The sequence below is a fragment of the Maniola jurtina genome, chromosome 22, assembly GCF_905333055.1.
Source record: "Maniola jurtina chromosome 22, ilManJurt1.1, whole genome shotgun sequence".
In the NCBI taxonomy this organism is placed as follows: Eukaryota; Metazoa; Arthropoda; class Insecta; order Lepidoptera; family Nymphalidae; genus Maniola; species Maniola jurtina.
In genome coordinates this window covers 9,265,149-9,327,315 of record NC_060050.1, presented here as the reverse complement: position 1 = coordinate 9,327,315, position 62,167 = coordinate 9,265,149, and the positions used below count along the sequence as shown (strand labels likewise).

At 36.0% G+C, this 62,167-nt stretch overlaps 2 protein-coding genes across 5 annotated transcripts; both read right to left on the bottom strand.

The window, feature by feature from the left end:
- Nucleotides 1–1,848: 1,848 nt before the first annotated feature.
- LOC123876967 (UDP-glucosyltransferase 2-like) lies at nt 1,849–40,288 on the bottom strand. 4 transcript variants are annotated; one of them, XM_045923427.1, is made up of 10 exons: nt 22,391–22,401; nt 21,089–21,094; nt 8,508–8,663; nt 7,806–7,896; nt 7,451–7,643; nt 6,375–6,572; nt 5,346–5,565; nt 4,250–4,469; nt 3,174–3,393; nt 1,849–2,614 (listed from the first exon to the last, which is right to left on the bottom strand). In XM_045923427.1, exons 3-10 carry the CDS (start codon nt 8,658–8,660, stop codon nt 2,350–2,352), a joined length of 1,560 nt encoding a protein of 519 aa, XP_045779383.1. In that variant the 5' UTR covers nt 8,661–8,663; nt 21,089–21,094; nt 22,391–22,401; the 3' UTR covers nt 1,849–2,349. The 4 variants fall into 4 exon arrangements, with proteins under 4 accessions (XP_045779383.1, XP_045779382.1, XP_045779384.1 ...); XM_045923426.1 differs by lacking the exons at nt 21,089–21,094; nt 22,391–22,401 and adding an exon at nt 40,077–40,288; XM_045923428.1 differs by lacking the exons at nt 21,089–21,094; nt 22,391–22,401 and adding an exon at nt 36,579–36,902.
- LOC123876964 (UDP-glucosyltransferase 2-like) lies at nt 12,689–34,247 on the bottom strand. Its single transcript, XM_045923422.1, has 9 exons — nt 33,829–34,247; nt 33,573–33,730; nt 32,710–32,800; nt 19,414–19,606; nt 16,180–16,377; nt 15,227–15,446; nt 14,429–14,648; nt 13,562–13,781; nt 12,689–13,119 (listed from the first exon to the last, which is right to left on the bottom strand). The coding sequence occupies exons 2-9, from the start codon at nt 33,723–33,725 to the stop codon at nt 12,855–12,857; spliced, it is 1,560 nt and encodes a 519-aa protein (XP_045779378.1). The 5' UTR covers nt 33,726–33,730; nt 33,829–34,247; the 3' UTR covers nt 12,689–12,854.
- Nucleotides 40,289–62,167: the final 21,879 nt, after the last annotated feature.

Genomic DNA, 62,167 nt, shown 5'->3' with positions numbered 1-62,167 from the left:
TTTTCCGATACAATGAGAGTAGCTGGAATTGGGTCGATCAGCATCAAAAAAATTAAGTTATTTTCATTTTTTTTATCATCAGACCAAAAAAATTGACTGTACCAAAATTGTTTTCACAAAAAAAGGCCAAAATAATATGGTTCCTAAGGTAGTTTCCCTATATATCGCCTATGGGGTTGGATTCCCCCATACTGTCCCAGTGCAAAAAATACACTGTTTAGTTATAGGTATTTCGATACCTTGTATCTTCGGAAGACAAGATGACAAGTCGTTCCGTTAAGAAACTTACTAATGTTTGTAACTTAAATGAACATTTATAAATTAAAATGACAACTCAAGTTGTCGGAAGTTTCAAGTTTATGAAGCGAGAAACTCGTATTTAATTTAGCGTTCCCGAGATGACAATTCGCTACAACTTCGAAATGTAGTTAGTGAGTTTATTTTCGCAATTTCTATTCCCCTGTTTCAACTTGTAAGTACCTTTTTATTCTTTGAACAATATTTTAAATAATGTTCCGTTGATGTTGTATTTACTCAAAATTTAAAAAACCCCAGACACAAAAACCTCTATAACTAGAAAAGAGCTGATAACTTTCAAACGGCTGAACCAATTTTCTTCAATTATACTCGTAGCTAAGAACACTCTCGATCAAGCTACCTTTCAAACAAGAAAAACTAAATTAAAATCAGTTCATTCGTTTAGAAGCTACGATGCCAAAGACAGATACACAGATACACACGTCAAACTTATAACACCCCTCTTTTTGGATCGGGGGTTAAAAATACGCGCTGAATTGAGAACCTTCTCCATTTTGAAAGTCTAAAAATTAGAAAATCAGTGGAGTTAGTTTGAGATTTTACATGTCATCAACTAATGTCAGAGTAAAGTAGACTTACAGTACCTTGACTCAAAAACAAAAATTCAGTACCACCGATTGAAATTTCACAAAATTTCTTAAAACGTACTCTATAATCTGAGCTTTAAAACAAAGTAGTTCGACAAGTAGTTCAAATAAGACAAAAGAAATCAAATAAGAACTTTGATGCACTGACATTATTTATACCCAAATAGTCCCGATATTGATAGCAATATTTTCTTGCAAAATGTAAAAGCCAACTGTAAAAAAACCGGCCAAGTGCGAGTCTGACACTCGCGCACTGAGGGTTCCGTGCTCAGATATTTTACCAACATTTTGCACGATAAATCCAAAACTATCGTACATAATCTGTTTTAAAATGTATACGTAAAGCCCTTTCATAATATGATACCCCACTTGGTATAGTTATCTTACTTTGAAAATTGAAACACATTTTTTTTTTTAAATGATGTGACCATAAATTCGCGGTTTTCAGATTGATTCCTGTACTTGTGCTACCTACCTACCTAGAAATTTCATGATTCTAGGTCAACGGGAAGTACCCTATAGGTTTCTTGACAGACACGACGGACAGACAGACAGACAGAGAGACAGACAACAAAGTGATCCTATAAGGGTTCCGTTTTTCTTTTTGAGGTACGGAACCCTAAAAAAAGACGTTCTTGTTAAAAATGTAACTATTTTTGTAATTGAGGTCATGGGTAATCAATCATGGGTAGGGTGCCTAGTATAAAATATTCAGATATACATTAAAACCACATTATTCGTCACACGTAATATAAAATTGCTCGAATTACATCATTTTACACTAGTAAATATACCGTATACGTATTTGTTTTTTCACCTAACACAGTATCACTAAATTAAACCCGAGTCCTTGCTATGTTGCACAATCAAGTATTATTATGACTAACTTATTATTTAGACTGTGGTAATTTAAAAACACCATTTAATGTTAATTATAGATAAATGAAGTACCTAAACTGATTACACTGTGGCATGGCATGAGGAATATGCATAGATATAAACTATTATTGGATTTCTGTGGGAATATGCAACAACTACATAAATTCAAGAGAGTTTCAGGGTGTCAAGCTAAAAAATATACACCTATTATTTGGTTCAAATAAAGAATTTAATTAAAAAATAATACAGAAATAAGTCTTATGCATCGATGTATTTATGGTTTGTTGATAACTTAATAAAAAAAAGAAATCACATTGCATTTGTAATCTTTTTATTCCTTTATTTGGTATCGCGTCGTGGATCTTCAGTTGTTACAGGCTATTACTTGTTTTTTTATTATTATTAATTTTTTTTGAATTTTGAATTATTTATACTTAGAATAGTTAATTAGAATAGGTAATAAAGGGTGAACCGTACTTTTGAAATGACAGTTGATACAAAACATATATAGTGAGTGAGTTCTCAAAAATGCATTAGTAAACTAATTTGAGTATATGTATATCAACTAATTGACTTTTTCTTTTCTTTTCGTAAACAAAATACTGTATAGGTATCTAAAAACATATTTTAAAATTATAACAATGACAAGTATAACTAAAATTAGATCTATGTAAAGCTTTTGGTACCACGGGACCATGAGCGCTGGAGAGCGAAGATGTACCGCTCCTCTCGTCTTCACCACATGTTCTACCCAATGAACTAGCTCCTTAGCCGGTGGCACGGGTCTGTCGTGGTATATCTGAGACAATTCCTTTATCCTCGTTGTGTATCTAGAATAAAAGCTTGGGGTTATACAGGGTTGCCCATTGTCACCGCCGTGTTTGAGTATCATAATCACTATCGACTAAACCAACGCTGATCCAGTACTGAACATATTCTCTCAGAAAGAGAACGGTATAGGCAAAAGTCCCTTAGTTCACCATTCTGGCCAAGTGCGATATGATAGATTTCATACACGTTTGCGAACATGACAGAGAACTCTCAAGCATGAAGGTTTCCTCACCATGTTTTCTCTCACCGCTAAAGCAAGTCATTAGCTCCGATAAGTTAAATGTACATGTCAGCGGTCGAGTCCTGGACTGACCCTTGGAATTCAAAGTTTTAACCACTAGACTATCGCCGCGTATTTGAGAATATAAGAATCTAAATCAAAAATAATATATATTAAATGTAAAGCACCTATTTTAGTACAGTACTATGATATGTTTAGGTACCTTTCATGTGAAAAATTAAAATCCCAAACTCAAAGCATACCATTGCACATTGTCAGCTGTTGGATTTGTGATGTAATGATGTAATGGTGATATATTTAGTTGCATTTGTACTTACTTTGGATTATCAAGTATTTTCCCAATAGCTATCTCGAGATCTGATGCCATCGTATGAGATAAATCAACTTTTAAAGCGAAGCCCTTTTTGACGGCTCTCGCTACGTTTACAAATTGATCACCAAAAACAGGTATTCCTATTGTTGGTACTCCATAGTGCACTGTTTCTGTAGTTGAAAGTAGCCCACCGTGTGTGATGAACAGGATACAGTTTTCATGTGCTGTAAATAATGTTATCAACCGACTTTGTTATCCAGTAGTCTTGTAGGATTTTTCACACGCCATCTGCGCTTTCTGGTACTAGGTCGCTATTCTGGCACATAAGGATCCCAACGTCTATGAGTTTTTCAAACTATGTGTCCTGCCCATTGCTATTTCAGCTTTGCAACCTGTTGAACTACATACGATGGTATCCAGAAGTGGACGTCTATCAACCGGTAGACTTACACTACTGGACATAGGACTCTTGTAGGATTTTTCACACACCATTCTGCGCTTTCTGGTGCTAGGTCTCTATTCTGGCACATTAGGATCCCAACGTCTATAATTTTTTCGAACTATGTGTCCTGCCCATTGCTATGTCAGCTTCGCAACCTGTTGAACTACATACGATGGTATCTAGTGGTATCCAGTAGTGGACGTCTATCAACCGGTAGACGTCCACAACTGGACATAGGTCTCTTGTAGGATTTTTCACACTTCATCTGCGCTTTCTGGTACTAGGTCGCTATTCTGGCATATTAGGATCCCAACATCTATGAGTTTTTCGAACTATGTGTCCTGCCCATTGCCATTTCAGCTTCGCAACCTGCTGAACTATATCCAGTGGTTCTCCTACGAATCTTCTCAATTCTGATTTGATCACGTAGAGTAATCCAAACATAGCTTTCTCCATCGCCCGCTGAGCGACTCTGAGTATTCTTTTAAGACACATAGTGGCCTGTCTCGGACCCATAGGTCACTAATCTGAGATTAAATTCCCTTACAACCACTATTTGGTGACTTCTCCGCCTAAATAGGCCCGACCAATGCTATTTAAATGATAAATTGTTTCTTAAAATTGGAAACCATTTTTACCTAAAATACTTTGCTGTGGTGCCCACTGAACAATGTGAACATTGCTAGGGCTGTTGGGTAACTGTTCTTCAAATTTCCATATGACTGTCTGTTTGAACTTGCCAAACATTTCTAACAGTTCTTTTTTGACATCATCTGGAAAATTTGTACTTCTCAAAGTTGAACCCATGCTAAAGTAAATCACACCATGCTTGGCATTATCCATAAGCTGTTGCAGATCCTTTAAATGTAAAAACATAATTATTTATTATACATAAATCATCTAAACTATATACTATAACTGTATAACATATTATATTATAAGAAGGAAAGATTTATGTATTTGTACCTAATCGATAAACTCTTAAAAGTTGTCGAAGACATTTAAATAAAAAAATTAATTCACTATTAATATGACCCGCCCCACTTTAGCACGAATGCAATGTAATCTACATTTATCTATTACTAGTGTGTGGTTATTTTGGTAAACAAAAGAAAAAGGCAGCATTTTCGATAAAAGCCCTCAGTCGGCTTGATTTCTTCAGATATCAGACAATTTATCGTCATATTTTAACAAATTAACACAAAACATTTTTAAACTATAAGAATAACATTTCCTTTTGAATCACTGTATATATTGATGAAATAGGTCAACGGGAAGTACCCTATAGGTTTTCTTGACAGACACGACGGACGGACGGACGGACAGACAGACAGACAGACAACAAAGTGATCCTATAAGGGTTCCGTTTTTCCTTTTGAGATACGGAACCCTAAAAACCGCATTTACCATCCGTTGCGATCTAAACGTACAGAGGAACAGACAACAGGAAGCACTTTATTTAATACTAGCCGATGTCCGCGACTTCGCCCGCGTGGATTTAGCTTTTTTGAAATCCACTGGTAACTCTTTGATTTTCCGGGACAAAAAGTGCTATGTGCTAATCCAGGATATTATCTATCTTCATTCCAAATTTCAGCCAAATCCATCCAGTAGTTTTTGCGTGAAGGAGTAGGTAACAAACATACACACACACACACACACATACAAACTTTCGCATTTATAATATTATAGTGTGACTATGTGGAGATACAACATTTATATATAGGTACCTACCTCAGGTAATGGCTTTACGTTAGGTTTAATGTGATATCCTCCGATACAAATAACATTAGGCGGCAATTTTGCAGCGATTCCCATAGATAAATGTGAGTTGCTCAAAAGCAAAGACGCATTATACCTTAATGTTTCAAAATCTGGCACAAAATTATGTCTGTTTCGGATAACGGGTACGAAAATATCATTGTATATCTCATGTTCAAGGCCAGATACCAAACTGCAAGCAAAATAATAATGTTGAAATTGCTCTGTAGCAAATTGTTAAGAGGGCTCTCTCCGTCACTCGTTTCTTACAATCGTAGTTCCAATTTCATTTGAATATTAAGCAACCAAAGTCCATGAAATTTTGCAGACATATTCTAGAAACTAATATCTATGTCTGTGGATTTCCAGATTTCTGTTAAAATATTCGGTTTCAAAGTTACGCGGTCTTAAAAATTTTCATACAAATCTTTCAGCCCCTGTAATTTTAAAGCTACATATTTTTAGAAAAATCTAAAACACCACAGACACAGATATTAGTTTCTAGAATTTGTCTGCAAAATTTCATGGACTTTGGTTGCTTAATATTCAAATGAAATTGGAACTACGATTGTATGAAACGAGTGTCGGAGAGAGCCCTGTTAAATTGGATCCAATTATGCCAAAACATACCAACACACACATTGATAAAAAATTTGTTTAAGAGCTCTCAACTATTAAGAAATCCTAAATTAATAAATACATAAATAAATTGTTTATTACAGCCAAAATTTTACAAAAGTAGCAACATATTCTAGACGAAATACATGGTATTGATACCTGCTGCCTAATTTATACCTCGGTATTATATCTGTATAGGGTCTTATAGTTGAACGCATACCATCTTAGACCAAAACATCACTTTCCATCAGGTGTGACTGTAGATAAGCGTGTGCCCTTTATAAATAAAGAAACGTAATGTTTTCGAAATCAATGAGAGGTGACTTGGTACATTTTGGCATAGCTGGATCCAATTATGATTTGAAGTCACATTGAATTACTTACAAAGTTTTCATAAGCCTTCCCACAATTTGGGAATACAATTCAGTGACTCGTTCCTCAAACGTCAAAGGGGGGATTCTATTAGATGACACTGTAGCTGTATACGCAGGGTTGGGCATCTCATCAACTAACTCCAATAGCACCCAATGAGGTTCTATTGACGAGAACCAGATGAAAGGACAGTTAAAAATGCCAGCAAATCTGAAACACAACAAGATAAAGTTTAAAATACATACATACATAGACTGCTAATATCATTATCCTTCTTTTTGGCTTTGCCACAGTCGGGTAAAAACATCATTTATGTAGGTATTAATTAGCTGATCTGATGCTCGCGATTTCATTCGCTTGGCTTTAGGTTTTTAATTTTGTGTGAACTCTTGATTTTCTGAGATGAAACGATTTCTTTTATGTTTGTCTCGAAAAGTTGACAGACACATTTAGCATTTTCATTATTATAGATGGACTATACCTATGTATGTATAACATTAGCTGATATCCGTGACTTCGTCCGCGTGGATTTATGTTTTTGAAAATCTCGTGGGAACTCTTTGATTTTCCGGGATAAAAAGCAACCTTTGTCACTCTCTAAATTTTTACTATACCATTACAAAAAATTTGCGTCGATGCGGTTGCGGTCTGATTGAAGGACAAACCAAAAACCAATAAACCAACAAACCAGCAAACAAACACAATTTCGTATTCATAATAAGGGTAATGATTTCTTTCTTCTCATTTTTGGAAATAATTAGTTTCACTTTACAGGGAACTGTGCAGGTCTCTTGCAGTCTCTGCAATTCATTTGACAGTTATCGATCAATAGTGTGATCATCATTTCCAACAGCTCCCTTCCAATACTGGCTCCTGTCAGATACAGCAACGTCGGCTTTATCAGGGTGTGTTTTACCTTCTACACGTATATAAAGTTTCCTAGATAAAAGCTATTATTTAAGCATTAGTAAATTAAGTTTGTCTTGGAAATACGTATTTTGAATAGTGAAATTTCTATACCTCCTGTATGGTTGCCCTTGGTTTATATTGAACCTTAATAACGATTTTTTAATGATGCAGATATTTACCCAGCATAGACCTCATTGAACATCCATTCCGAAATCACAGCATCAAACGTTTGAGTTCTATCAGTGATTAACTTTTGTACATTCGGGTTCTCTATTGTATCTTTGCTGATATTCATCATCAATGATGCCAAAAAAGCAATAGAACTGATCTTGTTTTTGCCATCCATAATTGCTGTTATGTTAAATGATTCCTCTGAAATATATAAATCGGTATTAAAATTTATCATCTGCAGTTCATGTACTATATTTTATAGATCCATATTTTTCAGTACATTGAATGACCTATAAGGAAAATCGGCAACTCACACATAAAACCAGGATTAAAAAATTAAAGATAATAATATTTTTATCATACCTTCAGGAAGACGCTTGATATTTTCACTAACATCAACAATAGTAACTCGTGAGTGTAATTTGTCTGGGATAAATGATGTTATATATGTTACCTGTAAAATGATTAAGTAAATCAACACAAAAAACCGTGAGGTGTTGGGATACCTGAAAGAAAAGAGCCATTTTTTATAGAACGCGCAGACTGTTGCATTTTCTATCTCATACTGTACTCTGTCTCGTTCCCTTTCTCTCATAAAGACACACTGCCCAGCCAATGCCAAAGAGTGTTACATTGCCACACTCGTGCGCTCGTTTCACTATTGTGAGTTAGATTCAAGATTCCTTCCCAAAATAAGAGCTATCTCTATAACGACGGCTTAGAGTGAAAACCTCGTAAGTGTAAAAGAAGTAACTTTTCAGGAGGAAGAAGAAACTGCGTGCTGTAACTAACAGAAGCGAGTATTTACGAGTTCCTCATTTAATGTCATAGATGGCGTTACGAGTATCGAATGAACAAATTAGTCAGATCAGGATGTGCGTTGCGAGGTTTTCTTCCTAGAAACGCAATAAAATAAATTTGAGCAAAAATGCGTTCCCGAGGTTTTCACTCTAAGACGACGATAATCGCGCTGGCCAGTCCCAGTCAATAAGTTGCGTTTCTCACACTCGCCTCTAGTTTGCTAGCTAGAGCGTACGCAATGACCAATAGAAGCAAGTTATTTACCTCGTGTCCAGCATTAACTAGATTTTCAACCAGTGCTTCTCCCAAAATTGCATGGCTTTTACCCGGTATTGGACTTACTAACAGATATCTGTAGGCATTTACTTCACATAGTGTAGCTAGAATTAACATCAAGCACTGCATCTTCTTCAACATTTTCTGCAATAGGAAAACTTTATTGAATTTGTTCTATTTTTTTTAAAATTGCCAAGTGTACCTAAATTAAAAATTTCGACGGTCCCTACGTACATAAGGACATGTCGAAAATATCATTTTTTTTTTATTGCACAATTGGCTTTAGATTTTCCTTATGCACATACCTGTATATATATTTTTTTTTAATATTACGTATTTAACGTCATTTATAAATCGTATATGAGAACAAGTATTATATTTACAACGAATAAGTGTCGTAGATGCGGATATCTATACGTATCGTTTTGTACGGTGTTTTAAAATGCGCGCCACTCGGTGCGGACGCGGCCTTGTCTGACATAACGTCATTCACGGCGGGAGTTCCCCAACAAGACGGGTCCCCATTACTAGCTCAATGAAATACAAAACCGATATAAATCAATATTTTTATTGTTTTTCTAACCTAGACCAGTAGAATATCAGTGTAAAAGCGGTCATATCAGACATATCCACTTATGTCTTAATATAGTCATGAAAATATAATTATTTCACAAATAATTGTAATGTTACATGCTTGTTTAAAATATGATTTCCTAAATAATTATTACAAAGAAAACAAAGATTTTATTGTTATCGAAGTATATGAAGTCATGTCCTACATGTTTGTAAATTTTATTAACTGTTTTCTTCTTTCCTGCGTATAAAAAGGTATCTTAGACATGTCTGACATGCTTTTATTTTAATATCAGCGTAGAAACAGTCATCTATCAGTTTTTCCAAGAAAATATAAAAAAAGAAAATATGTAGAAATACCATTATAAAGTTCCTAAAGCTAATAAAACATTTTAGAAAAATAATAATTATAATTGTACATAGAATTATTTCTAGAGCGGTTTGAACATAAATAACGCTCTCCTGTAAACCTCGGTTTTTGACATGTCTTTATGTACGTAGGGACCGTCGATTTATAACACCCCCAACAAGTGAAGGTTACAGTAACTAGAAAAGAGCTGATAACTTTCAAACGGCTGAACCGATTTTCTTGGATTATAGCTAAGAACGCTCTCGATCAAGTCACTTTTCAAACGAAAAAAACTAAATTAAAATCGGATCATTATTTTAGGAACTACAATGCCACAGACAGATACATAGATAAAGAGATACACAGATATACAGATACACATGTCAAACTTGTAACACCCCTCTTTTAGGGTCGGGGTTAAAAATATTATAATCAAATCAAACTGAACAAGTCATGCTCGCGTGGAATGGTGCCAAGTATACAGGCTGCATTTCCGCGCTGGACAGCCGGGTGGGTACTTTGCGCAAAAAATGAGCCTGCCCCTCTGTCACCAGATCAGGCTACTGACCGTGGTGAAATGTCTAGCAGAATTTTTTTAGCATTAAGACTCCATGGTCTCCACAGCAAACGAAACAAAAATGTAACTCTAGATAAGAGAGGCATACTTGCGCCGCTTACCGATTTCAGCCATTTCTTGCTGCTACTATTACTATATTCTCAGTTGAATATATTTGAAATTAAGTTTTATAAAATTTGTCTATTTGCGAGTTTAACTTTATTATTTGTTTTACATTCTGATATCAAATAAATAATGAAATACTCACCAAGAACAAGCTACCTACTTATATTTATGCTCTTTCATTTATTTACTATATGACATTACATTAACACAATCACACACCTTATGTCCTATTATCAATTATTATCATTTCATATAGTATATTATATCATATGTACAGCAAATGATAGTGAATATCAAGATGATAAATGATAAGTCACTATTTCATGAGCTATCAAATACCTAGATTAGATTTAGGATTTAGATAAAAACGCTTTTCTCTGCCCACCCACTGTAAAAATGTCTACATAGGGTTTGATGTTTGCACGTTGTATTATAAAATATTCAACTAAGACGCAGTTGCGACTGCGAAGAATTAGATATAATTATAGTATTATACCTAGTTTATTGTATAGGATACTGTAACCACGAAGGTAATGGAAATAATTTACTAGCTGATACCCGCCACTTCGTTCGCGTGGATGTAGGTTTTTTAAAATTCCCGTGGGAACTCTTTGATTTTCCGGGATAAAAAGTATCCTATGTGCTAATCCAGGGTACAATCTATCTCCATTCTGAATTTCAGCCAAATCCATCCAGTAGTTTTTGCGTGAAGGAGTAACAAGCATACAAACACACACACACACACATACAAACTTTCTCCTTTATAATATTAAGTGTGAAGTGTGATATCCCATAGTGAAATAAGCTTTATTAAAAGTAAAATATGTATATATTTATTACTATAAGTATATATTTATGTATTAAAGTATGTATGTTTTTGTAAGCCTATTTTAATATATAAATACTTGTATATTATATATTATAACATAATATCTACTAAGCCTTTTTTTTCATAATTATTATTGTCTATCTTGGCTGTACCTATTCTACTCCCTTTACAACCTCCCGCACTGCCAAGGGTCACTGGTAGAGAGAGATCTCTTATAGAGAAAAGTGCTTCCCTGTCCACTTTTTCTTTCTTATTATTTTTATTTTTACAACTTTCTGGTACAAATAAAAAAAAAAGCTTTATACAAAAGGCAGACAGTACAATGTTACTTAGTAACGATGATGGTAATAAAACTTATCTGATTCTAATACTTATCTAAACAAAAACAATTACCTAGGTAGTTACAGCAACAAAAAAACGCGCAGTAATGGTGATGTGGCTATCACTACCTATAAGTGCAAAAGTGATTGTTTAGTGGCCTATTAGTTTGTTGATTTGTCCTTCAATCACATCTCAAGGATAAACGGAACAATATAATTTTTTGCATGGGTATGGTAGTTACTTTTTATTCCGGAAACTCAAAGAGTTCCCATGGGAATTTCAGAAACCTAAATCCACGCGGACGAAGTCGCGGCCACGAGCTATGTAGCAGCAATTTTGATATATTGTACTATCATAATAATTATTTAGGTCGATATAATTTGATTCAATGCCCCGACTCTCTATCACACTTCACACTTATATTATAAAGGTGAAAGTTTGTGTGTATGTTTGTTACTCTTTCACGCAAAAACTACCGTACGGATTTGGCCGAAATTTGGAATGGAGATAGATTAACACAAAGGCTATTTGTTAAAAAAATTGTCGATTTAAAATGTATGGGATATGCAATATTTTTATACACAACATTTCCAAACGTTTCTTGAGACGATGAATTGAAGAAATGCCAATCCAAGGCGTTCTAAATTCAAAACACTTTTTCTCACTGGGTGAGCAAAAACGACTTTTGCTCACTGGTTTTGGGCAGCAAACGCGCCCTATTTGAGCTAGAGAGGTAAAATCTAAAAAGCCCAACAGCTGTTTGTCAGTGAAACGGCGCCCGAGAATGTATTCTTCCTGGATGGCGGTGACATTGCTGATCATTCTTCTCAGTAGGTATATTTTTTTTATTAACAAAACTATGGACTTTAAGACTTTGCTGAAATTTGGATAAAAGGACCTTTAACTTATAAATTGTAAGCCAACAAGTATAACACAAAATTTAAAAAAACCACGACACAAAAATCTCTACAAGAAAACTAGAAAAGAGCTGATAACTTTCAAACGTCTGAACCGATTTTCTTCGATTATAGCTAAGAACACTCTCGATCAAGCCACCTTTCAAACAAAAAAACTAAATTGAAATCGGTTCATTCGTTTAGGAGCTACGATGCCACAGACAGATACACAGATGCACAGATACACACGTCAAACTTATAACACCCCTCTTTTTGACTATTTTTACTAACTATTTTTAACCCCCGAGGGTAAAAATAGTTTTATACACGAAACCATGATGTTTTGACCGATTTTGAAATCCACCCATGCGTTAAATGCGTCCTTGACTTGCTTTGTTGGTTAAGTGGATGTGTTTACCTTGTTGACATCACTGAAGTATAGTTACTGTTTACATAGAATGTACAGCGGCATAGTATGCTCGTGCGCAGTTTGTAAGAAATAATTAAAATAAAATCTAATAAGTATGTCATTTGTCTTTGTTTATTCGTTTTCACATATTCATAGACTATTACAAAATTTTATTCTTACTCTAATTATGTTATACATTATACTATATTATGTATCACTCTAGTTATATAGCTTATAATCAAATATGTACTTATCTAACTTTTTGAATTAAAATACCTAATTAGCTTTTTCCTTTCTTTTTGTAAATAAGCGATTCATAATGTATCTAAAAGCATATTTTAAAGCTAAAATAATGACTAGTACAACTAAAATAAGATCCAAGTAGAGCTTCTGGTACCAGGGTACCAAAAATGCTGGAGAGCGTAGATGTAGTGCTCCTCTAGTCTTCACAACGTGTTCAACCCAGTGAACTAGTGATTTAGCAGGTAGCACGGGTCTGTCGTGGTATATCTGTGACAATTCCTTGACTCTCGTTGCGTATCTAGAAACAAAGTTTGGGGTTATACAAGGGTGATCACTTTCACCACAAGTGTAAATTAAAAATGTATAACACCAGTAACTAGAAAAGAGCTGATAACTTTCAAACGGCTGAACCGATTTTCTTGGATTATAGCTAAGAACACTCTCGATCAAGCCACCTTTCAAACAAAAACAAAATTAAATTAAAATTGGTTCATTAGTTTAGGCGTTACGGTGCCACAGACAGATACACAGATACACACATCAAACTTATAACACCCCTCTTTTTGGATTGGGGGTTAAAACATTTCCAAATACTCAAAATATTATGATTTAAAAAAAATGTTTTATGTTTATCTTATATCGAATTCAACTTAGAAGGTAAACTTTGAACAATCACTAATGAATTTCAATATAACGCTATTGAACTAAATCAAAGCTTAAAGTAATTTGATGAAACTTACTTTGGATTATCAAGTAAATTTTGAATAGCTTTTTCCAAATCTGCAGCCATCGAATAAGATAAATCTACTTTTTGAGCGTAGCCCTTTTTAACAGCTCTCTGTACGTTTACATATTGATCGCCGAAAACTGGTATTCCAATAGTTGGTACTCCAAAATGCATCGACTCCGTGGTCGAGAGTAGACCTCCATGTGTGATGAATACGATACAGTTCTTATGTGCTGTAAAAAATACTATTATTAAAAATCTTAGCTTAATTTTTCCTATTATATTATTTCTATTATTTTAGCTTTGATGTCCAATAGAAGTGTTTTTACTAACTCTTAGACATTTTTTGACAAGTTCTTCTTTCCAAACTGATTATTTTGAAACAGTAGTAGATTCACTAGACGCTTCAGAAGCACTTTGTAAAAGTTTATATTTAGTAAAAACTTTTTAATTCTATAAGAACTTATTAATAAGCAGCTTATTACCACTTCCGTGATTATTACCATCATTAAACACTTCCATTTTATTTTATTGGCTGTCATTCCCTGATCTTACAAGTTTTGAATTTTTATACCTCTGGTGCTAGGCCGGCAACGCATTGCCGGTAACTCTGGTGCTGCAAATGTTCATAAACGGCGGTAATCACTTAACACCAGGTGACCTACCTGCTCGTTTGCTCACTATTTTTATAAAAAAATCTATGTATTAAATATATTTTTAGCAGGCGCGATCCATCTTTGACCTTATCAACATTTTCTATCTTGTCTATTAACCAGATATGTTTTCGATAATTTTATTTTTGAGTCGGTTCAACATGCTTAGTATTTGAAAGGATAAAGGTTAGTCGATATTTCGTGCAAAAATTAGATTCCGTATTTACCCAGAATACTTTGTTGTGGTGCCCATTGCACAATATGGACATTGCTAGGCGTATTAGGCAAGTCTTCTTCAAATTTCCATATTACTGTCTGCTTGAATTTACTAAACATTTTTAACAAATCTTGTTTGATTACATCAGGGAAATGTTTGCTTCGTAAATTCGAACCCATACTAAAGTAAACAACTCCATGCTGCGATTTATCCATAAGTTTCTGCAGATTCTGAAATAGAAAAATATATTGTTAAAATTTAAATTTAATTTGGATTTTTCAATCGTTCGATTAGTGAGAAAAAGAAAAAAATTGGAACTATGCAAAGAATGTCAAAACTAGTAAAAGAAAATTTAACGATGAAAAATCAACTTTTCGCCGGCGAGTAATTGAGAGAGCTATGCTTGGTAATTTTGGTAATCGATATGGTTCAATGGGTTGCGAAGCTGAAGTATCAGCAAATAAATAAATTGATTGATTGATTGATTGATTGATTGATTGAAAAAAGAAGTGGCAATAATCAGTACACATAGTTCGAAAAATCAATAGAATTTGGAGTCCAAAGGTGCTAGTATCGGAAAATTGGCGTTGGCAGCGTTGTCAGATCGCCTACTAGTTGGGCAGATGATATCAAACGAGTCGTAGGGAGCCGCTAGATTTAGGCAGTGCAAGACCGTGGCGTGTGGAAGTCCTTATAGGATTAATCCTTAAAAGAGACCTACAGTTGACATCTATTCAGTTGATGTCGATAATGAAAATAAGTGAAAGTGATAGTAAATAAGTAAAAAGTAAGTGAAGTTTAGACGTACCTCAGGCAAAGGTTTTACATCATGCTTGATATGAAATCCTCCTATAGGAATCACGTTAGGTGGCAATCGTATAGGACTACCCGTCGACACGTGAGAGTTGCTTAGAATCAAAGAAGCATTATACCTTAGCGTCTCAAAAGACGGGACAGAACTGTATCTGTGACGAATAGCCGGAACAAAATATTCGTCATACAGTTCGTGTTCAAGGCCAGATACCCAGCTGTAGTAAACAAGGAAAATATAATAAAATTGATTAACTTTTGTACAATATTAGTACTTGCGGCTTGGTATTTTTTTTAATACCGTAGGAAGTAGAAATCAATGATCTCTATTTTGTACTATACATACTGGATGGAATATTTCAAACAAGAATTTTTTGAGGCGAGTCGAAGCCTTTGCTTCTTGATGATCTATATCTGTTTGATAATAATATACAATCCAACAAATGAGTTATAATTTAACTAGCTGATGCCCGCGACATCGTTCGCGTGGATTTAGTTTTTGGAAATCCCGTGGGACCTCTTTGATTTCCGGGATAAAAAGTAGCTTATGTCACTCTCCAAGTCCTTAACTATAACCACACAAAAAATCACGTTGATTCGTTGCTCCGTTGCGACCTCATTGAAGGTCACACGAACAAACTAATAAATCTACAAACAAAAACACTTTCGCATTTATAATATAGGTAGGTAATCAATCTTCATACTAATTATATGGATATGGTTTATGGATGGAGCAAGCGTAGTGTGGGACGACCTCCGACCCGATGGACGGACTCTTCCTGACGACCTTAAGAAGATAGCGGGAAGTGGGTGGATGAGGAAGGTGGAGGATCGTGTGTGGTGGCGCTCTTGGGAAGGCCTATGTCCAGCAGTGGACACAAACAGGCTGATTGATTGATTGATTGATTGATTGATTATGGATGCAACTACTAAAGTTCTAAAATTACTTACAGTATTTTAAGAAGCTTGCCCATAATTTGTAAGCCCAGCTGAATTGCACGTTGTTTAAACGTCAAGGGAGCAATGCTGTCAGATAAGATGTCCACTGTGTACGCTGGGTTGGGCATCTCGTCCACTAATTGTAATACCATCCAATGTGGATCTACTGTAGATAACCATATTAATGGACAGTTGAAAACGCCTGCAAATCTGAAACATATTTTTTTGATTGCAGTAGTTGCAATCAATCGACACAAGTGTAAATTAAAAATTTATAAACCCCCGACAAGTGAAGATTACAGTAATAAGAAAAAAGCTGATAACTTTCAAACGGCTTAACCGATTTTCTTGGATTATAATAGAATAGAATAGATTTTTATTCAAATAAACTTTTACAAGTGCTTTTGAATCGTCAAATAATTTACCACTGGTTCGGAATGCCGTTCCTACCGAGAAGAATATAGCTAAGAAAACTCTCGATCAAGCCACCTTTCAAACAAAAAAACTAAATTAAAATCGGTTCATTAGTCTAGGAGCTACAATGCCTAGCTGATAAAAAGTTGCTTATGTCAATTAGAGGGACGCAAGCTACCTCGGCACCAAATTTATTACAAATCGGTTAAACGGATGGGTTTTTGGAAATCCCGTGGGAACTCTTTGATTTTCCGGGATAAAAAAGCCTATGTCCGTCCCCGGGATATAAGTTAACCCTGTACCAAATTTCGTCAGAATCGGTTAAACTGTTGGGCCGTGAAAAGGTAGCAGGCAGACAGACAGACAGACACACTTTCGCATTATGTGTAAGTATGGAGTATGGATTTCTTCAATCACTTTTGGCATTTCTAGATGTTGATGATCCAAACCACGGAGCGTTGGCAATGGTGACGCATGATTATTAGGTACTATAACGTATATTTATCGATTATTCTATTGTTCTATAGTAGTTTAAATCATTATTGTATAGTAGTTTAAATCATTAAAGCAATTTAGCAAACAAGTAATTAACTAGTCGACCTAGCCCGACTAGTTGCGAACTCATCCGTTTTAGTCTGTTTGTCTGTCTGTTTCATATGGACTCAGCTTGTAACTGAACTAAAGGGTCCTAAAAACTCTACCCTATTTTTCCTTCGGATCTTTCTAAAGATTACATTTTAAAACAATTTCTTTAAAGTGGCACGTGTATCGTATAGCGGTAGGACCCCTTGTAATGTTGTGTCCATAATAAACCAAGAACTTTTAGAGCGTCGGAAATAATGAGTTCATCAGACCTAAACGACTTTACAGAGTTCAAGTATTGAAAATGTGTGATTGCGTATAATGTCTCTCAAGCGTTCGGTCCGGCAAGACTATTGCCAGTGCGTACTTAGTTCGAGTATTGAAAGTATTTTGTTTGTGTATGAATATTTATTTAGCATTTGGTATGGTGAGACAAGTGCTAGTTCGAGAATTTAAATGTGTGTTCCGCATAGGAACGCATTTAAAATATGAAAAGATCATGAGACTGCTCTTACAAGACAACACTTCATATAGAGCCCTACTTATTAGACGTGTGTGTGTGAGTGTGTGCTTCTTCCTTCGTAAAGGAAGAAGTTGTGTGCGGCATCATTCACTCCAGTTGGCGTAAAAGGGGTTTAGAGTGAATGATGGTACGTAGCTCCACCACGCCACGTACGGTGAGCTTCTGCCTTCCCTTGGTATCCCATCGTCATACTGGGACCCTCGATAAATCAAGAGATCAATATGGCACATAAAATACCAATGAACAGTAGCTCCCCCCCCACACACGTCATCATCCAAATAAACAGCGCAGCGTATGCAAGCATACTTTAGGAAGTGGTGCGTGCCACTTATGATCCCACGTTGCAGCCGAAGCTGAAATAGCATTTTTATAGTGGTGCCCTCCCACTACAGACCTGTAATAGGTTTCAAGGACGGGTCAGACTCACTGCGGGAATATCCACAGGCCTTAACCCAACCTTCAGTATATATATGCATTAGCGTAATTTTGTATGGGTATGTTATTAATATTGGGTAACCACCACAAGGCGGTTAAGTATTCCAACAAATGTCAGAATACAAACAGAACAGCAGCATTACCTGCCCTCTGTGGTCAGTCTGTTATTAAAGCACATTAGAATCATCTCAGCAAAGGATTCACAAAGCGCCTAAGACACTAGGGCTCTCCTCAGTTAGGATTGACAAAGCATCAAAGGCACCAGGGTTCTCCCTCGCATAAGTTTCTTCCAACGCGCTCTGTCATATGTCAGATAGTTAGTTAATATCACCGAAAGCCATCTCAAGCAAAGATCACCGAACATCCGGAGGACACGCGGTTCTCCCCGCCTGAGCAGCCACGTCGTCAACAGTTCAAACATAAATCGCTTTTAGATCTTAGGAGGTATCGCCCCTATTTAACAAATATATCTGTGTAATTAAAGTGGTCCCTTCTATTCAAGTGTTTGCTTAGAATGTTTCTCTCCAAACACCAACTTGGTCCGTGTCTCAACTCAGTATTCTTTAATATAAACTTTATGTATCGCCCCAGTACAGAATTTAAACAAATTAATTATCTCCGCGCATTACGACGTCCGCGCAGGCACCGCCCGCCGACGCAAATGCACGCGGTCCCGCTGTGCGGGTTTCTTCGTTCATGTATTGATTTCGACTCGCTTCGAGCGCTAACGCCCGCGCACACATCGTTCGCGACGCAATTCGACCGCGGTCGATCGCGCCGCTGCATCACCGACATGCCAAACGGTGTTTGCCTCTTTTCGAAAATGCGGTCGGCCCACATTAAGATTAAAACGTCTAAACGAATTAATTTTATGTTCGTATGTGTAAGTACATCTCTACAAGTATTCACTGACCTGATTTTGATAAAATTAAAGCAAAAATTTTAATACTATTTTTTTATATAATTTTTTAACACTTTGGTGTAAAATTTAGGGTCGTTACAAGCTCAGCAGGGTCGCGGTATACATGAGTATAGCCGTAACAATCTATACTAATCCATACTAATATTATAAATGCGAAAGTGTGTCTGTCTGTCTGTCTGTCTGCTACCTTTTTACGGTCCAACAGTTTAACCGATTCTGACGAAATTTGGTACAGGGTTAGCTTATATCCCGGGGACGGACATAGGTTACTTTTTATCCCGGAAAATCAAACCGTTCCCACGGGATCTTTAAAAACCTAAATCCACGCGGACAAAGTCGCGGGCATCTTCTAGTAGGTTTATATAATTACCCAGCATACACCTCATTGAACATCCATTCCGCAAGCACAGCATCGAACTGTTGACTTTTGTCACTCATTAGCTTTTGCACGTTTGGATGATTTAGTGTATTTCGGCTCATGTTCATCAGAATTGGCACGAAAGCGAAGAAATTACTACCGCTTGATGTGTTGTCCAAAACATTTGCTATATTTAGAGCTCCATCTAAAATCAAATCAAGGAAAAAATGTAAATTTAGTGGAGTTATAGTCAACCAAACTGTGGAATTAAGTCCCATCGGTGGTGTTCCCACTAGATTACAACATGGGGTTATTCAAGGGGCGGACCACCAAATTCCTGAAAGTCTGGCAATGCATCGGCGGTTCCTATGGTGCTGCAAATATTCATGGCGGTAATCACTTAACATCAGCTGACTTGCCAGCTCGTTTGCTAACAATTTTTTACCTACTCTTATAATATTACAATGAATATATGTATGTTCTAACCTTACCTAACCAAACTTTAGATTTTGGCACCCTTCTTCTTTCTCTGGGATTTTACGATTAAATACATCAGTTCAGAATATAGTCTGAGTACCAAAGTCTAAAGTAAGGTTAAGTTAGATTAAAACATAAATATTCATGGGCCCGGCCGCAGTCGTTTTAACATTTCCCGGGCGTTAACCATATCACTAAGGGAGTTGGCTAACTAACGGCTTATGCCATTTCGCTGCGAGAGATACACGTATTCGTAGACCTCTTCTACTCTCGTGCGCTTTGTATCTTCTATCATCGTGAATTAGGTAAACCTACCTATTAGTATTACTAGCGATCCTTAAGTGTTTACATTACGTTGAAGAGCTACTTATTAATTACATTTTATCTTTAAGCCTTCAATTGACTCTAGTTTATAAACAATCCACCTACGTCAATTGCAAGAACATGCCAATACGAATAACCAAATAGATATGACAGGAATATGCCCAAAAACAAGCAAAGAGAGCTCCAAAACAGTACTTATTAAAATACATAATAGGTCCGCACAATATATCTTATATATTACTAATATAGCATAGAAGGTAAATTAAGAGCCGATTTTTCAATCGTCAGTTAATTTTTATCTGAGAAATAAATTTGACGTATCGACAGATATCCTATATAAAAATGTCAACCCCTAAAATTTACTTCTCAGATAAAAGTTATTTGACGATGGAAAAAGCGGCCCTAGTTGTAAACAGAATACCTATAGTAATAGTAGTTAATATTACAGATATTATATCTATAAGATATGACTTTCAGTAAATAAACCCTATGTGGTTTCGGCTAGGGTCAACAATTTGCTGTTAAAATACTTGTTTAGTTATTAAAAAAATATATTCTTTTCCCCTTTTTTAACCAACTATAAAAAGTAGAAGATTCTTAATTCTGTGCTTATTTCTTTCTAGTACACCTATTTCTCCCAGATTTGCATTTTTTACACATTAAATACCGGAAGTTTGCGAGATGGTCCCAAAGTTTCAAAAATAAGTTGTTATAATAATAATAACCAACTGAATAAAGAAAAAAAGAATATTAGCCATGTTAATCATGACTAATATTCCCCTTTCCCCTCTAACTAAGCGCAGCCTCAATAGCTCAACCGGTAAAGGAGTGACTGACAACCGAAAGGTCGACGGTTCAAACCCCGCCCGTTGCACTATTGTCGTACCTACTCCTAGCACAAGCCTGACGCTTAGTTGGAGAGGAAAGGGGAATATTATTCATTTAAAATGGCTTATATTTTTTAAAAAAAAAAAAAGCTGTATTAGGAGTAGGTACGGGTAGGCAACGGGTGGGGTTTGAACCACCGACCTTTTAGAATTCAGTCGGCTCCTCAACCTGTTGAGCTATTGAGGCTTAAACTATTAATAGTTTTGGTTAAACTATTAAGAGGAAAACCTATGCGAATGACATTGACGATTTCACCTTCAAACTAGCAATTTTGACATGTCATGACCCTCTATTGACAATTAATCAAGCAGACATTTCAATCTGCGAAATTTACGCGGACTTTTAGTATTTTGACGTAGGAGGGTAAAAGATCCAGTACATGAACGAATAAGGACTACCCTGACTTTGACCTAAAATTAAGATATATGTATGAGAATCGTTCTATATATAATTTTTATATTTTTTTTTATCTGTGTCTATACACAGTAGGTATACACTCTTAAATTATTTAAATATCAAAAACGCAAAAAAATGCGTGGTATTAATTATTATAAATTATTTTATTTAACAAAAGGATAAATTGCCAGTAAATGAACTGGGAATTTCAGTGAATGAACGAACTCTATCTAGTGCATAAACTCTCGATTCCTATTAATAAATTCTTAAGTATATTTTCGCCTTGGAATTTTAAAAAAAATGTCAGATTTTCAGTTTTTGACTTATTGTATATTTTTTTCTACATTTTGCGCGATAAATCAAAAACTATTTTACATAATAATAATAAATAAAACCTGTTTTAGAAGACTGCAAGTTACAATAGAGCCGCTTGGAACAATTTTTTTTGCTGTTTCTTCTGGTAATATTCACAATGCAGAAATAATAATCATCATGGTGTTTAGATGGTTTGCGCCAAATTATAAAATTTTTTTTTAGTAAAAGTAGTTAACTATTCTTATTTGCTCATAAACGCAACGAGGAAATACAGCTTCCACATATAAAAATTTGAGTCCAGGCCTTGCTGTTAGCTGCTAATGGGTTCTCAAAGTAGCCCGAGTATGCTTGTTTTACTGGGCACAAAAGGAAAGAATGAAAGGAGCTTACCCAGTACATCTTAAAAGATCCGTTATAGATACATGCATCCTGCCATGCCTTACCTATGCCAGCCAAACATGGGTCCAGACAAAGAATATAAAAAGAAATAGTGACTTGCTAAAGGGCGATGGCAAGGTGCATAAATTAAGCAAAAAATATTCAAAGTGAGAATTGAAGACATAAGAAAAAAGACAAAGCCTACAGACACCTTGAGACATGCCCTAAAACTGAAATGCAAATGGTCATATTGTATCGATTTTTACAGATGAAAGAAAGACAGGTAGGTAGACCGAAGACGCGTTGGTCTAATGCTATTGTGCAAATCGCGAGAGAAAATTAGCTTGATAGTACCAAAGACAGAGAGAAATGGGGATACCCAAGAGGGATCCATATCCAAGAAAGCAGAATACCAGAATAAATATAAAAAAAATTCAAAAGAAAAATAGAACCGACTTCAAAATCACAAACACTAAAAAGTAAAAAATAATTTAAATTATTGTGGTTTTTGAAGTCGGTTTTATTTTTATTTTGAAAATTTTTTATTTCAAAATTTTTAGTGGCCCCACTGTACTATAATAATATGCCATGCCCAGCTAAAACCCTACTGTTTACTAAGCAATTACACTGATCGCGAGCAATTTGCTCTTATCCATTGAGGAGTTCTGTTCTCCATCTCAGAAGATATTCATCAGAACTTCATCAAATTTATATGGGACCACCTGCAAAGTATACCTAGCTTTCCAAAAAAAAAAAAAATCCAGATCGGTCCAGGCGTCTTTGAGCAATCGGTGAACATACATTAAAAAAAAAATTGAATTTGCTCTTATCCATTGAGGAGTTCTGTTCTCCATCTTCAAAGATATTCATCAGATCTTTACCAAATTTATATGGGACCACTTGCAAAGTATACCCTATCAAACAAAAAAAAAATCCAAATCGGTCCAGGCGTCTTTGAGTAATCGGGGAACATACATAAAAAAAAAGATACCAACGAATTCAGAACCTCTTCCTTTTTTTAAAGTCGGTTAAAAATATACTAAGATTTACTAACATGGTGTTATACCATAGAGTAGCAAACAGAGGCAAAGCTTCTAAGAAGCGAGCAAAATTTATAACTATTTTGGTAGGGCTGGCACTGGAGGATACAATTTAATTAACAATAGTTATTTGTTCAACAAGATGGTAAAGTTTGTTTTTGTTGTGATTGCCTAGTTTAAATATCGATCTTTAAATATCGATCGATAGATCTAAATATCGATTTTGAACGAAATCAGTCAATTTAGAAAGAATTATAAATGGTGCCAACTTTTTTAAATTTTGGTTACAGGTTCCTATTTTGTGATCCCAGGGAGCTCTAAATATCGATTTTGAACAAAATCGGTCAATTAACAAAGAATTTCAAAATGGCGTCGACTTTTTTAAATTTTGGTAACAGTTTCTTATTTTGTGATCCCAGGGAGCTCTAAATATCGATTTTGAACGAAATCGGTCAATTAACAAAGAATTTCAAAATGGCGTCGACTTTTTTAAATTTTGGTAACAGTTTCTTATTTTGTGATCGCAGGGAGCTCTAAATATCGATTTTGAACGAAATCGGTCAATTAACAAAGAATTTCAAAATGGCGTCGACTTTTTTAAATTTTGATAACAGTTTCTTATTTTGTGATCCCAGGGAGCTCTAAATATCGATTTTGAACGAAATCGGTCAATTAACAAAGAATTTCAAAATGGCGTCGACTTTTTTAAATTTTGGTAACAGTTTCTTATTTTGTGATCGCAGGGAGCTCTAAATATCGATTTTGAACGAAATCGGTCAATTAACAAAGAATTTCAAAATGGCGTCGACTTTTTTAAATTTTGGTAACAGTTTCTTATTTCGTGATCCCAGGGAGCTCTAAATATCGATTTTGAACGAAATCGGTCAATTAACAAAGAATTTCAAAATGGCGTCGACTTTTTTAAATTTTGGTAACAGTTTCTTATTTCGTGATCCCAGGGAGCTCTAAATATCGATTTTGAACGAAATCGGTCAATTAACAAAGAATTTCAAAATGGCGTCGACTTTTTTAAATTTTGGTAACAGTTTCTTATTTCGTGATCCCAGGGAGCTCTAAATATCGATTTTGAACGAAATCGGTCAATTTACAAAGAATTTCAAAATGGCGTCGACTTTTTTAAATTTTGGTAACAGTTTCTTATTTCGTGATCCCAGGGAGCTCTAAATATCGATTTTGAACGAAATCGGTCAATTAACAAAGAATTTCAAAATGGCGTCGACTTTTTTAAATTTTGGTAACAGTTTCTTATTTCGTGATCCCAGGGAGCTCTAAATATCGATTTTGAACGAAATCGGTCAATTTACAAAGAATTTCAAAATGGCGTCGACTTTTTTAAATTTTGGTAACAGTTTCTTATTTTGTGATCCCAGGGAGCTCTAAATATCGATTTTGAACGAAATCGGTCAATTAACAAAGAATTTCAAAATGGCGTCGATTTTTTTAAATTTGGTAACAATATCCTGTTTTGTGATCCTAGGGATCCTCAGATATTGATTTTGAACAAAATCTATGACAGTTCAAGAAAATAGATTTTAAACACTATTTAAATTATTATCATTAACATTAAATTAAATGAAAACACGACGCGCGACGTGTACTGCAGCCCCTGAGCTTGAGCACAGGCCGAGCCGATATAAACCGATTTCTCTCCGTACGCGACGTAGCGCCTGTGCTCACGCACACACGCGCCTCAAGCTTGTAGTAGTGTACCTATCGTAGCGCGCTTGTATGAAGCTTTGACTCTGTTCGCTACACATGTGGTTATACAACGCAATACCACACTAACAAACACTCGTACAAACATACAGACAAGTATATACTCACACACACTCACACACACACATGGACGCACGCACACGCACTTTTGAACGGTTTGAACGGAACACGGTTTTGAAATTGAAATTGAAAAAAGTGTAAGAATTTGTAAGAAAATATTTAAAAAAGGTATATCAGCCGGTTTTTTATTCCAGCTCTTAATACATGTAAAAACGTCCAATCTGTTCATTTACTTGAGCCTTTACCCTAGTACCTAATTATATCGACCGCCCCATATCAAAACAAAGTAAATGTCATTTTTCCGAAAATCGTTTTATGTCATAAGCCTAACTTTCATAGTATGTCCCGTTGTATTGTAAGGACACCCACATTAAAGTAAAATTAAAAGCTAGTAAGTCGCTTTGACCATTTTAAAACATAGTAAGTCTATGAACTGGCTAGGTTTTTTATAGATTAATGCGCCTTACTAAGTTTTTCAAAGGAATTAGATAAAATAAAATAAATATCACCCATTATCTAAATACCATGTCAAAACAGTAAATACTTAATGATGCATTAAAACTTAAAAGTAAGATAGGAAAAGTCAATGACCTCTACATGTCAACTGTTAAATATGGCTTGCAAGGGAAATACTTTGCATACTTACATAATGTTTTTAAGGTTCCATATCTCAAAAGGAAACACGGGACCCTTATAGGATCACTTTGTTGTCTGTCTTTCTGTCCGTCTGTCCGTCTGTCGTGTCTGTCAAGAAAACCGATAGGGTATTTCCCGTTAACCTAGAATTATGGGCAGGTAGATAGGTCTCAACTCTCATAGCCCAAGTAAAGGAATAAATCCGAGAACAAATTTCGTGATTCTAGATCAACGGGAAGTACTGTATAGGTTTTCTTGACGGACGGACGGACAAATGGACAGACAACGAAGTGATCCTTTAAGAGCTCCGTTTTTCATTTTGAGGTACGGAACCCTAAAAAAGAAAGTGATGCACATCTAATGAATAAATGTGTAGGCCAGTCTTCACACTAAAATATTTAAACCCCTTTAATTTAAAAACTGTCATAGCCTAGTGGTTAGAACGTCCGCCTCCTAATCGAAGGTCGGGGGTTCGATCCTGGAATCACGCACTACTAACTTTTCAGTTATGTGCGTTTTAAGCAATTTAATATTGTATATCAAATCTTTGAAAAGAGCAACCGCCGAGTTTCTTGTTGAAGACTACGGCCTAAACTTCTCTTGAATTTAAACCACTTACTAGGTTTTGATCTGAGAAAGAAATTTGACATTAATTGACAAAATTGAGAGACCTAAGCTTGTATAAGAACACAGAAGTGTCATAATTCGTGTTCACTTTGCCTAACGTCTCTCGGAGAGCAGAGAGAGATTTAAACTGTTTCTTATAATCACTGGCCATATTTCAAATGCGAAAGTGTGTTTGTTGGTTTATTATTCAATCACGCTGCAACGGAGCAACCAGTCGACGTGGTTTTTTGCATGGATACATTTAAAGACCTTGAGAGTGACATCTCTCTCCGCATCGTATTCTTTATTGCTGAGGGTTATGACCTCTTTCCATTATTCCTACATCTAATGGTAGGTTTTCTTGGGATAATAATGCGGTGGGTTCAAAGAGCCTACGGAACTCGACTAGAAAAACGAGATTTTGACTCTTAGTTTTAACGGTTATGAATTAGTTATTATTATCAGTGATAAAATTGATTAGGGCTGCCAGGTAAAATGACATTTATCTCGGAAAATCAAAGAGTTTCCTCGAGATTTTTTCCAAGTTTGCGCTACTAAGTACATATATTATGAAGAGGAAAGGTTTGTTTGTTTGTTATCGATAAACTCTGAAACTACTGAACTACTTGCACTAAAGACATAATCATCAACATCAACCGACAGACGTCCACAGTGAACATAGGTCTTTAATAGGGTCTTCCACATGCTACGGGTTTGCGCCGCCTGAATCTTTGCGCTTGCGCTTGACGACAATCATGCTTTAAAGAAAGCAATGATGAGGTCCAAGTTGGAGCACGCTTACCTGGAAGATGCCTATTCACTCTTGGCTTGCAGGTATCTATGGTATATATGGCAGGAAACACGGCCGCCGAAATGGCGTTCCAACCTTTAGGCTCTCCCCATTGCCCGCAGCATGAATCTGAGCTTCCTTATGATGGTTATATTATGTACATATAATATCTCATAAGAAATCTCTAACACACAATCCAGCTAAGTAAGTCCAATTTCGAAAAAAGCTAGCTAGCCGACAAATCTAACTCAGGCAGCCTTCGGGAACCTTCGAGATGTCTCTGTCCAAAATTCCTCAATGCTTGAAGAACAGTCTTTGAATAGTGCATATTGTCAGTGATGAAATATGGATCCGAAATATAGGTCTTTTTTTTGTACACAGGAAATGCCTGACGCATACCCCTCCGTCATGTGGGGCTTGCACCAAACTTGCACTACTACGAAATCCATTTCGGAACACGGCACCCGGAACGAGGCGCGCTATCTCCTAACATAGGTATAATACCTATTTAGAACACTTACTATCTGTCATCATAATCTATGACAACCTCCGAGTATTTACCTGGTAAAACCGTAACTTTAGAATAAAATTTAGTATATAAGCAGGCTTCATTTAGAAATGAAAAAATCCCTATTTTATTTTTCAACGATTATAAACACAACTTTCATTCAAAAATAATAAGCTTATATTCATTTTAAATAATATTTTGCGACGAAATGACGCGCACAGTCCTTCCGCCATGACAGTCCAGTGGACACTGAATTCCATAGAGCGCCTGCAAGAAAATAAATAGCACAGGAAGTTTTTTGGTTAGTTTTAGATTATTTAAGAAACGAAAAACATTTAGTATAAAACTAACAGTTAAAATTGATTGCTAAACCTAAACATATCATTTTCTGGAGGTTGGCTTCAAAGTATCAAGATGTTAAAGAAAACTTTTACAGAACAAGTTGCGAACAGCAATGTTTTCAACTTGGTTTTTTTTTATTATTGGGATAATGTATACTAAATTAAAAAAGGCCCTTATAATCTTCACAAACTGAAGTTTTTAATTGCATGTATTTAATAGCTGTTAATGCTTTAGAAAAATAAACAATTTACTTCAAAGTACAGCATTTTTGCGATTTGTCAAATAGCAATTACCTTAACAGAGCTCTCTCCGTCACTTACTCCATACAATCGTAGTTCCCATTTCATTTGAATATTAAGCAACCAAAGTCCATGAAATTTTGCAGACATAGTCTAGAAACTAATATCTGTGTCTGTGGTGTTTTAGATTTTTCTAAAAATATGTAGTTTTAAAATTACAGGGGCTCAAAGATTTGTATTTTTCTTTAAAAAAAGGCCCAACTTTGTGCTCGTTTTTCTAGACAAGGAAGCAATTTAATGAAATTTGGAAAAACCACAGACCTAGAAAATTTAATGAATATTATGTAGTAAAAAAATTTATCGTTATATATTTTATATTGTTATAATTATGTGGGAACTACGAAAACCAGAAATTACACCCAGAAATCTTGAAAATTTCGTGCTGTCTCGATTTGTGCAAGCGGGGTGGTGAAGTGCGGGGGACGACACGTGAAACTGACAGAAACTGACAGTCTAAACACACGGGCCACATTTAGACTGCACCCAACTCCAAACTTGTCGATAGGTCTAACTAAATACACTGGTACATTTCAACTTGCGTTAGACGTATGCGTTACCTACTCAGACGTTGCCTGTAGATAAAAATATGTCTCATGTTTGCTGGCAATAGCGCATGCATCAAACCCTGCAAGTTGCAACTCTCTTGCAACCTATTCCTCACGCAATACGCACAGCTTTAATATTATAATTTTTGACAATGTATACTATATGTAATGCCATATCACAGGTCACTCTCTGATTTATTGCTAACAATTTACTTCCAAATGCAAAGAAATCTAAGTGTGTTGAATTCACACTGCCCAATACCAGGACCTTAAATGACATAAATTCATTGATAAATAATCATATGTTGAAAATAAAGGAGAACCCCGTGTTTCTCGGTATAATGTTAGATGCAAAGCTTCTATGGAACACCCACATATCAACACTTGATGGTAAACTCAGCTCTGCTGCTTACACTGTTAGAAAAATTCGACAGGTACTGACGTGGAAACTGCAAAAATTGTATATTTTGCTTATTTTCACTGTATTATGTCTTACGGACTCTTGCTATGAGATAAAGCGGTAGATATTGAGAAAAAAATGTATTACAGAAAAGGACAGGACGTGCAATTTATAATTTAAAACCGCGCGCTGCCATACAATAAAAATATAAGGAAATAAGTACCTTATCTATTATCTTATAGTAGCTTCTAAATATATTTACAACTAGCTAATGCCCGCAGCTTCGCTCGCGTGGATTTAGGTTTTTAAAAATCCCGATCCTTTCATTTCCCAGAACAAAAGTTGCCTCTCCGTAATAGCCCGTCCCCGGGATGCAACTTGTTTCTGTATCAGGTAAGAATATTTAAACGGATGATCCTTTTCAAATCCCGAGGGATCACCAGGATTTAGGAATGCAATTTCTTACAGCATCAGGGTTGAGGTCAACGACAAAGTGTTTACTTGGTATAGATACCTTCAATATCAATTAATAATCGACACTTTTTAAATCCCATTAGCTTTAGTAGTCAGGTCCCCTGCAACATCAGGGTTGAGGAGTTGGAATCCAAATTTTTTATTGAACAATGTCGCAAACTTTCTTTATCGATTAAAAAAACTACCCAAAATTACGCAGTTAGGTTACCTGCCAAATTTCATGGTTTTGAGTCAACGGGAAGTACCCTAGAGGTTTTCTTGACACACACGACAGACAGAGAGATAGACAAGAAAGTGATCCTATAAGAGTTCCGTTTTTCATTTTGAGGTACGAAACCCTAGAAAACGTAGGAACGGCATTCCGAACCAGTGGTAAATTTTTCTGACCATCCAAAAACACTTTGAAGTTTACCTAAAAGTTTACAGGAATAAAAATTTATCATTGTATTCCATTCCATTTCATTCTATTCCATTCTGTTCAAAGATAAATAGATAATAAAAATATTTGTCACCGAAACAATAATTTACGATACATCGACCAATATCAATTTTACTGATGACAATCTGACTATTACCAAAGTGAACGACTACTATAATATCTATTATATACGACTAACATAATATGTATTATAAATTGTGTGCCGTTTGCATTCTCACTAGGTTCTCATTAAGTTTGTTTTATTTGGTTAAACTTTCTGGCATTTATATTGTTATGACGTTTAATTGGCAAACAGTCTGTTTATTGGCTGAAACTCAAAAATTCAGCCAATCACAACAAAGAAAATATTGTAATAATGATTGATGCAGCTTTCTGTAATTGAAAACAAAATATTTGACATTAACTTGAATGTGACAGTGTTTTCCGAATAGGGTTGCCAGAGGCCCCGTATTTTACTGGTTACCCCGTATTTCAGGATACAGAAACCTGTAATTATGAAAATAAAATACGGGGCAAATAAAACTAAATATTTTTAGGGTTCCGTAACTCAAAAGCAAAAAAGAACTCTTATAGGATCACTTCGTTGTCTGTCAGTCTATCAGTCTTTCCGTCTGTCCGTCTGTCCATCTGTCCTTCTATCCGTGTGTCATGTGTTCATGAACAAATATTAGTATTTTCAATTTTCAAAGTAAGATAACTACATATATCAAGTGGGTTATCATATGAAAGGGCTTTACCTGTTCATTCTAAAACAGATTTTTATTTATTTTTATGCATATTTTTTTAATGCATAACAGTTTTTGATTTCTCGAGTAAAATGTCGGAAAAAATACCCGAATACGGAACCCTCGGTGCGTGGGTCTGACTCGCACCTGGCCGGTTTTTTACAAATTCAGCAGGAGCTGGCTGGCGAAATCAAACACTGACGTTATGTCCAGTAGAAAGAATATTTTCCTTTTGCGGCAATGCGTAGCCGAAACCCACTCGATATTGATCATGGTCGTAGCCAAGGCGGCGGGGCTTGGTTTGAGGATGTAAGCCTTTTTTTATACAAGTTAGCCCGTGACTTTAATCTTTTCTAGTGGTAAGTGATGATACAGTCTAATTTCTTGGCCGTTAGGGCCATACTAACCATATAACTAGCCATGACCGAAGCCTCCCACCAGACCAGAAATTTCGAAATGGCGACTGCACCTGGGAAGCCGTCAAAAACCTAAGCCTAAAATAATACTTACACTATTTCTTGCATTTGCTTACCAATTTTTTTTTGGAAATATATCAAACATTTCGCGCTCACTTCACTCGCGCTTTGAATTTCTATTACTTGGTGTAAACCCCGCAATTTCGTTTGCATGAATTTAGATTTTTAAAAATTCCGTGGGGGATTTTCCGGGCTAAAAAGCCGCCTAAAAAAAATGTCTGGGATGCAAGTTACCTCTGAATAGTAAGTACCAAAATTTTGGTAAAGAAGATGGGCCGTGAAAGGTTAACAAATAGATAGGCAAATAGATATACTGTCGTATTCGTAATATTAGTATGGATAGGAAGCTTTAAAAATAAAATCTTGCTATGGCTACACTCGTTTCCCTTTCATTTTAATTTTTTCTGTATTGAACCAAAAACACTTACGCTCACTGCGCTCGCGCTTTTTTATTGTTGTATTTTATCTCACTGTCAAATTGAAAGGCGAAATTCCACTAACCAGGTAATTAGCCCATAAAGTTGAGCGAATGTTTTTTTCCTCATGACAGGATTCAGTTCCGGCCCTAATAAAACCTCTCCCGCAATCGATTCCTGGCTACGGCCATAGTATTGATACTGTGAAGGTGGAATTACAAATTAAATGTAATTTTAAGTTGAAATGAGAAGATTGTATGCATGAAATGTATAACATTTTGCTTTACAACACTAAGAGTTTTTAAAAGCTATTTAAATAAATAAATCTTTTATTTAAAACCACATTGCAAACACAGTTCACCAATCAAGATACGGCAACATACAGAGAAAAAATACAAAACTTATAAATAAATTGAAATATCTAAATAGGCTTTCCATGCATTTCAGAGAGAAACACCGCCTATATATTATATATTCTTCAAATACTTCAAAATTTCAAATTTCTTCAAATCTAAACCCCGTATTTTTTATGGTGGTAGCCTGTAAATCAAAAAGAGCCAGGTGGCAACCCTACTTCGACCTAGACAGAATGAAAAATTGTTTTCATTACTCGGTATGCCTACTGCCATAGTGTGACAGAAAGTGTGACGGTAGTTGTGACCTCTGATTGGCCGACTCTCTTTCACTATTTGCTAAAATTGATGATTGCAACAACAATTTTTTCTTTTTTGTAATCGAAAACAGAACACGGACGTCAAACAGGTTGACTAATTGCAATCATTTCTGACCGGCTAACATTGTTCCGCTAGTGGCTCAAACTCACTGTCGCAGCAAGAACATGGTAAATTCAGCCAATCACAGCAATTTGAAATTTGGTTATCACAAATGTACCGATCTAGGAACCGAGAATGCACGAACCAGGGCAGATAGAGATAAGAACAATAATATCATACGTAGGAAATCGACGGGGGATCGTTGACAAGGATAGCCTTAAGTAAGAATATCATTATGACATTATTTAAGTAGCAAGTCCGTACCTGTAGGAAAATATTTCAGATTTTCGCTAAGATCGACAATCGTTACCCGTGGTATTGGTTTGTCCGGCAAGTAAACTGTCATGTAAGTTACCTGTAGATATAAACAATTAGGATAGTAACACAACTTTTTCAGATAAAATTATTTTTGGTATTAAAAACCATCAATATGGCAGATAATAAACAATTATTATTGCAGATAATAAACATATTATTGCAAATAATTATTATTAATGACTAGAGGATGCCCGCGACTTCGTCTGCGTGGATTTAGGTTTTTAAAGATAACGTGGGAACTGTTTGATTTTCTGGGTTAAATGCCTATGTCAATTACAGGGACGCAAGCTACCTCGGTACCAAATTTCATACAAATCGGTTAAGCGGATGGGTCTTTAGGAATCCCGTGAGAACTCTTTGATTTTCCGGGATAAAAAGTAGCTCTTGTCCGTCCCCGGGATATAAGCTAACCCTGTACCTTTCATCAGAATCGGTTAAACTGTTGGGTAGTGAAAAGGTAGCACAGACAGACAGACACATCGCATTTATAATATAAAAAGGTATGGATTAAAGATGAAAGAGCGGTGATAGCCGAGTAGTGAAGACGGCGGCATCCTATTCGGAGAATCGAAGGTTCGACCCCGGACACGCACCCCTAATATTTCAGGTACCTTAATTAAATAAAGGAAAACGTCGTGAGACCTGCATGTCAGAGAGTTCTTTATAATGTTTGCAAAGGTGTGTGAAGTGTGCCAATCAGCACTTGGCCAGCGTGTTGGACTATAACCAAACCCTTCTCTTTCAGAGAGGGACCTGTACTCAGTAGTGGGCCGGCGATGAGTTAATCATGATGATGATAAAACACTTACATCATGTCCAGCATTCGCTAAACTTTCAGCCATCCCCTCTCCCAGGATTGCATGGCTTTTGCCCGGGAGTGGGCTGACAACGAGAAGCTTATAGGCATTTGTTTCATACACTGAAGCCAGAATAAGTACGCACCAAAGCGCCGGATTACACATCTTCTCTATGGATAAAAAATATTAAGATTATAACTACAAAGTGATCCTCTCAGGATTACTTTTTTTTTTAGGTACGGAACTCTAAAAACACAACTATACTCACAATTTATGTCCAAAATTGAATCCAGTTTTCCCATGAAAGCACTAAATTAATTAACTTCCTTTTAATATTATGTAACGCACTTTTAATATAAATGATGTAAACACTATCACGTTAAACAATAGCACTTATCATAGTGTAGGAAGAATGCTAGTTTCACTAGTTAATTATTCCTGTAGTGGAATGATAAATCAATGTGATAAAAATGATAAGTTACTATTATTGTACTCGAAAACATTGATTAAAGTTAACAGGTCTGCCTCTACAGGGCTTTGTAGATAAAATACCATTAATATAAAAAATCACACTGATGATGTCTGTGTTAACACAATATAACATTCAAACCGGAACTGTAAATGTATATGTAAACAAAAATGAATGAAGAGCACGTCAGAACCAACAGAACACTCATTACATATAAAATTGCCAAGTCATGTATATAAATCATATAAAAAACGGGTAAGTGCGAGTCTGACTCGCACACGAAGGGATCCGTACCATCGTACAAGATATAACATAATGTCCCTATTTTTTTTTCTATTTTCATGGCAGCCATTTGATATTTGCCCTCTTGGTTTTCTAATAGGGTTTTGTTGTGATAATGGCAATAGAAATACACGATCTGTTAGACGGGCAGACGTACAGACGGACTTGATAAAACTGTATAGGTATCAAAAATTAAAATTTCATGATTTGTAAATTAAAACTATTTACTTATTTTAGTTTATAGATTTATCGGCATTCCAAGCACTTAATAACATTAGCATGAGGGTGACGCGACCTTGTACTTTTTACGCATACCAAAATCGCACAATGTGCCTAAAGGGTTTTCACTTGAACAAAATTGTTATACGAGTAGATAAATATATTTTAACCATCAATATAGAATTTGACAAAAGCGCATACCGCCGATAAATCTGAAATTTGATACAATAGTGTATTTTGATTTCCTTATCACGAATATCATAACTAATAAAAAAAATCAAAAAAAAACCGAATTCAATAACCACTAACACTAAAAAGTAAAAAATAATTTTTGTTTCTACATGAAACTTTTTCCTTGTTTTGAAACGGAACCCTAACAGACGTGACATTGAAGTTAGGATAGTAACACATTGTGGATAATTCTATTATACACATCTAAACTAAAATAAATTCATAGGTCTAAATCTAGTGTTTTGCTTTTCAGCATTATGGAAGGAATGGCAATAATAAATAAGACCTGTCATTTTAGTTTAGTTTTGAGTTTGCGCACAACAAAGTTCATATTGAAGCATTACTCCACAATCCGAACTTTAATCAAAGTTTTTAGCAACTAGCATGCCCACGGAACCCTCCCTTATGCGTGTACTGACACGCACTTGACCTTGCATATTATAATCCATACTTATAACAATAATATTATAAATACGAAAGTATGTCTGTCTGTCTCTGCTAGCTTTTCACGGCCCAGCAGTTAAACCGATTTTGATGAAATTATGTATAGAGTTAGCTTATATCCAGGGGAAAGACATAAGCTACTTTTTATCCCGGAAAATCAATGAGTTCCCACGTGTTTTTAAAGACCCATCAATTTTACCGAATTATATGAAAGGTACCTACCTACAGAGAGAGGTAGCTTCAATTCCGGAAATTGACATAGCCTACTTTTTATTTATTCTATACCTATCCACGTACTTTTTCATTTTTCACGAAAGCTCAAATACCAATTTTCATAGATGAAACTTGAAAATGGCGGGCTTTCATACGAATTTCCATTCTCTATTGAACCCCTTTAGGGGTCGAATTTCCAAAAAAATATTTTGTTAATGAAATGATAAGTGCTTAACTGGTGAAGGAAATTTAGCAGCCTTGGTGATATGTACTTACTGGTAATTATAAAAGTAAATATTATATCATAAACGTATCATTACTACCGCTCGTAGATCGCTATATCATATTGTGTAGGTAAGTATTATTATCTAAAAGGTCAAACTGATTAACCTCATTATTATCAACGTACAGCTCAAATACCGAGGTCTAAAAACTTAAGATTTTGCGTGTAGATTCTCTCTATAATGTAGACCTGTGTTTGAGAAATTACAAATATTGTATTAAAATACAAAATGGTAAAGACGCGCATATTTTGGAAGTAAAAGAAAGCCAAGTAAAAGAAAGTTAAATAAAAAACCGGCCCAGTGCGAGTCAGACTCGCGGACTGAGGGTTCCGTACTCGGGTATTTTTTTTCGACATAAAAAATAATAAAAATCTGTTTAAGATTGTACACGTAAAGCGCTTTCATATGATAACCCACTTGGTATAGTTATCTTACATTGAAAATTCAAAATACTAATTACACATTTTTTTTTAAATAATATAACCATAAATTTACGGTTTTAGGATTTTTCTTTAACTTGTGCTATAAGACCTACCTATCTGCCAAAATTCATGATTCTAGGTCAACGGGAAGAACCCTATAGATTTTCTTGACAGACACAAAGGACGGACGGACTTACGACGGACAGGTAGACAGACAGACAGACAGAGAGACAGACAGACAACGAAGTGATCCTATAAGGGTTCCTTTTTCCCTAAACCCTAAAAAATGAAAAAAAAAATGTTCACTTTATTTGAGACATTAAAAAGGACGCTTTGCGGCGTCTCGATTTCGCACCAATTTGTTTCAAGCCTAAGCGCTTGCCACGTAGTATGGTGATGCGACTTTGGGTACGTGTTTTGCATTCTAAAAAACCGCGCTCGAGCAATTACTGACCTGATTATATTGTTAACACTTCGTCAACATCCAGTAAATAAACTCTTTGAAGTTCTTAATTAAGATATCCTGTATTAAAAGCCAACTAAAAAAATTAACTCCAAAATAGTCACATTTATTCGAAACAATAGAAAATTGATCCAGTGAAACCAACTCCCTTTGGCGGTGTTTCCATTAGATTTCAATCGATTTCAATCGATTCAAGGCGGATCAATTATCCACACCTGAAAGGCTGGTATTACATTGGCGGTTCCTCTGGTATTCAAATTTTTATGGGCGGTACGACCCGCTTGTTCGTTTGCTCGACCCAAAAAGAGGGGTGTTATAAGTTTGACGTGTGTATCTGTGTATCTGTCAGTGGCGTCATAGCTCCTAAACTAATGAACCGATTTTAATTAAGTTTTTTTTTTGTTTTTCGGCTTGATCGAGAGTGTTTTTAGCTATAATCCAAGAAAATCGGTTCAGCCATTTGAAAGTTATCAGCTATTTTCTAGTTAGTGTAACCTTCACTTGTCGGGGGTGTTATAAATTTTTAATTTGCACTTGTCATAAAAAAGTTCTTCCCATCGTCTGTGTACTGCTCCTCTTTTCCTTTGTCCTTACGGAACCCTAAAATTAATAATTCAGGCTGTTTTATTTCATAGTGTGGGCTAGACCATAATAAAAAGCAACGTTGCGACTTGCGAGCTTTTACTGATAACGAGACGCGGGCTTCCTCGTTAGCACCTGTCCGTATGATAAGAAAGTCTTATCGCGCGTGAAAAGGCGAGCTAAAGACATCGTTAGGAATAAGCATGTTTGAAATATAAGAATCCGAAAGATTGTCTTACAGGCGTCAGTTAGATAAGTTAGAGACCTGTAGTTATTTATTTGTTGACTTACTAGGGAATAATTATAATTTGACATGTGATATATTTAATGTAGTTTAATGAGTTTTTAACCCCCGACCCAAAAAGAGGGGTGTTATAAGTTTGACGTGTGTATCTGTGTGTCTGTGTATCTGTGTATCTGTGTATCTGTGTATCTGTCTGTGGCATCGTAGCGCCTAAACGAATGAACCGATTTTAATTTAGTTTTTTTTGTTTGAAAGGTGGCTTGATCGAGAGTGTTCTTAGCTATAATCTAAAAAAATTGGTTCAGCCGTTTAAGAGTTATCAGCTCTTTTCTAGTTTTCTTATAGAAAAGAAGGTTAAATAACCGTTAGGTTCATAATATTATGTCAATAGACAAATGTCAAGCTGTCAAGATGGACGTTGCCTAAATACATAATTATTTATTTGAAAATGATGTTTTGGAAAACTCAAATACTTTGGATCGTCGGGGGTGTTATAAATTTTTAATTTACACTTGTAAATTTAGAACTTTTATTCTTTAATTTAATAATATAATCCACAGTGCGCATTTTTTACATTTCATTCTTGACAATGGACTTATTTGGCTATGCAGTAAAGTTGTACTTGAATTTTATATTAGGTATGTATGTGAAATTTTGCACGCTATTGCATGGCAAATGTAGTGATAAAAAAATCGCACAATTTTTTTTCGCAATTCCACAACACTTGCAATCCTATGGAGATGCCCGCACTGCGATTTAAAATTCGCGCAGAAAAAAAAAACCGGGATTATTTAAAAAAATCGCAGTGTGGGCTAGGCCTTAGAGGTGGGTGTCTGGAATAGAACCTTGGATCCTCCGAATAGACCGCAGTTTTAACCACTTGGCTTAGGTATTGGCTGCTTCTTTTGCACAAAAAATGTTTTTTTTATTCATTCATCATGTGTGTCTTGAGCCTTACCTAGCTCCTTTTGAGACAGTCACGGTAGCATGAGATCACCTTCATACAACTTCGTATTCGAGTCGTGCTATCTTCGAACATCCGAATATAAAATATCCATGGCCACTTTTTGCCCCGTTTTATTCATCGCGGCATCAAATATCGAGTATATTGAAGGTTTTTCTTGACTTTACTTATAAATATTCATCCCGCGACACTTGTTTAGAAATTTTGGCGGTATCTCTGACTTCTTTATATAAATAAAGGAGAAACTGACTGACTGAAATCATTGTCATCAGCATATTCAGTGTGAGATTTATAGAGCTTACTTTGACTTTGGTCAGACTTAAGATTGAGTTAAAAGTTAAAACGAGACAGGTTTATGTGAGAGATATACATCTGTCTCCTTTTAACTCTGTCCAAAGTCAGAGTGCGGTCTATAGATCTCATCCTACCACGCTGACCAAGAACTCTAAGGCATGAAGGTTTCCTCATGATATTTGCCTTCGCCGTTAAAGCTAAGCTAAGTTAAAGAGATTATTTTATTGTTTAACACGCACATAACTGGCAAAAGTTAGTTAGTCATAAAAATCAGTCAAGTGCGAGTCGGACGCGCACACGAAGGGTTCCGTACCATCGTACAAGAAATAACAGTTTTAATTTATTTTATTTTATTATTAATTGTTCTTATAGCGGCATAGAAATATATATTCTGTGAAAATGTCAACTCTCTACCTATACGGTTCACGAGATACAGCCCGCTGACAGACAGACGGACGGACAGCTGAGTCTTAGTAAGTAATGGGGTCCAATTGTAACCTTTGGCTGAAAATGATTCAATTTCAAATGTCTACATAGCTAAATAGTCGTAAAACAGGAAACCCCAAATTGTTTCACGTGAGATAATTGCATTACCGAATTGACCTGAATTCAGGTCTCCTAATGATGCAGGAATAACCAAGTTTGCGGTTAACCGTACCAGTGAATTCACACTGGCTTTTTACAATTTCAGTGTGCTTAGTATATTATGATTTTACAGCACACCAACAAACGAAAAAAAACAAGCCAAAAAGAGGGGTGTTATATGTTTGACGTGTGTATCTGTGTATCTGTCTGTGGCATCGTAGCTCCTAAACTAATGAACCGATTTTAATTTAGTTTTTTTTGTTTGAAAGGTGGCTTCGAGAGTGTTCTTAGCTATAATTGAAGAAAATCGGTTCAGCCGTTTGAAAGTTATCAGCTCTTTTCTAGTTTTCTTATAGAGGTTTTTGTGTCGGGGGTTTTTAAACTTTGAGTTCCTGTACCTGTACTTCTATGTATTCTGAAATAAAGCCACAATCAATTTTGGGCTTGCCTTTACACAAGTTTAAAAATCTACTAAAATTATGCTCTTGAAAATAGCATATTAAACAAACGAAGATTATGTAAATGATAACAGAGGGTAGATTTGACCTGCAGCTCGCTCCAGAAAAGCGCGGGACTTCAATTACTTATATACAGTCATGGCATTATATTATTCTATAATATTATCAAATGTTTGCCGCCGAGTTTCTTGCTGGTTCTTCTCGATAGGCACTCAGAACCAGTGGAAGATGCATTTGACGATGCAAAAGTTTAGTAAAAGTTTTATTAAATAAAAAATGTTTTCATTCATTTTTTCATTTTCATTTCAGCCAAAACACAGAACTCCCTATAAAGGATTTTTACATCGTATTAACGTACCTACCTACTCTTTGAGACATGGAGAGATAAAATCCGAAATTCGCTTGAAAAGCTTTTAAGTTCTCTCAAAGTGGGACTGTAAATCAGAAACTATAAGTCACGCAAGTTGTAGGCACTTGTAGGCGATAGCGGCAATTTAGCCGAAAGTGCTGATAGGCAATTAGGGCGAACTGTTGCCTATTCCCGGCTGGCTTGGCGCCATTATTCGCGGGACGATCTACGACTTCACTGACTGTTTACAGCTGATAGCTGGATACAGTTTGTGTAATAGCTTTTATCTAATCTTTGAACAACTTGTCAGTATCTACCCTTGTCTAACTACGTCTAATAGCTAGGTACTATTGAGTACTAGCTGGTGCCCGCGACTTCGTCTGCCCGAATTAAGGTTTTAGAAAACCCCGTGGGAACTCTTTGATTTTGCTCAGTTAGACGGACGGACCAGACGGACTGGACGAAACCATAAGAAAGTCATGGGAATTGGGATGGCTAGTATTTATATTAATACTAGAGGATGCCCGCGACTTGTCCGCGTGGATTTCGGTTTTTAAAGATCCCATTGGAACTATTTGATTTTCCGAGATAAAAAGTTGCCTATGTCAATTGCAGGGACGCAAGCTACCTCGGTTTCAAATTTCGTGCAAATCGGTTAAGCGGATGGGTATTTAGGAATCCCGTGGGAACTCTTTTATGTCTAGCCTATCTCCATCCCCGGGATATAAGCTAATTCTGTACCAAACGTCAAAATCGGTTAAGCTGTTGGGCCGTGAAAAGGTAGCAGACAGACAGACAGACAGACCCACTTTCGCATTTATAATATGGATTAAAAATATGGGTTTAAAATATAACGATTCCTAGAAAAATTACGAAACCCTAAAAGCCAAAACTCTAACCTCTGTGAAGTCCGTGTAGCAAAAGCTGATATAAAATGAAATTTGTCCACTGGTTTTCCTCGAGGGACCAACCAGCTTACTGTCAGGGACCATTATTTTCCATTTGCGCTACGCTTTCTTTTTCATTTAGTCCGACTGTGCATTTAGAGGAAAATTAAAATTTGCATACCTCTGTTTTATAGCTTCTAGCTTATGCCCGCGACTTACCCCCTTTGGGGTCTAATTTTCAAAAAAAAACCTTTCTTAGTGGATGTCTGCGTCATAGTCCATCCAGTAGTTTGATCTACGCGTTGATAGATCAGTCAGTCAGCTTTTCCTTTTTAACCCCCGACCCAAAAAGAGGGGTGTTATAAGTTTGACGTGTGTATCTGTGTATCTGTTTGTGTCACCGTAGCTCCTAAACTAATGAACCAATTTTAATTTAGTTTTTATTGTTTGAAAGGTGGTTTGATCGAAAGTGTTCTTAATCTTAGTTATGATTCAATAAAATCGGTTCAGCCGTTTGAATGTTATCAGCTCTTTTCTAGTTACTTTAACCTTCATTTGTGGGGGTGTTATAAAATTTTAATTTACACTTGTTATATATATAAGTATAGACTAAAGATCCGCATAGAAGTAGAAAAAAAAAAATTTTGCTCCAACCCACTTCCGGTTACCCAGAGCCTCCGATTTAATGGAAATAGAGTCAAGAAGTGCCTCGGTCAAACGGTTATCGTACTTGGCTAAATCCAATAAGCAGTTTCTTGCTTGGTATTGCTGTTATTAATAATATTATGTGCGCAATATTCACTCCGTAGGATAGAACGTACTTACGCTGAAACTATAGGAAGGTTTTCATTTTACAAAAAACCGGTCAAGTGCGAGTCGGATTCACACTCTAAGGGTTCCATACCATCGCACAAGATATACCTAACACTTTTATGTAGAATATTGCAAGTTAATGCATGGACTGCTCCACTATAATATGTAATTCAGTAAATTAGTTTTTTCGTGTATTTTTATAATGTTACAACGAATTCATGGTTTTTAGTTTTTTCCCTTACTTGTGCTATGTAAATACCTACCTGCCAAATTTCATGAGTCATTGATAGATTTTCCCCATAGATTTTCTTGACAGACACGACAGACAGACAGACAAGTGATCTTACAAGTGTTCCTTTTTTCCTTTTGAGGTACGGAACCCTAAAAAAGTAACGACATAAATGATTATTATTGGTTCTCCAGTTTCATATAATACATTACTATATTTTCATATAAAAGTAAGTCGGAAAAAATATCTTATTTTCATTTGAATTTCTATTGAATTTCTAAAAATCCTGAAATATGTATTTATTCATTTTTAATCGAAAGCCCAAATACCAATTATCAAGCTTGCGTTGTAATGGTGATAATTAAAAAAAAAATTACGTAAACTTAAAACTAAAGCTGTGAGAGTTCCAAACGCGCCCAAGTCTGAGAAGTAGCCCACAACAAACTCAGCCGGGTCCAAGTTTGGTAACTAACATTCACAAGGTCTTCATGTGGTAATTATTATTTTTAAAACGTAAACAAAGCTAGTTCTCAAGTTTTTTTTTTGACTATTTTTTACGGTAACTCTCAAGGTTCTTTAAGCTATAAGTATAACGTGTACTTAAAACAAAAAGTTTATCGTATACTTGTGGATGTTCTAGCTAATTGCAGCTATTACCAGATAAGATCTGGCTACAGAACAATCCACGATAGCCATACAGGGAGGCAAGGAGAAAATGGGCGGTTTTTACTTTGAACTCTTTAAAATAATTCCGTCTTGTTGAAGAAAGCTATAATAATAATCATTACGATACTTATGATATGAAACTTTTTTATAATCCACTAAAAAAATTAAATCTGTATGGTGCAATGAGCAACATGCAATATGTACTGCTAGCCCGTCCTCTACTACAAATGCTGGAAAAGCAAGCAACTAAACAAGAAAAACACAACATCGCTACTCAACACCACACAATTCACCTAAAATCTACGCACGTTTCAGGTACATACTTTAAAATGACGACAACTGATGGACGGACAGACAGATGAACAGCGGAGGCGCAATAGGGACCCATTCGCACTCTTCGGATACGGAACCCTAAAAAAAGGTTTATATTTTCGCTGAGTGAAGCTGCGGGTGGTCCCTAGTTGCAAATAACACTGTAAAGACTAAAGAAGTTGATCTTAAATGTGTTCAGTCCAAAGTTTCAGCAAGATATTACTGTTCAGTCCAAAGTTTCAGCAAGATATTACTGTTCAGTCCAAAGTTTCAGCAAGATATTACTGTTCAGTCCAAAGTTTCAGCAAGATATTACTGTTCAGTCCAAAGTTTCAGCAAGATATTACTGTTCAGTCCAAAGTTTCAGCAAGATATTACTGTTCAGTCCAAAGTTTCAGCAAGATATTACTTAAATCTTGCCACATATTAAAGGGTACCTAGCCCATTGTAATTTTTCAGCCAATTTGACCTTTCGAAGCGACCCTTCAATAAAACCCGTCTGCGAGAACATTAAGGGCCTGGTCGAATACAAAGCGTGACGGCAAGGTACGGCACTGTGACACAGCGAATGGGTGTACGATTCGTAATACAACTCCGTGGATGCCGCTAGGTACTAGATTGGTCAAGCCAAAGTATAACAAGTGTAAATTAAAAATTTATAACACCCCCGACGATCCAAAGTATCTGAGTTTTCCAAAACATCATTTTCAAATAAATAATTATGTATTTAGGCAACGTCCATCTTGACAGCTTGACATTTGTCTATTGACATAATATTATGAACCTGACGGTTATCTAACCTTCTTTTCTACAAGAAAACTAGAAAAGAGCTGGTAACTCTTAAACGGATGAACCAATTTTTTTAGATTATAGCTAAGAACACTCTCGATCAAGCCATCTTTCAAACAAAAAAAACTAAATTAAAATCGGTTCATTCGTTTAGGCGCTACGATGCCACAGACAGATACACAGATACACAGACACACAGATCCACAGATACACAGATACACAGATATACAGATACACAGATACACACGTCAAACTTATAACACCCCTCTTTTTGGGTCGGGGGTTAAAAATAATGTCACATGTGAAAGTTTGTCAAATAACCGCTTGTTAGTAGGCAATTTTGATTACGGGAGCTTTTCCAAGTTTTTCCTGAGATTTTCACCAGGGAATGTTTTAAAATAAAACACGTACTGCCGATTTCGAGGCAACAATATTAATGAAATAACAAAGGCGCGAGGAACTAGCCATTAGTATATGGCTACTGTAGGAACTGGCTGTAAACTAAATTGTTTATATTTAAACTTATTCTAATTCTTATTCTTTTTCTAAAATCCTTTTGTTTTACGTTCGATGACTTTTTATCTGACTTCAAATATATATCTCAAACAGGACGTCCAAGCTTTTCTTTTTTTCCTATAAATTCAAAATATCCCAACAGCTACTACATAGTAGTAACTATGTAGTAAAGTCAACTCAGTTGTTGACAAAAGATGGCAAAAAGAAGGCGATGATAGCCTTGTGGTTACGTGAGCCTCTTCTTCGAGGAACGGCCGTTCTATCCTGGGCACGCATCTCTAACTTTTTTAACGATGATGGAAAACATCGTGATTATACCTGTATGTTCATAACATTTTTAAAGGTGTGTGAAGTCTTCCAATCCGCACTTGACCAGTGTGGTGGACAAATAGACAAACCCTTTTCATTCTGAGAGGAGATCCGCGTTCAGTAGTGGGTCAGCGACGAGTTGATGATTATGATGATGTTGATAGAAATTTTCGAGTCATAATAAATACCTATGTGATTCGTCGCGCGTTATTTGTCTGACCCTTATAGCTTGTACAAGTACATTGAAGATCCCTTTTCAAGTTTAGGGTCCATTATTTACATACTAAGTAAGAAGGGTAAGACCTTCGACCGCCTTATAATCTCTTACCCTATAATCTTCTATGAACCTTTTTGCGTGATAACTAGATCGTCTATCCCATTGCCAATGGTCTAAAGTTTTGAGCTTAGAGTTCTGCATTCTACTTAATCTAAGCGACGGCTATTACTAGGCCCAACGTGACCTTATTACTAAGTCTCCGCTGTCCGTCCGTCTGTTAGTGCTCTCGTGAACCAAAACAGAGATTTGAAATTTTCACAGAATGTATGTATGTATATACTTTATTGCTCCACAAAACCAAATGACAGTTACAAAAAACGAAAACTTAAAATATAGGTACAACAAGACGGTCTTATCGCAATAGGGTTCCGTTGGGACCCTTCAAGTACGGAACTCTAAAAAAACGATTCTCTATAATTAAAATAATTTTTGCCCTCCGACCCAAAAAGAAGGGTGTTATAAGTTTGACGTGTGTATCTGTGTATCTGTCTGTGGCATCGTAGCTCCTAAACTAATGAACCGATTCTGATTGAGTTTTTTTTTGTTTGAAAGGTGACTTGATCGAGAGTGTTCTTAGCTATAATCCAAGAAAATCGGTTCAGCCGTTTGAAAATTATCAGCTCTTTTCTAGTTACTGTAACGTTCACTTGTCGGGGGTGTTATAAATTTTTAATTTATACTTTGTAATCAATAATATTAAATGTAGTAGTAATTGTAGTAGTACGTACTTAGTACTTACCTATATAAAATATAAAGTCATAAACTACAAACGCACATCATTAAAACATTTGGGTGGATTTGAACATGTTTCAGTAATTTCAGTGGTTTCTATTTTAATGAATTTTGCAGGTAATACTTTGAACGAAATTATTATGCGAATAAAATAAACCTAAACCAAGTTCATTACGAGAGGTATACATACTGTGGTTAAGCGTAGCTGTTGTAAATTAATCTGTCAATAGGAATTATTCTGTTCCATTTAGGGTTCAGGATTGATGTGATTAGATTTATCACTGAATACAGGATACTGGGATTGGACGTAATGTTATTAAAGTCCAGTGATTTAGCATAACTATCATATTATCCTGGATTGGCTCTAATAATAATCCACTCAAGTGGCTAGTATCTACTGCTATCATCATTATAGTCATCATCAGCCTGTGGAAGTCCACAGTTGGACATAGGCGTTCCCAAAAAAGCGCCACCACACCCGGTCTTCAGCCTTCCTAATCTAGCCACTTCTCGCTAACCTCTTTGCATCGTCGGTCTATCGTGCTGGAGGGCGTCCCGTTGTTTATACGCGGTCTCCACTCAAAGAATTTTCGGTTCCAACGGCCATCGCCTCTACGACAGGCATGGCCTGCCCACTACCACTTCAGCTTGCTAATAGTTTGGGCTATGTCAGTGACCTTGGTTCTCCTGCAGATCTCCTCATTTCGGATCTTATGCCTCTGGGAAACTTTTAACATAGCCCTCTCCATAGCTTGCTGAGATTGCTTGCTTTGGATTTGTGGACAAGGCCGTTAATTTATCATTGTCCACGTTTCAGCACCATAAGTGAGGACGGGAAGGACACACTGGTTGAAGATTTTTGTTTTCAGGCACTGAGCAATTTTCGATGAGAAGATTTGACTTAGTTTCCCAAAAGCTGCCCAACCTAGCCGAATTCTTCTGTTTACTACGTAATCTATTCGTATACCTACTTCGCGTCAAATGAATCCCACCAAAAACATTTCATGTAAAAATGTAGCCAAGACTCACAAGTTCATAATGTTTTCACTGTTAAAAAGTTATGAGATCTCTAGTAGAGCCAAGCCCCTAGCTGAGCTTAGATTTGTGCTGGCCATGGGACCTATCCCAAGTCCAAAGTAATATAGCTCTCAAATGTTCTTGACTGTATCAAATTTATAACAATAAATAACAAATCACTCTACTTACAAGCTCTGATTCTACAAACCCTATATCTTGGTAAAAAAAGGACGGCTTGGCCGTTTAATGTTCGTAAAACTATTACATGACATAACATTTGTTCGACAATTACTAATTTGTATTGTACTTCGTGATGGTCGCAGAAGCAATTCCGGGCTTAGATGTCATTTCAGATAAAAATCCACGAACTGTAAACGGCCAAGCCGTACTTTTTTTACCAAGATATAGGGTTTGTAGAATCAGAGCTTGTAAGTAGAGTGATTTGTTATTTATTGTTATAAATTTGATACAGTCAAGAACATTTGAGAGCTATATTACTTTGGACTTGGGATAGGTCCCATGGCCAGCACAAATCTAAGCTCAGCTAGGGGCTTGGCTCTACTAGAGATCTCATAACTTTTTAACAGTGAAAACATTATGAACTTGTGAGTCTTGGCTACATTTTTACATGAAATGTTTTTGGTGGGATTTCATTTCTTTTTGGCAGGTGCCCTAGATTTTTTTGGATCTATTTTTTGTAGGTACATCATTTTCATGGCCCACTCTCTATCGTTACCTCTTTTTTTTAAAGCTTTTATTCAACTTGCAATGTACTCGTATGTAAATATGTTTGTTCGGGTGGAATCTTGCAACTCAATTTTGAAGCAGATATACCAAATTTCAGTCTTTTAGGACTTCAGGAAACACAGATACTTGGTACGTTTGATAAATCTGCCACGGACATCTTATCCTGAAAACTTTAGAATTCGAGCAACAGATTTTACAGATATGCATCTCATATACGAGGGGATGAAGGGGGACCCGATTTCTTAATTTATCTGTTGTTCATAATTGTTGAAATTCCTACTTAATGCCAAATTTCAGTCTTCTAGAACTTCAGGAAGTACCCTAGAATTTGTGACTAGAGGTTTTGAATGTCGATAAATCTGAAACTATAAAAGCTAGACAATTGATACTCAATGCGTTTAATGAATCTGCCAAGGACATCTTATCCTGAAAATATCAGCATTCTAGCGATAGAATTTACAGATTTGCTTCCCCCATACAGAGGCGTAGAGGGGTGAAATGTCCAATTTCTTAATTTTCCTGTAGTTTGTATGAAATTTCTAGTCTACATACCAAATTTCAGTCTTCCAGGACTTCGGGAAGTACCCTAGAATTACAAACTAGAAGTTTTGACTGTCAATAAATCTGAAACTATAAAAGCTAGACAATTGATACTCAATGCGTTTAATAAATCTGCCAAGGACATCTTATTCTGAAAATATCAGCATTCTAGCGACAATTTACAGATTTGCTTTTCTCATGAGAGGCGTAGAGGAGGGAAATTTCCAAAGTCTTAATTTTCCTGTAGTTTGTATGCAATTTATAGTCTACATACCAAATTTCAGTCTTCTAGGACTTCGGAAAGTGCCCTAGAATTACAGACTAGAAGTTTGACTGTCAATAAATCTGAAACTATAAAAGCTAGACAATTGATACTCAGTGCGTTTAATAAGTCTGCCAAGGACATCTTATCCTGAAAATATCAGCATTCTAGCGACAGAATTTACAGATTTGCTTTTCTCATCAGAGGCGTAGAGGGGGGGAATTTCCAAAGTCTTAATTTTCCTGTAGTTTGTATGCAATTTCTAGTCTACATACCAAATTTCAGTCTTCTAGGACTTCGGGAAGTGCCCTAGAATTACAGACTAGAAGTTTGACTGTCAATAAATCTGAAACTATAAAAGCTAGACAATTGATACTCAGTGCGTGTAATAAGTCTGCCAAGGACATCTTATCCTGAAAATATCAGCATTTTAGCGACAGAATTTACAGATTTGCTTTTCTCATAAGAGGCGTAGAGGGGGGGAATTTCCAAAATCTTAATTTTCCTGTAGTTTGTATGCAATTTCTAGTCTACATACCAAATTTCAGTCTTCTAGGACTTCGGGAAGTACCTTAGAAGTTTTGAGTAGAGGTTTTGATGATCATCAGTGAGGGACGAAATCGGCGTATTTTAGGTATCAATAAATCTGTAACCATAAAAACTAGATATTTGATATTTGGTATATTTGGTAAATTTGCTGAGGACACCTTATACTGAAAATTTCAGCTTTCTAGCGTCATCCAGACCGAAGTTATGACGGGTCGAAAATACGGCGAAACACTTCGAGAAAAAGGTACGTAGCGCCCCGGCCGTCGCGTTTGGCTCGTCTTGGCGGGGGCACTACCGTGCCCCCTGATACGTAAAACAAGCAATCGTCAAAAGTCCTCAAAAAAAGCTTTGATTTTGAAGATTCTTTTAAATTATTTTATAATAAATTAGATTACAACTTGAAATGACACATATTTGTTTTTTTACCGGAAAATCAAAGGGTACCCGAGGGATTTTTAAAAATCTATAACGACGTGGACGAAGTCGCGGGCACCATCTAGTGAGACAATAAGATTGACATGCACAAAATATAAAATTACGTTTTTTTAAAAATCAAATAACAATTTAAAAGAAAATGTCTATGTAGATCTTTTCTTTATAGGCACTATTAAATGAAAAAATTAACGTTTAAGTGATTACCTATATACATAATGGATTTACTATTAAAAGAGTTAAAAGCTTAGGTCTTTTTTGCCGTTCACAAAATACCTTTATAATGCTAACTTGAAAGGCAAGCATGATTTTGAAAACTACATTATACCTAAACCGATTAATTTCAACGCCTAAAGGCCCTAAGTAAGCCTTTTTACATCAGGTGAAATATTGCCTACCACAGAACATTTTAATTATTTACTCTTTCTAGGTCGTATCAAAAAGGGCTTTACCTTTTTTTAGGTCCAAACATAATTTATCAAAAAGGTGTTTTTATTAAATACATAATGATGTACTTAATGTATTTTTAACCCCCGACCCAAAAAGAGTGGTGTTATAAGTTTGACGTGTGTATCTGTGTATCTGTCTGTGGCATCGTAGCGCCTAAACGAATGAACCGATTTTAATTTAGTTTTTTTTGTTTGAAAGGTGGCTTGATCGAGAGTGTTTTTAGCTATCATTCAAGAAAATCGGTTCAGCCTTTTGAAAGTTATCAGCTTTTTTCTTGTTATTGTAACCTTCACTTGTCGGGGGTGTTATACATTTTTAATTTACACTTGTTTATTAATTCAAATTCAAATTCAAATTCAAAATGTTTTTATTCAATTAGACTTTTACAAGTTCTTTCGAATCGTCAAAAGCATCTACCACTGGTTCGGAATGCCTTTCCTACCGAGAAGAACCAGCAAGAAACTCGGCGGTTGCTGTTAATAGCTGCGGCTGCGGCTTAATAGCTGTTATAATAATACTATTATAACAGCTATTAAGGGTAGTCAGACTTGTAAAGGATTACTTGTGACCATATTATAATGGTTGAAAAATAGCTTTTCACAAACTTTTTAAACTAAGTATTTGTTTTGTGTAAAAAAGCCAAATGCGAGTCAGACTCGCGCACTGAGGGTTTCGTACTCGGGTATTTTATTCGTATTGCACGATCTGCCAAGAACTTAGTTCTAGGCTATCACTGCTATTGCACCTTGCACCTACCTAAACAGTTTCTGTTGGAATGAGCTGTACTTTCATTCTTAGAATTCTCGCCCAAATAAATATGAAGAATCTAAAAGAGCAACCGCCGAGTTTCTTGCTGGTTCTTCTCGGTAGGAACAGCACTCCGAACCAGTGGTAAAATAGTTTGACGATTCAAAAGCACTTGTAAAAGTCTACTTGAATAAAAATCTATTCTATCTTTAGTAACGAGTACGATGTTTATTTAGATAGACTGTCGGGTTTACCTTTGGCAGAGTAAATTACTGTTTCCTTTACTCGTCAGTAATCAATAGTAGCGGCCCTTGTAATGAAGTTATTACTGTAGACTTTGGTAATACAATTGTTATTTCAATAATTTCAGGGGATTTCGATAGCAACCTTCCACGAAATCATTTGCTATCAGAAAAATTCCAGTGCCCTTTTTACCCGGCTACGGCAAAGCCAAAAGGAAGGTGGCTGACTGATCTTGAGCAAAATAATATTAGGCTCCTCTCTGTTAATGTCTAAAGAAAGCAATCTTCTTCCGCTTGATGACAGGAATTCTCTTTTGCGGGACAAAAAGTAGCCTATGTCCGTCCCCGGGATGCAAGCTGTCCCTGCACCAAACATTCAAATCGGTTCAACGGATGAAGTATGAAAACCTAGCAAACAGACAGACACACTCCAATATTTATAATATTAATAAAAATAATATGGATATTATAACAAGTGTAAATTAAAAATTTTCAACACCCCCGACAAATCATTTTCAAATAAATAATTATGTATATCTAGGCAACGTCCATCTTGACAGCTTGACATTTGTCAATTGACACTTGAATATTATGAACCTAAGGGTTATCTAACCTTCTTTTCTACAAGAAAACTAGAAAATAACTGATAACTTTTAAACGGCTGAACCGATTTTCTTGGATTATAGCTAAGAACACTCTCGATCAAGCCACCTTTCAAACAAAAAAAACTAAATTAAAATCGGTTCATTCGTTTAGGCGCTACGATGCCACAGACAGATACACAGATACACAGATACACAGATACACAGATACACAGACACACAGATACACAGATACACACGTCAAACTTATAACACCCCTCTTTTTGGGTCGGGGGTTAAAAACAAAGAAACAGTCAAATATTCCCGTGCAAAAAACTTAGTCTTTACTTTATACTAATCAAGTAGTCATTGATCTCTATGAAAGCAATTAATCAGGCATTCATTAATCATTTAGAACCTGTTGGAACTTTTTGTTTAATTACAATACCTTACCCTCGAGATTAGACTTCTGTGATTGTGACCGCTTCAGTTCGCTTGTCCCGAAACTTTAGACGGTTGATTAGTTACTAAGCAATTGTTAATTCAGATCGAGACACAAAGGTTGAATATACTATATACTATAGACTAGCAGTGCCCGCGACTTCGTTCGCGTGGAATAGTGACTTTTCGGGCAGCATATACTCTGTACGTTAAAAATGTTCGCCGTGATTCTTCAAATTGACATAACTTTTTTATTTATGAACCGATTGACATGAAATAAACATTAACAGGGCTCTATCCGTCACTCGTTTCATACAATCGTAGTTCCAATTTCATTTGAATATTAAGCAACCAAAGTCCATGAAATTTTGCAGACATATTCTAGAAACTAATATCTGTGTCTGTGGTGTTTTAGATTTTTCTAAAAATATGTAGTTTTAAAATTGCAGGGGCTCAAAGATTTGTATGAAAATTTTTAAGACCGCGTTACTTTAAAACCGAATATTTTAACAGAAATCTGGAAAACCACAGACATAGATATTAGTTTCTAGAATACGTCTGCAAAATTTCATGGACTTTGGTTGCTTAATATTCAAATGAAAATGGAACTACGATTGTATGAAACGAGTGACGGAGAGAGCCCTCTTAAATGTTAAGTGAAGCTTACCACAATATATTAGTGAAGACCGTATCTAAATCGAATAAGCCGTTTCTGATATTAGCGTGCACAAACACACAGACAAACAGACAAAAAAAATTTAATTACAATTTCGGGTTCGGCATCGATATAATAACAACCCCTGTTACTTTTTTTTTATATATTTCCATTGTACAGACACCACTTTTCTACAATTTTATTATATGTATATAGATTTAGGGAACATTTATTTTACGGTTTACCTTCTACGATAGGTACTTATTTGTAGACCATTGTAACTTTTTCAGACACCTTAGGCCTAGGTACTTCAGTTTCTATCGCTTGGCGACAACAGCTGTGCTAACTAGCCACGGATGAAAAGCCAGATCAGACCAGAGAAAATTTAGACGTTGTAAAATTCCAAATTTTTCCTGGCCGAAATCAAACCCGAGACCTCCCACTAATAAGACAGCACTTATCATTTCGTTTGCACAAATCAAACCAAAATATTTTTATTCAATTACAAGTTACAAGTACTTTTGATTCGTCAATTGCATCTACCATTGGTTCGGAATGCCTTTCCTACCGAGAAGAAGCAGCAAGAAACTCGGCTATTACAAAATATTATGCATTCTCCTCTAAAAATGTAAAATGTTCTTATCATAAATGTTTTGCAGCAAGTATTACCTCTCAGCAGTGTCGCCAGTATAAAATATTACCTCAGGCGAAGACGGGCAAAATGCAAAACGTTGAATAATTGAATAACAATGGGGACGCTGTTATCTTATCTATGGTGGGTACGTACGCCGTACATGCTATTTTACATATTATGACGTGTCTAACGTTGTATCTTGTGGAATCACAGAATCCAAAATAGCGATAGAAGTGGTAGAAGAAAGAGTGTAAGCTCTTGTCGTCTCACAGACGCTTGCGTAGCATGTAGTTTTATATCATGTTACTCTGGAGTTTGGTTGCAAGAGATATTAATAACTAGCTGATTCACGCGACTTGGCCCGCGTGGATTAAAATTTTTCAAAATCCCGTAGAAGCCCTTTGATTTTCTGGAATAAAAAGTAGCAAATTTGTTAGTCCAGGGTAAAATCTACCTCTACTCCGATTTTCAGCCAAATCCGTCAAGTAGTTATTTCGTGAAAGAGTAACAAACATACACATTACACACACGTACAAACTTTCGCCTTTATAATAATTATTATGTTTTTATTAAAGACAACATTACCATTTCTATCGCATTATTTGTGATTCTGTGGAAGGAACCTAGCATCCGACCGGGCTGGGTAGAGCATGCCATAAATTTCCCAAAATGTATTTTCTACGTTATTCAGTTGCTTTTAAGGAAAACCTAGCAAGTGCAAACTGTAGTGCTGGTAGTACGTACCACAATACAATAGCCCATAAAGTTGATTTTTAATTTCTACAATATGCAAGAATATATTTTACAAGTAGGCCCTATCTGTCTTTTATTCCCAGTAGTTCTGTTGATCAGTTTTATTGACTGCTGAGATTTTTTTCTCACTAGTTCTGTGAGTAAAAAAGCACATCCTTGCACAGAACTCTTGTTTTTTTTTTTGGAGAGTGACATCTAGGTTACTTTTTATCCCGGAAAATGAAAAAAATCCCACGGGAATTTAAGAACCATAATCTACGAGGACGAAGTCGTAGGTATAAGCTAGTATTAATATATTTCAGCAATTATTAAGAAAAGTAGCTGGGTTTTAGTATCTTGTGGGTCACTATTCGAGCATCGTATATAATAAGTATTACTAGAGGATGCCCGCGGCTTCGCCCGCGTGGACTTCGGTTTTTTTAAATCCCGTAGGAACTCTTAAATTTTCCGGGATAAAAAGTAGCCTATGTCCTTCCCCGGGTCTATGTATCCCAAGTCTGTACCAAACACTAAAATCGGCTCAGTGGTTGGGCCGTGAAAACGTAGCAGACAGACAGACAGACAGACTGACAGACACACTTTTAAGTATGGATTATATCCATTTCGAAGTGTATCAACACTGTTAAACGTCTCAGTAAGGTATAAATGCGTGCCACAGCGGTACTGTACTAGGCGATGTTAGCTGAAACTGGCATCATTCCAAAAGTACGTAACATGGGCGATAATATGTCCAGATTAATTGTAACTGCTTGCCAAATACGTAACGGGCCACGGATAAATTTGCTACTGGAATTTTCTGCATGGACATTTTCCACAATAAAACTAGAGGGACGTGTGATCTTAGAGCTTGCACAGAGGAAGGACTAATAAATTGTCCACGGAGGACAAAAATGAGTCACTTTGATGACTTTTGAAGACTTACATTAGGACTATTTGCTTTTGTGTCTTCCTTGCTCTCTTTGCTTGCCTTAAGCCGTCGGTCCCGGTTAATCATCTCTTACATCGATCATTATCATCATTATCAACTGATAGAATTCACTGCTGGGAATACTCGTAGGTCTTTTGTAGGGACTTCCATGCGCCGCAGCCGCAGTCCTACGCCGCGCCGCTTGAATCCAGCGGCTTTGATGTTGCCTGTTCTCCTATTCGTCATTGCAGACATGCTCCCTTAGAAATTTTATTTTAAAAACAAGTTTCAATTTTTACAAAAATTTTCTTTAGAGAAAAATTTCACAGTTAGCTGTGAATTACAAGCTTTTATCCTACTGAGCAATAAACGCAACAATCGATTTAAATTTAACTGCCAACGTAACGGCATCGTTTGATGTAATCGTAAAAAATATGAAATGATATCTCTTGGTAGTAAAAAGCGTTTTAAAGTGGGTGTAAAGTTGAGCTCGGTTGAGCTTTGGGATAACTCAGCTTGTCACTTTATTGACATATTTTCTGAAAGGCCATTGTTGTTTCTAAGACTATTGCCATTGGTTTTCAAATCTCTGACCAAGACTGCACTTAAAGTCATCTTCAAATAAGATAGGACTTCCCATCAAATTTAATTTTTTCAAAATATATTATCATCATCATTTCAACCCATCGCCAGCCTTTTTGCTGAGCACGGGTCTCAAGGAATTCAAGCCATATTCCCTATTCCCATAACCCTCATATACTAAAATCCCGTCGGAACTCTTTGAATTTTCAGGATGAAAAGAAGCCAATGCTAACTAGGTCTTTAACAATACCCATGCAAAAAATCAGGCCCATCCGTTGCTCCGTTGCGACGTAATTGAAGGACAAACCTACAAACAAACACAGTTGCATTTATAATATGGGTAGGTTAGGTAAATGTGCGTTTTAACTTAAAAGTTAAAACGCACATACTTAAAACACTTAAGTAGTGGAAGTATTAAGTTAATTGAATAATTTAGTCCTTTGGCAATGTTGAAGACAATTTCGTACTTACAAACAAAAGTTATAGAAATTAGGACCGATATCTTAAGGGCCACTCAGCTTAACGACCCAAACGACTTTGAGTGGTTCTTCCCAACTTTGAGGTTTGTCACATGCAAAATTCAATTTATTCGTCCGACAAGGGAAATTAGGAAAATTATTATTATTGATGCTTTAATTTCATTTCAGCGGTATAGATATTTCTGACATCGATAACAACGTTTGGGAATAGTGTAGTTTAATTATTCTAGAGGTCTAAAGGTCTCCGGTGTACGTTGATAAATAATAAAAAGATTTTATTTTGGGTAAGAAAATTATCAGGACTAACGGCACTTACCAAGGAATATAGAAATTGTCGCTTGTGAATTTCAAGGACGAAAGATAGTAAACAAAACTGTAAACACACTTTGTTAAGATCGTCCATTACTTGATTACATAGTTGGGCGATTTGAACAATACAAGCATAATGGTCCAAGATCCTAGTGTCGCCAGACATTACTTATTTTCTGGGAAACGAAATGTGTGATAGAGTTATACCAGTTATAGTGCTATTGTGTACTTTTTGGCGCAGGGCCAAAATTAGATATAAATTTCTAAAGGCACGTAAAACATTACTCATTTTGTAAAAGTCCGAGTGATGATTTTTATGTAGGTATATTTCTTAATACCATAATATAAAAATTACGACTTATACATGTAAAAACTATATGTACATATGTTATTTTCTGCAGCGTTTAGCAGAAATTACCGCCGACGGAATGTCTGGCAGTATTGAATTATATTAATTATTCACAATCTTCTGTACCTAAAAATCAGAAAAAAATCTACACTCAGACTTTAACAGGGCTCTCTCCGTCACTCGCTTCATACAATCGTAGTTCCAATTTCATTTGAATATTAAGCAACCAAAGTCCATGAAATTTTGGAGACATATTCTAGATACTAATATCTGTGTGTATTTATTCAAATGAAATTGGAACTACGTTTGTATGAAGCGAGTGGCGGGAGACCCCTCTTAAGAAAAATGGGTAATTTTTTTAGATACGCACCTTTAGCAGCTGCTACAGTCTATGAATTAGTTCACAGTACACAACACAGAACAACATAGCTCCTACGTCCCACATTTTGTTTTTCAGAAAGTAAGGAATGACTGGCGGTTACGGGATCTTGTTCTGTAATGCTTAGTGAAAATAGGGCCCTATCTTGAGGACCTCTTTATCTAACGACCTTAACAACTTTGAGTGTTCTCACAACCTTGAGGTCTGTCACGACTTACGAGCAAATTGAATTTTGTAATTTGTAAGGGGAATACATACTTATAATTTCTGATTTGATTAATTTATTTAAAACCTACTTATGCACGCGACTTTATCCTAGTGTACATATCGCTTTTTAGGGGTCCGTACTCCGTAGTAAACTAGGATCCCGTAATACTTTCGCCATGTTCTTCTAGCCAGTGTCATGTTGCAGTCAATTTGCAAAATCAGACAATTGGTGAAATGTATGGTTTTGTAAATTTCAGGGTGCCTGCAACCCTTTAGGCAGCGTGCTGACATCTGCCCCGGTGCCATCTGTTCTGACCGAGTCTAGGTCAGAACACCAGCTGGACTCCTAAGTTAAGTGAACTGCAGTTGTGTTGTGTCGTTTGGACTAGACACGGATGAGTGTACAGGACCCTGCGACCCATTGTAATTGTTTGTGGATAAGAATATAGTTACGAACTTTACTCATGTTTTTATTGTGACCCCCATGTGTATAAATGTAGCAAGATCATAGAAAATTGGTTCACCATAAGGCTACCTGCATCAAATGTACTAACATTGGATGCCTGCTACTTGTTAGTGACGTCGAACCCTCGACGTCTTGTTAGAAGTTCTCTAGCTGTCATGAACTGTCATAAAACCAAGTTCTCGCTCACTCTAGTTCACGCTGCTATTAGCAGCTGAAAGATGTAATTTCGCATTAATGTCTGAATGAAAATGAAAAAATGAAAAATCTGTTAATACAAGTGTAAATTAAAAATTTATAACACCCCCGACAAGTGAAGGTAACAGTAACTAGAAAGGAGCTGATAACTTTCAAACGGCTGAACCGATTTTCTTGGATTATAGCTAAGAACACTCTCGATCAAGCCACCTTTCACACAAAAAACTAAATTAAAATCGGTTCAATAGTTTAGGAGCTACAATGCCACAGACAGATATACACGTCAAACTTATAACACCCTTCTTTTTGGGTCGGGGGTTAAAAAATCTTAATAATATTATTGTAATTTTATTTAAATAAGAAAAGTGTATCGACTTAATTAACAAGCGGTCGTCTTAGTTAACTCTTTCTCGCATTTAACCCCAATGTTTAAACATATTAAATCAGGACACAATGACCGCCGCAGTTTGTCTCCCAGACGAGGGTCGTCTGAGCACGTGACCGAATTGGGTCGCCCCAAAAACTGGGCCTTCCTAATAAATTTACGTGTTACGGCCATTTTCAACGAACTGCATAATTTTTTGCTGACCGAACTCGTAGATAAAATCCATTTTTCGCACACGTTCCAAAGCAGAATCCTTTTTTTGTTTTTGTTTTTTTTTAAACTATATAGACTAGCGCTTGGCTGCAACCAGACTCGGTAGCAAGTGATGCAGTTTAAGATGGAGCGCGCTTGCCTATTCACCCTGCTCATCTCATTACATATTGTAAAAAAAAAATCTAAAGAAGAATAAAAGCGACTTAAAAAACCACAACCACTAAAAAGTAATAAATAATTTTTGTTTGGTAACACGTGTAATGTCCTAGGCATGAAGTCGAGCGAGCATAATAAAACAAAATTAGAAATCCAAATGTGAAGCTAAAATACAAAGAATACATTAAAAAAAAAAGATTCCGACGAATTGAGAACCTCCTCCTTTTTTTGAAGTCGGTTAATAAAATGCCTGTACCAAGTTCGTCTGCCTGTGCGCGCTTTTCTCGGAAACTGCGCCAAACATTTTTTTCTGTGACTGCAGCATATATCAATCCTTGATCGCAGATTACTCGATTTTCATCCCAAATTTAACACATTCCGATTGCTGTTTATAGAGAATGTATAGACATCCTAAAAAATGTATGTGATAACATTTATTTCACAAATTTCTTCTTGATTTTAGGAATTGTATACAATGACGGATCACGTACATTTCAAATGACATAATCTAGTTAATTAACAAGCAGTCTTATGGCATATTATTGTAAATTGAATACTTGAAAAGAGCAACCGCCGAGTTTCTCGCTAGTTCTTCTTGGTAGGAACAGCATTCCGAACCAGTGGTAGATTATTTTGACGATTCAAAAGCACTTGTAAAAGTTTACTTGAATAAAAATATTTTGAATTTGAATTTGAGTCGTCTTGGTTAGCTCTTTTTAACCCCCGACCCAAAAAGAGGGGTGTTATAAGTTTGACGTGTGTATCTGTGTATCTGTGTGTCTGTGTATCTGTGTATCTGTGTATCTGTCTGTGGCATCGTAGCGCCTAAACGAATGAATCGATTTTAATTTAGTTTTTTTTGTTTGAAAGGTGGCTTGATCGAGAGTGTTCTTAGCTATAATCCAAAAAAATCGGTTCAGCCGTTTGAACGTTATCAGCTTTTTTCTAGTTAGTGTAACCTTCACTTGTCGGGGGTGTTATAAATTTTTAATTAACACTTGTTCATATTTAACCCCAATGTTTAAGCATATTAAATCTTGCGGTGTTAATGCCCTGTGAAAGGAGGCTAAGGGCTTCTTGTTTTACTACGCCGGAACCCTAAAAAGGTTGTAATGATATTGCTGCACTTAAAAACATTCAGACGGACTAATCAGCTCTGATTGACAAAAGCTGTTCCGGGCGAATTTTCCAGCTGAAGTCCTTTTTATTCCACTTTTCACTCTGTTGAGCACTTCAGTTGAGAGTCCTTTTGCACGATCTATTGGCCTTTCAAGTCCAACGCTTGCTTGACAAAGGCATGAAATGCCATTTAATAATTGAACCTTTTTGAAGGTAGTTTGAGTTAGAATGTTGAAGACTTTGAAATCTATCTAATCTAATTACTACACAAATCACGCCCGCATGGAATGGTGCCAGAATACTGGCTGCATTTCCACGTTGAGCGACCAGGCTGATTCTTTGCGCAAAAATAAATCAGCCCTTCTGTCATCAGATAAGGCTATTAAACGCGGTGAATTTTTTTAGACTCTACTACATAGCAAACGGAAAATTTTGAAATTTTCTTAGATAATTAGTGATTTTTTTTGAAAAAAAAAACCATTATGACGGCCGTATGAAGCCAAAGGTGAAAATTTTTACCCATACTCAAGGAAAAATTTTAAATTCGTTTTTTTTACAGGGCAATCATGTTTTTTAACTTTTTAATTACGACTTGTAACTATTATAAAATTCTTTGACTCTACATGACAATATGCTGGAGTAATAAATCTATGACATAGTAACGTAATAAAATAAATTTTAATTAAGTTTAAAAACGCCAGACTATTTCACCCGACCGCGTTATTCTAGCGAAATTAAAAAAGAAACGCGACGTTTTTAAATGAAAAGTTACGGTCCCAGGATGTAAGCATATAATCTCTAGAGAAAATGTGGACTCTGGAACATTAACTTTTGTTTTAAAACGCTGGACGTATGACCTCTTGATTAAATAACGTGGTCGAATATAAATCTTCGACCAAACATTTTTATTTTTTACGGTTTTCGACCAAACCATTTTCTGCAAAAAGCTTCCTAGTTATTCTGACTTAGAATAAAGTGTGTGGCAGATTTTCAAGTGTGAAAAGATTAGGTGTGACATAATAACTGTAATATTATGCAAGTGTAGATTTTCCCTTGTTGACAAGAATTTTAAAGGCTAGATAGCATTGGGCTTAAGGTAATTGCTATTTGACAAATCGCAAAAATGCTGTACTTTGAAGTAAATTGTTTATTTTTCTAAAGCATTAACAGCTATTAAATACATGCAATTAAAAACTTCAGTTTGTGAAGATTATAAGGGCCTCTTTTTATTTAGTATACATTATCCCAATAAAAAAAAAAACCAAGTTGAAAACATTGCTGTTCGCAACTTGTTCTGTAAAAGTTTTCTTTAACATCTTGATACTTTGAAGCCAACCTCCAGAAAATGATATGTTTAGGTTTAGCAATCAATTTTAACTGTTAGTTTTATACTAAATGTTTTTCGTTTCTTAAATAATCTAAAACTAACCAAAAAACTTCCTGTGCTATTTATTTTCTTGCAGGCGCTCTATGGAATTCAGTGTCCACTGGACTGTCATGGCGGAAGGACTGTGCGCGTCATTTCGTCGCAAAATATTATTTAAAATGAATTTAAGCTTATTATTTTTGAATGAAAGTTGTGTTTATAATCGTTGAAAAATAAAATAGGGATTTTTTCATTTCTAAATGAAGCCTGCTTATATACTAAATTTTATTCTAAAGTTACGGTTTTACCAGGTAAATACTCGGAGGTTGTCATAGATTATGATGACAGATAGTAAGTGTTCTAAATAAGTATTATACCTATGTTAGGAGATAGCGCGCCTCGTTCCGGGTGCCGTGTTCCGAAATGGATTTCGTAGTAGTGCAAGTTTGGTGCAAGCCCCACATGACGGAGGGGTATGCGTCAGGCATTTCCTGTGTACAAAAAAAGACCTATATTTCGGATCCATATTTCATCACTGACAATATGCACTATTCAAAGACTGTTCTTCAAGCATTGAGGAATTTTGGACAGAGACATCTCGAAGGTTCCCGAAGGCTGCCTGAGTTAGATTTGTCGGCTAGCTAGCTTTTTTCGAAATTGGACTTACTTAGCTGGATTGTGTGTTAGAGCTTTCTTATGAGATATTATATGTACATAATATAACCATGGGTCTCATAAGAAAGCTCAGATTCATGCTGCGGGCAATGGGGAGAGCCTAAAGGTTGGAACGCCATTTCGGCGGCCGTGTTTCCTGCCATATATACCTTAGATACCTGCAAGCCAAGAGTGAATAGGCATCTTCTAGGTAAGCGTGCTCCTACTTGGACCTCATCATTGCTTTCTTTAAAGCATGATTGTCGTCAAGCGGAAGCGCAAAGATTCAGGCGGCGCAAACCCGTAGCATGTGGAAGACCCTATTAAAGACCTATGTTCACTGTGGACGTCTGTCGGTTGATGTTGATGATTATGTCTTTAGTGCAAGTAGTTCAGTAGTTTCAGAGTTTATCGATAACAAACAAACAAACCTTTCCTCTTCATAATATATGTAGTTAGTAGCGCAAACTTGGAAAAAAATCTCGTGGACACTCTTTGATTTTCCGAGATAAATGTCATTTTACCTGACAGCCCTAATCAATTTTATCACTGATATTAATAACTAATTCATAACCGTTAAACCTAAGTGTCAAAATCTCGTTTTTCTAGTCGAGTTCCGTAGGCTCTTTGAACCCACTGCATTATTATCCCAAGAAAACCTACCATTAGATGTAGGAATAATGGAAAGAGGTCACAACCCTCAGCAATAAAGAATACGATGCGGAGAGAGATGTCACTCTCAAGGTCTTTAAATGTAT

What these genes read in the sequence shown, in the direction of transcription:
- LOC123876967 (XM_045923426.1), bottom strand. Translation starts at nt 8,660, where the DNA reads ATGTTGAAGAAGATGCAGTGCTTGATGTTAATTCTAGCTACACTATGT. An exon ending in GGAAGGCTTATGAAAACTTT is followed by an intron (nt 5,566 to 6,374) that starts GTAAGTAATTCA and finishes TTTTGCTTGCAG; the next exon opens with TTTGGTATCTGGCCTTGAAC. An exon ending in ACCACAGCAAAGTATTTTAG is followed by an intron (nt 3,394 to 4,249) that starts GTAAAAATGGTT and finishes CATTATTTACAG; the next exon opens with CACATGAAAACTGTATCCTG.
- LOC123876964 (XM_045923422.1), bottom strand. Translation starts at nt 33,725, where the DNA reads ATGTGTAATCCGGCGCTTTGGTGCGTACTTATTCTGGCTTCAGTGTAT. An exon ending in TCTGAAATATTTTCCTACAG is followed by an intron (nt 19,607 to 32,709) that starts GTACGGACTTGC and finishes ATTTGATTTTAG; the next exon opens with ATGGAGCTCTAAATATAGCA. An exon ending in ACCACAACAAAGTATTCTGG is followed by an intron (nt 13,782 to 14,428) that starts GTAAATACGGAA and finishes TATTTTTTACAG; the next exon opens with CACATAAGAACTGTATCGTA.